This window comes from Oryctolagus cuniculus, chromosome 19, assembly GCF_051225735.1.
Source record: "Oryctolagus cuniculus isolate XC-2025 breed Fujian yellow rabbit chromosome 19, ASM5122573v1, whole genome shotgun sequence".
Taxonomy (NCBI): Eukaryota; Metazoa; Chordata; class Mammalia; order Lagomorpha; family Leporidae; genus Oryctolagus; species Oryctolagus cuniculus.
Window position 1 is genome coordinate 28,805,542 of NC_142885.1, and position 72,089 is coordinate 28,877,630.

General features: G+C 44.3%; 1 long non-coding RNA gene across 1 annotated transcript; it reads right to left on the reverse strand.

Annotated features, from left to right (window-relative positions):
* Positions 1-14,782: 14,782 nt before the first annotated feature.
* On the reverse strand, positions 14,783-44,833 carry LOC149120442 (uncharacterized). Its single transcript, XR_016226075.1, has 3 exons — positions 44,542-44,833; positions 17,979-18,088; positions 14,783-15,006 (listed from the first exon to the last, which is right to left on the reverse strand). It is a non-coding gene; the product is annotated as an uncharacterized LOC149120442 (long non-coding RNA).
* Between the last annotated feature and the right edge of the window lie 27,256 nt (positions 44,834-72,089).

Here is a 72,089-nt window from a genome sequence, read left to right on the forward strand (position 1 = left end):
CTGATCCAGCTCTCTGCTATGGCCTGGGAAAGCAGTGGAAGATGGCCCAAGTCCTTGGGCCCCTACACCTGCACTAGAAGACCCTGAGGAAGCTCCTGGCTCCTGGCTTCGGATCAGTGCACCTCTGGCCATTTGGACCTTCCAGGGAGTTAACCAGTGGATTGAAACCTCTCACTCACTCTCTCTGCCTCTCTACAACACTGTCTTTCAAATAAATGAATACGTCTTGAAAAAAAAAAGAAGTGGATTAAATGGGACTTGAATAAGCACCCATAGGGGGATGCCAAACATTGCCCCCACCCCCATTTTTTAGTATCTGAACTTCTTACTTGGTAAAGAATTTAGCTTTTTTTACTAAAATGCAAATATAGAAACTGTCCAAAATGGATGAAAGTAAGGAAGGGAGGAACAAATGCAGAAAGAAAGGAAGAGACAGCGTTGGAAGGAGAGCAGAAAGAAGGGAATGTTGATTCATAATTGTTCTATAGAACATATTGAAGAATTTTGTTAACCAAAAAACAAATACATCTACTAGGATGTATTAATCCTTGATGGAGATTTACATAAAATAGGTAAGCACTCAAATTGCAGTAAAATTAAAAATGTAAAATGTGCATGTTCACAAAATTCTGTACAAGGAAAACATGACTTATAAAAATGTAAGTTTGGGGGCGGACCCAAGATGGCGGAATAGTGAGGGTGCGCACCGATAGTCCGGGAAAATTTAGTTTAATAAAAGGGGAGTTACAGTAGCCGCAGAAAAAAGAACCAGGAAAATATTGCAGGGGAAACCCTTCTGGATGAATCGGAGGACCTACTGGGAGAACAAGGTCGCCCACCGCGCGGAAGCCAAGTCGTGGGACCGAGCCATGGAAGCCCCAGGGTCTGCGCGCCAGTGCTCGAAGGGGAGTGCATGCCACACAGACAACAGCGGGGAGACTTGGGACGCTCAGGGCACCGAGTCCACACATCGGCGCTGGAAGGGGAGGTGAGCTCAATAACCCGAGACATTGGTGGGGAAACGGGGGTCAGAATCTAGAGGGGGGCCGGAAAGTGCAGCAAACTCACTACCGGAAAGAAGGAAAAAAAAAGCTTCGGGGTTTCTCTTCCCCCTAACCTTGCAAAGGTTACAAGGCTGCAAGGCTTGAAGAATTCCCAAGAGACAAAGAGCAGGCCTCCTCTCTGGATTTACATATCAATGGGGGAGAGCTAAGGAACTGAGTCACTACAATTCAGTAGCCTAGGCAACCCAGTGGGAGTCCAGAGGAGCCAAAGACTGGAAGCCAAATACCATCAATTCTGCCCTGCAGTGTTACTTACCCCCTGAATAAATAAAATACATAAATAAATAAAAAGAGAGAGATTTACCATGCATAACCTGAGGGTGTCACCTTTGCACACCCTTAACCAGGAAGAACCAGGCAGAGCTCTCAGGCCACACCCATCTCAAGCCTCCAAGGCTCCTCCAACAGCAGGCAGTCCACTTAACACGGACACAGTATAAAAAAAAAAAAAAGAAAAAAAAAACGCACAGTGACACAAGAAGAATTAACTATGCCGAGTAACAAACACAGAAATAGAGGGAGCAAGATCAACGATGACACTATGATGCCTCCAAATAAACAAAACACCCAAAGCCAAGATTATGAAGATGATGAGATAGAAGAAATGCAAGATACGGATTTCAAAAAATTTATGATAAGAACATTTAGAAGTTTTCAAAAGCAAATCCTTGAACTACAGAAATCCTTAATGGACAAGATTGAAAATCTCTCTCGTGAAAATGAAATTTTAAGGAAGAGTCAAAATGAAACTCAGAAACTAGTAGAACAGGAAAGTGTTATAGTGAAGAGAAATCAAAATGAAATGAAGAGCTCAATAGATCAAATGACAAACACATTAGAAAGCCTTAAAAACAGAATGGGTGAAGCAGAAGAGAGAATATCGGACTTAGAAGATAGAGCACAGGAAAACATACAGTCAAACCAAAGAAAAGAAGAGGAAATTAGAAATCTAAAAAATATTGTTGGGAACCTACAGGATACTATTAAAAAAACCAACATTCGAGTTCTAGGAGTTCCTGAAGGCATGGAGAGAGAGAAAGGATTGGAAGGCCTTTTTAGTGAGATACTAGCAGAGAACTTTCCAGGTTTGGAGAAGGACAGAGATATCCTAGTACAGGAAGCTCATAGAACCCCCAATAAACATGACCAAAAGAGATCCTCACCACGACACGTGGTAATTAAACTTACCACAGTGAAACATAAAGAAAAGATCCTAAAATGTGCAAGAGAGAAACGTCAGATTACTCTCAGAGGATCTCCAATCAGACTCACAGCTGACTTCTCATCAGAAACACTACAGGCTAGGAGGGAATGGCGAGACATAGCACAGGTGCTAAGAGAGAAAAATTGCCAGCCCAGAATATTATATCCTGCCAAGCTCTCATTTGTGAATGAAGGTGAAATAAAGACCTTTCATAGCAAACAGAAATTGAAAGACTTTGTGGCCACTCGTCCGGCCCTGCAAAAGATACTTAAAGATGTGTTACACTCAGAAACACAGAAACACAGCCATCAATATGAAAGAAGGGAAAGGAAGAACACCTACCAGTAAAAGAGCATGGGAAGCTCAAAGCATACACTAGAAAATATTTCCGGGAAAATGGCAGGGCAAAGTCACTACGTATCAACAGTCACATTGAACATGAATGGTCTGAATTCTTCAGTTAAAAGACACTGTTTGGCTGACTGGCTCACAGAACACAACCCAACTATTTGTTGCCTACAAGAAACACATCTCTCTAACAAAGAGGCATGCAGACTGAAAGTGAAAGGTTGGAAAAAGATACTCCATGCCAACAGAAACCAAAAAAAAGCAGGTGTAGCCATATTAATATCAGACAAAATAAACTTTAATACAAAAACTGTTAAGAGAGACAAAGAGGGACACTATATAATGATTAAGGGTTCAATTCAACAGGAAGATGTAACTATTATAAATGTATATGCACCTAATTACAGGGCACCGGTCTATTTAAAAGATATGTTAAGGGACTTAAAGGGAGATTTAGATTCCAATACAATAGTACTGGGGGACTTCAATACTCCACTCTCAGAAATAGACAGATCATCCGGACAGAAGATCAACAAGGAAACAGCAGATTTAATTGACACTATTGCCCAAATGGATCTAACAGATATCTACAGAACTTTCAATCCTACATCTACAGACTTCACATTCTTCTCAGCAGTGCATGGAACATTCTCTAGGATTGATCACATACTAGGCCATAAAGCAAGTCTCAGCAAATTTAAAAGAATTAGAATCATACCATGCAGCTTCTCAGACCACAGTGGAATGAAGCTGGAAATTAGCAACTCAGGAAACCCCAGAAAGTATGCAAACACATGGAGACTGAACAACATGCTCCTGAATGAACACTGGGTCATTCAAGAAATCAAAAGAGAAATCAAAAACTTTCTGGAAGTAAATGAAGACAACAACACAACATATCAAAACTTATGGGATACAGCAAAAGCAGTATTGAGAGGCAAATTTATAGCAATAGGTGCCTATATCAAGAAATTGGAAAGGCACCAAATAAATGAGCTTTCAGCGCACCTCAAGGTCCTAGAAAAACTGCAGCAAACCAAACCCAAATCTAGTAGGAGAAGAGAAATAATTAAAACCAGAGAAGAAATTAACAGGATTGAATCCAAAAAAACATTACAAAAAAATCAGCCAAGCGAGAAGCTGGTTTTTTGAAAAAATAAACAAAATTGACACCCCATTGGCCCAACTAACTAAAAAAAGAAGAGAAAAGACCCAAATCAATAAAATCAGAGATGAAAAAGGAAACGTAACAACAGACACCACAGAAATAAAAAGAATCATCAGAAATTACTACAAGGACCTGTTTGCCAGCAAACAGGAAAACCTATCAGAAATGGATAGATTCCTGGACACATGCAATCTACCAAAATTGAACCATGAAGACATAGAAAACCTAAATAGACCCATAACTGAAACAGAAATTGAAACAGTAATAAAGGCCCTCCCAACAAAGAAAAGCCCAGGACCAGATGGATTCACTGCTGAATTCTACCAGACATTTAAAGAAGAACTAACTCCAATTCTTCTCAAACTATTCAGAACAATCGAAAAAGAGGGAATCCTCCCAAATTCTTTCTAGGAAGCCAGCATCACCTTAATCCCTAAGCCAGAGAAAGATGCAGCACTGAAAGAAAATTACAGACCAATATCCCTGATGAACATAGACGCAAAAATCCTCAATAAAATTCTGGCCAATAGAGTACAACAACACATCAGGAAAATCATCCACCCAGACCAAGTGGGATTCATCCCTGGTATGCAGGGATGGTTCAACATTCGCAAATCAATCAATGTGATTCACCACATTAACAGACTGCAAAAGAAAAACCATATGATTATCTCAATTGATGCAGAGAAAGCATTTGATAAAATTCAACACCCTTTCATGATGAAAACTCTAAGCAAATTGGGTATAGAAGGAACATTCCTCAATATAATCAAAGCAATTTATAAAAATCCCACAGCCAGCATCCTATTGAATGGGGAAAAGTTGGAAGCATTTCCACTGAAATCTGGCACCAGGCAGGGATGCCCACTCTCACCACTGCTATTTAACATAGTTCTGGAAGTTTTAGCCAGAGCCATCAGACAAGAAAAAGAAATCAAAGGAATACAAATCAAGAAGGAAGAAGTCAAACTATCCCTCTTTGCAGACGATATGATTCTGTACTTAGAGGATCCAAAGAACTCTACTAAGAGACTATTGGAACTCATAGAGGAGTTTGGCAAAGTGGCAGGATATAAAATCAATGCACAAAAATCAACAGCCTTTGTATACACAAGCAATGCCATGACTGAGAAAGAACTGCTAAGATCAATCCCATTCACAATAGCTACAAAAACAATCAAATACCTTGGAATAAACTTAACCAAGGACGTTAAAGATCTCTACGATGAAAATTACAAAACCTTAAAGAAAGAAATAGAAGGGGATACCAAGAAATGGAAAAATCTTCCATGCTCATGGATTGGAAGAATCAACATCATTAAAATGTCCATTCTCCCAAAAGCAATTTATAGATTCAATGCAATCCCAATCAAGATACCAAAGACCTTCTTCTCAGATCTAGAAAAAATGATGCTGAAATTCATATGGAGGCACAAGAGACCTCGAATAGCTAAAGCAATCTTGTACAACAAAAACAAAGCTGGAGGCATCACAATACCAGATTTCAGGACATACTACAGGGCAGTTGTAATCAAAACAGCATGTTACTGATACAGAAACAGATGGATAGACCAATGGAACAGAATTGAAACACCAGAAATCAACCCAAACATCTACAGCCAACTTATATTTGATCAAGGATCTAAAACTAATTCCTGGAGCAAGGACAGTCTATTCAATAAATGGTGCTGGGAAAACTGGATTTCCACGTGCAGAAGCATGAAGCAAGACCCCTACCTTACACCTTACACAAAAATTCACTCAACGTGGATTAAAGACCTAAATCTACGTCCTGACACCATTAAGTTATTAGAGAACATTGGAGAAACCCTTCAAGATATTGGCACAGGCAAAGAATTTCTGGAAAAGACCCAGGAGGCACAGGCAGTCAAAGCCAAAATCAACTATTGGGATTGCATCAAATTGAGAAGTTTCTGTACTGCAAAAGTAACAGGAGAGTGAGGAGACAACCAGCAGCTGAACTTCAGTGTCAACTCAGTGTCCAGTTTCATATCCATGAAAATGTCTACAATAAAAATTAATAAACATTAAAGAAATGGAAGAAGACACACAAAAATGGAAAAATCTGCCATGTTCATTCATTGGTAAAATCGACAAAATGAAAATTTCCATTCTACCATAAGCAATTTAGAGACACAATGGGATCCCAACCAAAGGACAAATAACATTTTGCCCAGATGGAAAGAAAACAATGCTAAAATTCATATGAAAACATAGAACATCTGAATACTGAAAGCAACCTTATACAACATTGACAAAACTCAAAGTGTCACAATAACAGATTGTAAGACACAGAACAGGGCAGTTACGATCAAAACAGCTTGGTAGAGGCACAAAAAAAAATGACATATGGAAAAATGGAACAGAAAAGAAACACCTGAAATAACGCACACATCTACAACTACTCTGTCTACAACTAGCTCTGATCTGAGCTAAAGATCAATCCCAGGTGCAAAGGACAGTTTCTTCAAAAAATGGTCCTGAGAAAACTGGACCTCCACATGCAGAACGCTGAAAGAAGCCCGATACCTTACACCTTATACAAAAAGCAACTAAAAACACTTCAAGGAACAAAATCTAAAACTGAGTATCATCAAATTACTAGAGAACACTAGTCCACTATGGGTACAGGTTCACATCCGTGTGCTCCGTGGGATGAAGGGAGGCTGACACCAGCGTCTCGGCTTCCTCACAGTTGAGCTCCCAGCCACCCCCACTGCCTCCAAACCTGTGGATTTGGGGGAGAACACCACTGGGAAGCCCCGAATCCCGCATCCTTTGAGGCAGGCCCTGAGCATTTCACTGTCCATAAGCTCAAAAGCAGCAAATCCCTCCCGCACTCTCCAAGCCTCCCGTGCCACTGCCGCCAGTAACACCACCAGCCTACCACGACGCCACTCCCGCAGACATCTACTTCTTCCCCAGGCCTACTGCGCAAGTGCCATCCAACTAACACCTGCCCCTTCCTCCCAGAATACACAGCGTCAGTGGAAGAGGCCACACTGCCTTGATTAACCAGGGGCAGTGACCTGAGCCCCAGCCTGACATGCCCACCCTGTGCTCACCATGACCAAATGCCCTCCAAGGGCATCATTGCTCCCAATCCAGCCCATCAGAAGCTCAGGGCAGTGTGGAGCTCTCTAGACCTCCAGGCTGACACCCAGACACTCCTGCATGGTGCAGCGCTTTGCCAAACTGCCCGTGGTCAGGGTACTGAACGGCAGATACACGCCCAGCATCCTTGCCCTTGTCTGTCCCGGGGCTGCTGCCAGGAGTCAGACAACCAAGTTTACGATGTGTTGCGCTCCGGACAGAGAGGTAGGGTGGGGACAATCACTGTGTACCTAAATTGCATTTATGAATTGGATCTCTTAAATACAAAACATATCTTATGAGAACACCTGCACTGTCTTCACTTGGTCATTTCCTCGCCCCTCCCCTTATGTCACAATTGTAGGTGACTCAGTCGCTCATCACTGTGTCCCTGGGAACAGACTGCCTTGCTGGAAGTCCTAACTCAGAACATTTCATCCCACACTTGCAGAATGCACATTCTTCTCCTCAGTCCCTGGAACTTTCTCTAGGACACAACATATGATAGGCCATAAAACAAGCTTAGTAAACTCAGTAACTGAAATCATTTCACGCATCTTCTATGACCAAAATTCAAGGAAATGGGAAATCAACAACTCAAGAAACTCCAGAACATATGCAAACACATGGAGACCGAACGACATGCTCCTGAATGAATGGTGGGTCGTAGGAGAAATCAAAATGGAAATCAAGAAATTTCTGGAAATGATTGAAGATAACAGCACAACACAGCAAAACGTATGGGACACAGCAAATACAATGTTAAGAGGACACTTTATAACAACTTGTGCCTACCACAAGATATTGGAAAGGCATCAAACTCCAAATTAGTAGGATGAAAGAAATCATGGAAATTTGAGAAGAAATAAACAAAGTTGAAGCAAAAACATTACAAAAGATCACTGAAATGAAAATCTGATTAAAAAAATTTTTTTACAAACTTGTTGAAAATCTCCAAAACAAACAAACAAACAAAAAAACAGGAGTAAGACCCCAATGAGTAAAATCATAAACAAAAAACAAACTGTAATAACAGAAACCCAATAAATAAAAAAGACATCGGGAATTACTACAATGTACTGTTTGCCAATGAATTGGTCACTCAATAAGTCTGCCTTTCATTTAAATAAATATTAAAAACATATGATTATTTCAAATAGATGAAAACAGCTGGAAAAATGCAACATCCTTTCAGAAAGAAAACCTTAGGCAAACTGACTGTAGAAGAACATTCCTCAACACAATCAAGGCAATTTATGTCAAACAGCCTGATAGAATCTTACGAATGGGGACAAGCTGCAAGCATTCCCAACTACGATCTGGAATCAGACAAGGATGCACCCTCATTATTGCTATTCAAGATAGTTCTGGAAGTTTTAGACAGAGCCATTAGGCAAGAAAAAGAAATCAAATGGACACAAATTGGGAAGGAGGAAGTCAAAGTATCCCTCCTTCAGAATGACATGATTTTTTAAATGGGGGAACCAAGAAACTCCACTACGAGATTATTAGAACTCAGAGTTTGGAAAAGTGGCAGGATATAAAATCAACACACAAAAATCAACAGAATTTGTATACACACAATGTCATGGCTGAGAGTCTACTTCAAAAATCCATTCCATTCACAATAGCTACTAAAATTTAAATACCTTTGAGTAAAGGTAACCAAGGAGCTTGAAGATTTAAAAAGCAACTCCAATACTTTCCCAGCTATTTCAAAATATTGAGCTGGATGGAATAGGATTCAACTCTAACAAACACTTTTTGTGAGGCCAGAATTACTCTGACCACAAAAGATAGCTAAACACTGAATGTAAATAAAACTGCTGGGCTAGATCCTAAATGAAAGAGATGTAAACATTCTCAACAAAATTCTAGCCAAACAAAACCAAAATCACACGCAAAAGCTCATGTATAACCTTCAATTGGAATTCATCCCAAAAATGCCATGATGTTCCACATTTTCAAATTAATACACATGATAAATTATATCAAAATAATTGAAGAACAAAACCACATTGTCAGCCAGTGTCGCGGCTCACTAGGCTAATCCTCCATCTGTGGCACTGGCACATCGGGTTCTAGTCCTGGTCAGGGCGCCGGATTCTGTCTCGGTTGCCCCTCTTCCAGGCCAGCTCTCTGCTATGGCCCGGGAGTGCAGTGGAGGATGGCCCAAGTGCTTGGGCCCTGCACCCCCTGGGAGACCAGGAGAAGCACTTGGCTCCTGCCATCGGATCAGTGGGTGCGCCGGCCACAGCACGCCGGCCGTGGCGGTCATTGGAGGGTGAACCAACAGCAAAAGGAAGACCTTTCTCTCTCTCTCTCTCTCTCACTGTCCACTCTGCCTGTAAAAAAAAAAAAAGAAAAAAAAAACAGATTGTCAGGGCCAGCACTGTATTGCAGTGGGTTAAGGCCACAACACACAATGCCTCCATTCATATGTATGCCATTTCGCGTCCAGGCTGCTCCTCTTCCAATCTAGCTCCCTTCTAATGTGCCTGGGAAAGTGGCAGAGGATGTCCCAATTAGTTGGGCCCTTTCAGCCACATGGGAGACTTGGAAGAAGGTTCTGGATCCTGACTTCATACTGGCTCAATCTGGCCATCGAGGTCATTTAGGGAATAAACTAGCAAATAGAAGACCCCTCTCCCTCTTTTCCTCCCTCCCTTTCTTTTGCTCTTGCTCTACCTCTATCAATCTATATCATTCTTGCAAACAGATGAAATAAATCTTTTGAAAAACCACATTATCATCTAATTAGATACAGAGATATCAATAGAATAAAAAAGGATTAAAAAACTACACAAAATAGATACAGAGGGAATACATATCGAAATCATAACGGCTATGTATGACATGCCAACAGCCAATGTCATGCTGGATGGGGAAAATTTGAAAGCATTTTTGTCAAACATGTAACAACACAAGGATGTCCCTTTTTACCACTCTTTCTGAATGTAGTACTGTAAATTTTCACAAAAACAATGAGGAAGAAGAAAGAAAGAATCAGTAAATAGGTGTGAAAATTGAACATCAAATTCTAAGGGCTTGTTGGTGACATGATATTGTAACAGAAATACTAACACAATAAACCCAAAACACTGCTAGGACTGGTGAAACAATTAAGTGAAGTTACAGGTTACAAATAAACATACTGTAGAAACAGCAGTGTTTAATACATTAAAGATGTATTAAAGCTCTATAATCAAAATTACCATATCTTGATAAAAGAAATCACCAAGAACAGAAATAATGAAATGATATTTCTTTTGATGGATTCGAAGAATGAGTATCATTAAAATGTCTACCTTGGCCGGCGCCACAGCTCAATAGGCTAATCCTCCGCCTGCAGAGCTGGCACACCGGGTTCTAGTCCCAGTCGGAGTGCCAGATTCTGTGGCGGTAGCTCCTCTTCCTGTCCAGCTCTCTGCTGTGGCCCGGGAAGTGCAGTGGAGGATGGCCCAAGTCCTTGGGCCCTGCACCCGCATGGAGACCAGAAAAAGCACCTGGCTCCTGGCTTTGGATCAGCATGGTGCACCGGTCACAGCATGCCGGCCGCAGCGGCCATTGGGGGTTGAACCAACGGTAAAAGGAAGACCTTTCTCTCTCTGTCTCTCTCTCTCTCACTGTCCACTCTGCCTGTCAAAAAAAATGTCGACCTTACCTAACGCAATCTAAAAATTCAATTAAATTGTTATCAAAATATCAGTAGCATTCTTTGTGGAAAAAACAAACAAAAAAAAAGCCTAAAATTCATACAAATCACAGAAGATCCAGAACAGCTCGGGGGTTCCTTACCAAAAAACAAAACAAAACAAAAGTACCTGATGCCTCACAACACCTGATTCAAAGCATACTACAAATCAACACTAATTAAAACATCACAGCAGTGGCATAAAATGTGACAGATTGACTAATGGAAAAAAACAATGCAAGTCCCAAAATCAATACCAATATGTAGAGACATCTGATTTTTGATAAAAGGTCTCAGACCATTGACTGCTCTAAGGAAAATCTCCTCAAAAACTGGTGTTGGCAAAACTGCATTTATGTACGAGATTGAAATTAGATCCATTACTCACAGAAAAGAAGAAAATCAACTCAAAATGGATCAAGGACTTAAATGTAAGACCAGGGACTATGAAGCTTTTGGAAACAAATGTAGAGTAAGTACTACAAGACACTTAAGTACAGATTGACTCTTAGAAAAGACCTTCAGGGCAAAGCAACAAAATCAAAACTAATCAAATGGGATTATATGAAAGTCAACAGCTTATGGACAGCAGGAAATCATCAATAAAGAGTCCTCCAACAGAATGAGCAAAAATATATGTGAGCTACCTACCTATCTGAAAAAGGATTAATGTCCAGAATACATCCGCAACTTAAAAAAAAATAAAATAAAACAATGAATCCAGATATGAAATGGCCAAAGGAGCTGAACAGAGTTCTCCAGAGAAATACAAATGGCCGCTGGTGCCGCGGCTCACTAGGCTAATCCTCCACCTGCGGCACCAGACACCAGGTTCTAGTCCTGGTCAGGGTGCCAGATTCTGTGGCAGTTGCTCCTCTTCCAGTCCAGCTCTCTGCTTTGGCCCGGGAGTGCAGTGGAGGATGGCCCAGGTCCTTGGGCCCTGCACCCGCATGGGAGACCAGGAGAAGCACTTGGCTCCTGGCATCGGATCAGCTCGGTGTGCCAACCACAGTGCACCGGCCACAGCAGCCATTGAGGGTGAACCAACGGCAAAGGAAAACCTTTCTCCCTCTCTCTCTCTCTCACTGTCCACTCTGTCAAAAAAAATTTAAAAAAAAAATACAAATGGCCAACAATTCTATGAAAAAAAATGCTCAATATCACAAGCCATCATGGAAATGCCATCCAAACCACAATGATATGAGCTAACCCTTTCAAAATGGTTAAGCTCCAAAGGACAGAGTCACAATGATAAGGTGGAAGTGGGAAAAGGGGAACACCTACACACTGCTGTTAAATATGTAAATTAGTGCAGCTGCTATGGAAAACTGTAGGAAGACGACGCCCTGGGGGCAGGAGGAACCTGAGAGAATGGCCTTTGGGGCCGGTGCGCCTGAGGCACCTGAAGCACCTGTGGAAGGGGCAGGTGGAGAGGGGAGGGAAGAAAGGTGGGGGACAGGGGAGGGTAGCATGGTGTGTGCAGGCTGGGCTGCAGACTCCCACTGGAAGGCAGGGCCTGGGGGAGGTCCTGGTCTCAATTTAGGTCCATGAGGACCCCAGGTCTTCATTTATAAACCTGCCAGCCATGCCTAACTCCACCACTCAGCCTGCACCTCTATCTCTACAGCTCCCTTCTGGGTCCTGCTCAGAAGAGGGGCACCCTCACCCATCTCCCACAGAGCTGCAAGTGACAGGGTGAGTGGCAGATGCCACCATGGGGGCCAGAACTCCCTTCCTACATCCCCCAACAGGCAATCCCTGGAGACCACTAGGAGGTGGCTGGTCAGGTACCCACCAGTGGGAGCTGCCACCCTGAAAACTAGAGCCAGACACAAAGCAGGCCTGGCTCGACACCTCCTCCTGTCAGTGGCCATGTGACCAGAGAGGCCCACACTGTTGCCCTCTCCTGTCCACTGAGCTGAACTCAGGTTGGGAAGGTGAGGTGAGGGATCAGTGCTGGCTGTGGTGGGTGGAGTGGCATCATCATAGGCACTTGTTCTAGTCCTGGCTGCCCCGTGAACACACCTGGGAAGGCAGGGGTCAGAGGATGCAAAAGCCCCACCCCTAAACCACTCTTCAGGGAATGTGGCCATGGCTGAGCCATGGTGGCCACAAAAGCAACAGACAGCAGCCATGTGGAAGCCAACGGTAAGAGCAGCTTCAGACCCCATGTTAAGGACCCAGAATCACCTGAGAGGCCCTAGAGATGCCAGGGACCAAGGACACAGCATTACTGGTGCTGACGAGGGGCAAGGGGGAGGTCCAGACGTGGACAGACCTGGGGCAGCCAGGAATCCCAAGTACCTGCACCACTCCACAGCCTCTCTCCCGGCTCACAAGCACCCAAGACAGGAGCTGGGAACAGCTGGGACTCAAGCTGGCACCCAAAGGCCATGCCAGTGTTGGCTGTAGGCCCAGCTGTGCCACCTCGCTGTCCCTGATTCCACCAAACATCAAGTGCCTGAGCTCCTAGAGCTCTGAAGGCGTCCCCAGTGCTGAAAATAGTGGGGTTTTAGGGTTTTAAGATTTTTTTAATTTAAGATGCAGATTTGCAGAGAGAGAGAGATCTTCCACCTGCTGGTTCATTCCCCAAATGGCTACAGCAACAAGAGCTGGGCCAGGATGAAGCCATTAACTATGTGCACACCACACAACTTGCACAGTACACATACACATGTGAACCTACATGCACACAGAACACACACATACACACACACACTAACATCACCGTCACGGTCCACACAGGTGATCTTACTCCAGGAAGGGGGTGGCCTGCCTGCTGTGGTCCACAGGGAAAACAGAAGCAGTAACCGCACCCAGGAGCCACCAGGGTGGGCATAACTCTGACGCTGGGGCTCTGAGCAGAGTCCAGGGGCAGCAATGTGCTCTGCCCCTCCCCGCCTTCAGGACATGGAGTCCTGGGGCCCTAAGGGGCAGCTGCGAGGACTGGGTTTCACATTGGTTTTTGTAGGAATGTGTGGAACCCCTTGGCACTGAGAACGTTCCTGGTCCCAGGTGGGTCTGGGCCAGGAGGAAGACTCCCTGACCAGGCCAGCTCTGACTCTTGCTCAGGACCTACATGGCTGCTTCTCCTCCAGTGCAAGACACAAACACATCCAGAGAGAGGGAACAAGAGGCCAGGGCCAGCGCACTGAGGACAGGCCTCTGCCTGGGACCATGGCCCGGCCCTTCAGGGTCTCCGACACTCACCAGGATGAAAGCAGCCATGGGGTGTGGGTGGAGACTTAGGGTCCTGGGTTCTCCAGTGCCGGTACCAGCATGGCCCTGCATCCTCTCCAAGGTGAGCATCACAAGGAGATTGGCGGGGGGAGGCAGCCCCTTAACCTGGGCCCTTTTGGACATCTGCAGTCACATGTGTCCACGACAGGTGCTGGTGTCCTTTGCGCTTTGCTGGGTCCCTTCTCAGGGTGCATTTCTGAGTGGAGACCATGGACCCCCGAGCCCACTGCCCCCTCCTCAGCATCCCTCCACTAGGGCCAGCGACCCGCCTGCTGCTCAGACTCACTGAGGGGGTCTGTCCCACACACCCCCCAGCCCATGCCAGTTGAAGCATGTGCAGGAAGGGCCTGTGGGCTGAAGTATGCATCCGGGCACAGCCCATTCAGAGTTCACTTCTGGACTGAGTGTGTGTGCGCTGCATATGTGTGACTGCAGAGCTCAGAGCCAGGCTACAACTGGCTGCATGTAAAACAAACTCAGGAGCTCCAGAGGGGACAGTGTTCCAGAAGCCGCATTCAAAACTCCATAGGGAATAGGAGGGACCTGGGCTCCTCTTCCTTTAAGCGTACTTCAGGGCACCCACGCTCAGCAGCTGCCCCCAGTGTCCACCAGCTCCTGAGGCCACCGCCTGTCCTCTGGCAGCTCCCAGCCTCTAGCGCCCAGCAGGTTCCTAAGGGTGGGGCCCACATGCTTGCAGGGTACATACCTATCAGCGAAGGAGCCAGTGATCTGAGGCCACAAATGCCAAACCAACTGTGAAACACTGTGGGCGAGGACAGGTTAGGGAGGCCCATGGCTACCTTAGCTGGCTCCTGGACACCAGTGACCACCTCTCTCCCTGCAGGGTTCTCACCCCCAACTCCACACCCCTGGACCCCCTCAGCCAAGGCTTCGACCAGCGTTCTTCATAGAAATGGTCCAGGCGGCTGTAGACACTTCACTGACCTTGCTGAGGATGGCCCACAGAAGTGCAAGTCCTGGGACACGGGGTGGTTTCTTCCCACTTGAAAAGCTGGAAATGCGGCCAGGGGTATGGCGGCCCATGGTCTGCAGGAGGCCAGGGTCAGCAGGATCGTCGGGCCACACAGAGCCTGGCTCTGAGTCCCACAGCTTCGTCGAGGATGAGGCCCCGCCATGAAAAAACTCCCCCAGCAGAGAACGGGAACAAACATTCCTGGGGAGAAACCAGGTTTTGCAGGGGCCAGCCAGGTCAGGGCAGGTGGGGCAGAGATACAGAGGCTACAGGGGTTGGGGCACAGTGTCAGCTTCTGTGGCTTCTGTCTCCCTCTAACTGTGCCCCTTCCCCCACTGTGGTTGTGGAAGCTCCCCAGGAGGGCCTGGCCTCGTTGACAGATGCACCAGGGACCCCAGCAGCCCAGATCCTGGAAGGCAACTTCCCACACCACAACACAGTCCCAGTTGCTGACTCTGGAGGTTTCAACGGGTGGGTGTGGGTGGCAGAACCTGCTGTCCCTCTTGGCACTGGGTCCGTGTATATGAGCCCCTCACCCAAAGTCACTGAGGGGCAGAGACCTTGGTGGGACCCCTTGGGGTGGGGAGGGAGAAATGGTTCCAAGAGGGTGGGGGTGTGTGGCCTGGCAGCTGGAGGTACTCTAGTGGCCGGGCACGGTGACTCTTGGGCAGGTGCCTGTCCATGGGCAGTTTGCTCCACTGCCCACTGCTCCAATTGTTCTAGGCCCTTCCCTTGGCACTGGGCCAGTGTGGAGCCGAGGCCAGCATTGATGTTCAATCTGCCTAGACTCTATAATTTGAAGATTTCATTTTCTAAGAATTTTTTCTTTATTTATTTAAGAAGGAGGGAGCGAGAGCGCATGCTCCTCCTAGGTGTCTGAAGTTGCTGGAGCCCCAGGATGAAGCTGGAAACCAGAGTGGAGCCTGGATGGAAACCCCAGGTCTCATCCTGGTGCTCTCACTGCTGGGCCCAAAGATTGCCCAAGCAGTTTACACACACTGCATCATGGGTCTACTCATGTGTATAAAAATAGGGAAGTAGAGTTTAGAATACCTTGGCAACTGAAACATCATACTGTCCTTAGCTAAGATCTTAGATAACATAAAAGATTTGGGCAAGGTTCATCTGCCAGTGTCCTTGTCCCACTGTGGTATGTTCAATTTGTCATCGTTTTCTGGTGACTGTCAATTGAGGGTAAAGCCCACAGCACTGACCTCTTACGCAGCCTGAGGAAGACCTGCGAGCAGAGAAGGGGCAGCTCTGTTGTGACTGATTTGAAGGAATGTTGTACACTTACTCATCCCTGCTCTGGGGTTAGTTTAAAACTAGGTTCCATTGGTCATGAGCCCTGTAAGAGCCCGTCTACACCTGCCACCCCGTGATGGGCTGGGAAGTGGACCGATGTGGAGAGAGTGGCCAGTGCACAAGAGCGAGTGTGCTCCACACGTGGCTCACAGTCCCACTGAGGGCAATGACCTCACCTGCACAGAATGTTGGCACAGGCCAGACTTCTGTGATGTCATCCTCCGTGGCAGTTATTAGGCCTTGCTGCCAGCACAGTGGCACAGGGACAGGCGCCGAGGGCAGGGACAGAGCAGGGAGAGCAGGTCTGTGGGGAGAGGGCCTGGGGAGCAAGGGAGTGGTGGACATGGGTGAGGGAAGGGAGAAGGCAGGATGGGGGTATGGGCACGGGAAGGGTAATGGAGGATGGGGACAAACAGAGTGGTTCAGGGGTGGGCCAGGGTGGGCCGAGGGAGGGCGAGGGAGGGCCGAGGGTGGGTGAGGGTGGGCCGAGGGAGGGCGAGGGTGGGCGAGGGTGGGCCGAGGGAGGGCGAGGGTGGGCCAGGGAGGGCCGAGGGTGGGCGAGGGTGGGCCGAGGGAGGGCGAGGGTGGGCCGAGGGTGGGCCGAGGGAGGGCGAGGGTGGGCCGAGGGAGGGCCGAGGGAGGGCCGAGGGAGGGCGAGGGTGGGCCGAGGGTGGGCCGAGGGAGGGCGAGGGAGGGCGAGGGTGGGCCGAGGGAGGGCGAGGGAGGGCCGAGGGTGGGCCGAGGGTGGGCCGAGGGAGGGCGAGGGAGGGCGAGGGTGGGCGAGGGTGGGCCGAGGGTGGGCCGAGGGAGGGCGAGGGTGGGCCGAGGGTGGGCCGAGGGAGGGCGAGGGAGGGCGAGGGTGGGCCGAGGGAGGGTGAGGGAGGGCCGAGGGTGGGCCGAGGGAGGGCGAGGGAGGGCGAGGGTGGGCGAGGGTGGGCCGAGGGTGGGCCGAGGGAGGGCGAGGGTGGGCCGAGGGTGGGCCGAGGGAGGGCGAGGGTGGGCCGAGGGTGGGCCGAGGGAGGCTGAGCATGGGCTTCTTGTGGAATTGGGAGGGAGAAGGGGAACACGGGGTGATGGTGGTGGCAGGCATGGAATGGGGCACTGGATCCAGGACAATGGGGAGAGCAGTGGAAGAGGAGACTGGGGGGGCAATGGGGGGCTCTCTGTAGCATTCATGCTGCACCATGGGTACGTGGGGAGAGTGTTGGGTATTTCTCAACCCAACCTGGCCTTCCCTCCCTTGTGAAATGGCAAGGGTTTGAATCCCTGGAACCAGATCCAACTCATTGCCTGTGTTTATAAATAAAGGTTCCACATTGATCTGAAAACTACCATGTGGTGTGTAATTTTTCCACAAAGATTTATGCATTGGAAACAGAAATGAGCAAAAGAGGTGGTGACAGAGAGGTCTTCCTTCCTCTGGTTCACTTCCCACAGGACCCCAACAGTCAGGTAGGGGCCAGGATGGAGCCTGGAGCAGGGAACTCCTACTACTCTCCTAAATGGGTGGTAGGGCCAAAGTACTTGGGCCTGGATCTGCTGTATTCCTAGGCACACAAGCAGAAGACTGGATGGGAAGTGGAGCAGCTGAGACTTGAAATAGTGCTCCAACGTGGGAGCTTAGCTGAGCAGAAGCTCCAAAAAGGTTGGCTCCCTTGTGAAGTGTCATTGAGTGTAAGAGTTTGCACACCCTAGGGATGGAAGGTGGTGTTCCATCTGCTAGTTCACATGCACACCACACTGGGTACTACTGCCTGAGACAGTGTTGGGACCCCCACAGGCATACATAAAATCTTTGGCACCTCCCCTTGCCAGCTGAGGGAGGCCTGGTTTTGAGTGGAGAGCTTCACTGAAGAGGGCCGACTCACCTCGTGGGACTAGAGATGGGAGGGGAGGTCCTGAGCCCAGCAGGATCCTAGGCTGTGTCCGGTGCTGAAGGAGGCTCATGTCTGGCTTTCCCCAGCAATGTGTCCGACAGCTATGAAACACGACAAAACCAACAACTTTTTAGGTCTCTGGGAATCCACCAAAAAAACCCCAAACCAACCAACCACAAAACAGACAGCACTGATTGATGGAGAATTGCTGACTGCCCAGGAAAGAAGAGTGGGAGAAGGTGGTGTGCTGGCCTGGAGCTGTGTCCCTTTCCTCCCCACCCTGAGCTTGTGGTGCTACCAGGGTGGGTAAAGGTGTCTGTCAAAACCAGCAGTTTGGTTTGTTGGACATGGTGCTGAGGGGACAGCAATGAACCCGTGCTCAAGTCCTCGCCAGTAAAAAGAGCAAACTTCACAGGACAGAATGCAGGAAAGCGGCAGTCCTGCTGGCCTGAGGTTGGACGCCCTTTGGGACAGGGGAAGACCAGTGTGCCAAACAATTTTTTATTTTTTTATGCTTAGGTATTTATTTGAAAGCCCAAGATACAGAGACTGTGACATAGAGAGATCTTCCATCCAACTGGTTTACTCCCCAGGTGGTTGCATCAACCACTGTGGGACCAGGCCAAAGCCAGGAGTCAGGAGTCAGGAGTCAAGACTTCCCGGTCTCCCGTGAGGGTGGCAGGGCCCCAAGCACTTGTTCCATCTGCCACTGCTTTCCCCAGGATATTCGGGAGAATCCTGATCAGAAGTGGAACAGCCTGGATACAAACCAGTGCCCATATGGGATGCTAGCATTACAGAAGGTGACTGAACCTACTATGCTACAACACTGGCCCCAAATTTTTTTATTGATTGGAAAGGCAGGGACACACAAAAGAGAAAAAGACAGACGTCCGTCCTTGTTTAGCCCTCCAAGTATACACAACATCCATGGATGGGCCAGGCAGAAGCCAGGACCCAGGCATTCAACCTGGGTCCATGTGAGTGGCAAGGACCCAACAACTTGAGCCACTACCTGTTGTCTCCCAGGGTGGGTATTACAGGAAACTGGAACTGCAAGTAGAGCTGGGACTTGAACTCAGGCCCTCTGTTATGGGATGGGAGCATCCCAACAGGTGGTGTCATCGCTGTGCCACACACCCTCCCCCAAAGAGAAGTTTACCAGGAGAATCCTGGATGCCATGGTTGGGCTAGACTGAACTCAGCAACCAGGAGCTTCATTCACATCTCCCACGTGGGAAAGCAGAGAAGATGGCCCATGTCTTTGGGCCTCTGAATCCAACTGGGATACCTGGGGGAACCTCTCTGAGCCATGGCGTGCAGAAGATCTGCTCCACCCATCCATGGAGAGAGAGCCATTTTCCCAGAACCAGCTCTCTGTGGCTGCTCCACCTTGGGTTTTGAGCCCCTGAGCCTCTGACATGTTGAGTGCCTGGGAGTACCTCACAGCCCTACCTGGGTGCACAGCCCCCATCAATCCTCCCAGCCAGACTCAAGGTCAGTGGGGAACAGGGACTTTGCTCTCTGGCAATATCCCTGGATCCCACATGTGCACCAAGAGTCACTCGCCACAGCCCCTCCTTGTTTCACAATGGCACCTTCTCCCCACCATCCTCCAGCTGAACTGCCAGCTGCTGGGCACATGCCCGAGACCTGCTCAGCTGCTACTTACACCCAAAATTCCACCTGCCCTCTCTCAGCCACCTGTTGGTGGGGAAACGGGGAGAGGGAAATGTGCCCCTTTGTCCCACTGGGTAAGTGGGTGCCCTGTTGCACTCAGGACTCTAGGCCGCATTCACAGACAGCGCAGTCGACCAGGCTCTCCCTCCAGCTAGATCACCAGTGTCACAGGTTTCTGCACTCTGATCTCACTCACTCTCCAAAGCTGATGCAGCTCCTGGGGTCATGTGCTGTGTCTGTGCTTGCTGCTTTGCGTCCACGTGGGCCTTCCACCATGATCCACGGTGTCCTTCTTCCTTCCTCAGCACTTCCTGTAGTTTGCTCTCCAAGTCTCCCCTAAGAATATACTTCATCCACTTTTTTTTTTTTTTGCTGTTTTCCCCTAGCCTAAAGCAGTACACCCCTTCCCCATTCTGCTCTTTTGGAATCTCCAAGATGCTTTACTTTAAAATGGCTATGCCTCATGAACGGGCATAGCAACACAGCAGAACACAATTTATTGTTTAGAGGTCTGGCATAAGCAAATTCAGTTCAGAATACTAATGTTAGATTTCGTGGCATTTATTCTCACTAGTTAATTTTCAGAAGTCTTACTAACAGTAAGGAATTCCTTTGGGAAATTTAGCAGTTTCCTTGCTGAAAACCACTGGGTTACATTGTTTTGGGAGTGGAACATTGTGCCCTCCTTAGAACATTAGTGAAGGCCTTGATAGTCACTCTTTGGCAAACAACTCTGCTGCTGAAAATACAAAGGGAGAGACAGGAGTGACATTTGCATTTTGATTTAGATAGTACTTTGTTCTCAACTATTTATGGTCTCCTTTGCTCTTCAGAGTGCACTTGTACACACACACACACACACACACACATTCCTCTGATATAAAGTATTCTGTACAGAGAATCGAGCCAATTAACTGAGACATGAGCAATGTAGAGAGTAGAGTATAAGGAGAGAAAAATTCACTGCTCTACAATTATATCAAACACGATGAAGATTCACTGCCGGTCTGATGTCTGTTTTAGGGGATCATATGATAACAGCTTTTCCCCTTCTGGTTTTTCATTTAGCTGTGCTTTCAGATTTTTTTTTTCATGTTTTTGGTAATCTTCCTTTAAATATCTGTACAAGAGTTAACATTGCAATGTGGCATTGCTACCAGTACTCTGCTATGTGATACTTATTTTAACACCTTTGATAGTCTGAGAAAATTTGATGGGTTAGTTTTTTCTGGAGCGATTCCTTTACTTCACTTATTTTAACCCACTGCTTTTGGTAATGCCGTTTATGAGGAGTTGCCTTCACTTCTTGCTCCTGGAATCACGACTATCATGAATATTCTGCTTTCTGACTCCTGGCAGCTCAGGTGAGATGACTCAGCCTTTTGAAAGCCTTACTCAGCAGTTGCACTCCCTAGAATATTTTCTGACTTCTTTCAAAATATTTTAACCAAAAAAGATTTTGAAGGCAAAATGAGAAAAGGTTGAAATTAAGTTATATACATATATTGCATATCTTATCTCTGTTTTTCAAATTTATTTCTGTAGTGGAATATAAGCACTCTAAGGGCTAAGCCATGCATATACTACAATAAACATTTATGGAATGTGGTATTTATTTTCAAAAGCCTCAACAAAAAGCAGCAGTAAAGCTGAAATATCATATGTTTGAGAATAATATAATAATACCAATATCCAAAATGTTAGAATGATGCAATTATTTGTTTCTGACTACAGATTTCCTGATATGATCATGGTATATAGTTTAGCATTAGACCAAGATTTATTGCCTCATAAAAACAACATTAAAATAATTTATTTTGTGTGAATTAGAATTCTAAGACATAAAAAATGAGAATTAAACCTTGATTCAAGAAATTTTTGAAAAGTGCACTGAAGGATCATAGGCAGCATACAAAAGAACCCCTGAAGAAGATAGTGAAGCACAACCAGGAGCAAGACACAAATAGAGTCCTCTGTGTGGCTGAGATTCTAAACTACAACTTGTCCCCAGATCTTGATCTTTCTGATTTGCTTACCGAAGGCTCCCACTGTCACTGATGCAGGCTTTTGGTGTCACTATCGTACCAGTGCAGGCACTGCTGCCTGTGAAAGCTCAGTGACCTTACAACTGCTGAAGTCACTGCCAGAAATGACAACTTAGCAGCTTCTTTCCAGCTGAGGGCAGCTGTCTGTGTTTGGCTACATTGACAGCATATGTCTACCCTAGGGGTAATACACACCAGGAAATCATGTATTTGGCATATTCTACTTCTTCTTGGCAACAATTCCAAAACTGGAAAACAACGTTGCACCCAATATAAAAGATGTTACACCCTCTGCACATTCACCCAGCATTCTGTAATATCATTTGTAAAAGTCTTTATTTTTTTGAAAGGCAGAGAAAGAGTGAGGGGGGGGGTCCCCTATCCACTGGTTCACTCCCCAGATGGCTGCAATGGTAGGAGCTGCGCTGATCCAAAGCCAAGAACAAGGAGCTTCCTCCAGGTCTCCCACGCTAGGGCAGAGGCTCAAGCACTTTGGCCATCTTCTGCTGCCTTCCCAGGCCATAGCAGAGGGCTGGATCAGAAGTGGAGCAGCCAGGACTCAAACCTGTGCCCATATGGGATGCTGGTACTCCAGGTGGCAGCTATACCTGTACATCACAGCGCCTGCCCCCAATATCTTCTGAACTCTAGTTGGCCCCATAATATATTCTTGACCAGTAAGGTGCACCTGGGAAATGAGCTGAACATGGTCCAAATACTTAAGTGCTACCACTCACATTATAAACTTGGATGGAGTTCCAGGCTCCTGACTCCATCAGGGATTACAGCCATTCTGTTAGTGAACCAGAGAAAGATCTCTTTTCCCACTATGTCTCTTTGTCTCCCCCTCTTTCTCTGTCACTCTGCCTTTTAAATAATAATAATAAAATGGCCAACAAACACTTGAAAAAATACTTGGGATCACTAATCATTAGGGAAATGAAAATCAAAACCACAATGAGGTTTCATGTCACTCCACACAGAATGGCACTCACACAGAAATCAACAAATAACAGAGGCTGGCGAGCATGCGATGAAAAAGGTACTCTGGTCCACTGTTGGTGGGAATGTAAACAGGGGCAGCCACTGTGGAAGACAGTATGGAGATACCTCTATAGACCTACCCTATGATTCAGCCACCCCACTGCTGCAAATTATCTTCAAACAGTACTTTATACGTTTTGTGTCTGTGTGGGTGCTTCGTGTCTGTATGGGTGCAAACTGTTGAAATCTTTACTTAGTATAGACTTGGTATTCTATCTAAAAATAATTAAAAATGAATCCTAATGAAGAATGGGATGGGAGGAGTATGATGTGGGACAGGAGTTGGGGTGGGAGGGTGGCTATGGGGGGGAAGAACCACTATATTCCTAAAGCTGTACCTATGAAATTTGTATTAATTAAATAAAAGCTAAAAAATTAAGAGTGGGAATGGAATAGGAAGAAGGGTTAGAGCATGGGTGGGAGGGAGGATAGGGTAGCAAGTATCACTGTGTTCCTAAATCTGTATATATGAAATACATGAAACTTGTATAGCTTAAATAAAATTAAAAAATAAGTGATCCCAAGATCTGCAAAAAGAAAAATTAAACAAATACAAGAAAGCAGAACACATTATAATCTTAGTGTCCCATTAACAGACAGTGTCAACTACCAGTCTTCTGAGTGAGCCCAAACACCAGTAGTCTCAACTGACATCATCATAACCCCCTGAAGGGTCACAGACAGGAACTGATCAACGGAGTCCAGAAAGCTCACTAAATCCACTAAGACATGAGAGTGCAAAACAAACTATTCCTGGAGACAACATTATGGCATTTCAGGTAAAGCTACCACCTGCAGGGCTGGCATCCCATACAAGCATCAGTTCAAGTCCCAGCTGCTCCCTGCTAATGTGCCTGGGAGAGCAGCAGATGAGCCAAGTCCTTGGGACCTTGCTACCTATGGTAAAGATCAGGATGAAGTTACAGGCTCCTGGCTTCAGAGTGGCCCAGCTCGAGCTCTTGTGACCATTTGGGGTATAAACCAGAGGGTATAAAATGTCTCTCTGGGGTCCAGTGCTGTGGGGTAGTGGGTAAAGCCACCACCTGCAGTGCAAGTGCCCAAGGTGCCAGTTTGTACCCTGGCTACCCCACTTCCAATCCGGCTTTCTGCTGTGGCCTGGGAAAGCAGTAAAAAAATGGCCCAGGTACTTCTACCCCTGCACCCGTGTGTAAGAACCAGAAGAACATCTTGGCTCCTGGCTTCAGATATGCCCAGCTCTGACCATTGAGGCCATTTGAGGAGTGAACCAGCAGCCAGAAGACCTTTCTACACCCCTCCCCTCTCCCTCTCTGATTCTCTGTAACTGTCAAATAAATCCAAAAGAAAGAAAAGTGGCCCTGATGAGGGATGCAAACATTTCTTAAAAAAATAAAGAAAATGTCTATCTTTCCCTCTCTCTGTAGCTTTGCCTTGCAAATAAATAAATAACCCTTTTAAAAGAATATTATTCAGGACGGTGCTGTGGCACAGCAGGTTAAGGCCCTACCCTGAAGTGCCAGCATCCCATATGGGCGCCAGTTCTAGCTCCACTTCCAATCCAGCTCTCTGCTATGGTCTGGGAAAGCAGAAGATGGCCCAAGTCTTTGAGCCCCTTGCACCCACATGGGAGACCCAGAAGAGGCTCCTAGCTCCTGATTTTGCATCAGCACAGCTCTGGCTGTTGCAGCCATTTGGGGAGTTAAGCAATGGATAGAAGGCCTCTCTCTCTCTGTCTCTACCTCTCTAGTCCAAATAAATAAAGATAAATCTGTAAGAAAATAATATATTATTAAGTCATCACATTTTGAAATAATGTTACATTAGATATAAGAAAAGAAAGTAATTTTGCAAATGCAGAAGTAGTGTGCCTATCTCCACAGAAAGAAGGTAGAGGAGGAGGAAGAGAAGAAAAAGGAGCCAAAATAAAAGATACAGGGTAACTACAGATTTAGGAATCAGAGGTAGACATTTGGCCTAGAGGTTAAATTGTTGGTTGGGTTGCCCATGTACCATACCTGAGTACTTGGTCTCAACTTCCATCTTTGCCCTAGATTCTAGTTTCCTGCCAATGCAGAACCTAGGAAGCAGTGGTAATGACTCAAATAATTTGGTCCTTGACATGCACTTTGGACAAAGAATAAACAGAAACAATTCTGCAAATTATAACTGGCCCTGTTTCCTTCAAACCACCAAAAGCAGACAAGATAGTAACTGAAAAATAGTACCATTTCTTGAGTGATAGGGACTCTGCTAGATGCCTCCTGTAAGAGTCTTTATTTTTCTTTACTGTTAATAAATCATTGATCACAATTTTAAGATATGCCACTTCTTGTTAGAAGGTTAAAAAAAAACACACAAGCTCAGAGAGGATAAGTAATTTTCCCATCATTACACAGCTTAGGGCTGCCACAGACCGGTTGTAGAGGTAAGTCTTTCTAAACCCAAAGGCAAATTTTAACTGGCAACACTTGGCAGTTTTTTTCCTGTTATTCAATAGCCTGAAGCTGGCTCGGCAGAAGCTGCGTGCTTATTTCAAAGGGAAAGATACAACATCAATCAGTTCAAAGCTGAGTGTTTAGAATCACCAGGTGATTTTGAGAAGACAATACTAACTCCTGGTGAGGTGTATTTCCACCTGTGTGTCTAGATTCATGAGCAACGCTAGAGCTGGAGCTCTCTACACCAAATTACTACCACTGTAATACAATTGACTCCTATCAATATATGCCTTCAGAACCATTCTGAAGACTTACAAACTACCCATTTGTCCATAGGGTATGTCTAACCACTCAAAGATAAAGGATAGCAGTTATTGGTGGAATAAATGTAGCAATGGGTAAAATTGCTCAAAAATCACTATTTATTTATAAAAAACAGAAGTAGTGTATGATCGTGGGGTCACCCACTGAGATTCTTACTAAACTAAGTTGGCTTTGTAATGAATACTTGCCCTGGCATCACTGCTAGCCAGTTGTAACAGGCAGCTGTAACAATGAATATATTCTGTGAAAGGATGATTGCAGATTGTGGGCTCAATGTGCAATGTCTACCAAGGCAAAAATTTTCTCTCCTTGTTGATTCAAAATTATGTAGTGCTGCTCTCAGTCAGTTCATCTCATGGATATTATTACCTCTATTCTACCACCTTGTATGGCACTCACAATGAAACCAATTCTATTGGAAGGCCCCTGGAGGCAGAGCTGTTTTTTCAACTTGGTGAAATGCATTCAGGTCCTCCTAGTTCTGTAAGACCAATCAAATCAAGTAGTTCTTTTTCCTATTTGGCATGGACAACCATCACAACAGGAGGGGCCTCCGTTGCTGAATGCTGAGGTATCTTGCACTGAATTAAACTTCATTCCATCTATGTGCAGTATTACGTAAAATTTCACTTTCTGAGCAGACCCCCAGTGATTTCTTTTTAAGTCATGCACTACCCAGGCAGTACAACTGTTTACTTGTCTATCCCCATACTACAGGGGGCACTCAAGTACTGTGCAGGAGAATCTTTAGACCTTTCTGGTCCTCAATTTTTGGGAGGATGAGCGGCATCCATGACAGACAACAGCATTCATTACCATCTTCCTGTTATGCGACAAGAGCCTATGCATTTTTACTACTGGTATTCTCACCCACAGATAACCCAGGCTAAACTAGAGAAAGGGACACTAAGATATTTTTGACAGGACTGCTGTGTGATACCCCTATCTCCCCATAGCCCCATTAACTGGCACCATGTGTGACCCTCAGTTTGCTCAGGAAATAGCTGAGATGGGCCTGATTCATTTAGAATTCAGGTTTTTTCAACAGGCAGTGAGGGACAGGTTACAGAACTGGATTGGAAAAGCAGATAAACAACACAGAGGTCATTTCTTTTCTTTCTAAGCATAAAAACCATGATGGAATGACCTTCAACCCCAGATTCTGCTACATGGACCTCACTATCAACTTTGGAGTTACTTTACTTCTACTTACATAAATTATAATTTGATGATAAAATACTGAATTATAAAATTTTCATAAGATGGCTGATATACACTTTTTTTTTATATTGAGAGACAATCTTGAGGGCTGGATTCTACTTAACTTATAAAGGAGACAACAAATCCTATTTCATCAGTATGAAAAAGATGTCCTTCGATTTTTAATATTATCTTCATATTTCCCTGGCTGGCCAGGACATAATAGTTACAATTAACATTAGTTTCCTGGGCAATCTTGGCAGCATAAATTTCTGTGTGTCGAGAGAGTCAAAGTGATGGCAATACCCTGAGAGACTGACTCCTGCCCTAAGGCCCTGTCAAGTGTACAGTGCTCTCAGCACAGAGGCAGAAAACCCACTTCATTAAGGAGGACCCTGCACCATCCAAGGAAGGACAGTGAAATAGAATGTCACAGGGGCTGGCGCCTTGGCTGACTTGGTTAATCCTCTGCCTGCGGTGCCGGCATCCCATATGGGTGTGACGTTCTAGTCACGGTTGCTCCTCTTCCAGTCCAGCTCTCTGCTGTGGCCTGGGAAAACAGTGGAGGATGGCTCAAGTGCTTGGGCCCCTGCACCCACATGGGAGACCAGCAGGAAACACGTGGCTCCTGGCTTTGGACCAGAATAGCTCGGGCCGTGGCAGCCATTTGTGAGGTGAACCAACGAAAGGAAGACCTTTCTCTCTCTCTCTCCCTCCTCTCACTGTCTAACTCTGTCAAATAAAAAAATACAATGGCACAGAGGTTTCCTCTCCTCATCTTACTATCATGACCGCCAACATGCTTGTCTTACCCTGCCAGGCTCCAGTGTATCAGAAACATCACATTGTTAGCAAAACAACCTGTGATCTACCATTCATGGGCTTGAGTTTCTGAAGCGACACATTGACAGCTGAATCCCAAATATTTCTCACAGCTAAAAAGTACTGTGTGTAAAGTCTTTCTCAACTCAAAGCCTATTCTTAGTACCAACACGTCAGAGGAAGGGTCCCATTACCCTGATATACCTGACTTTAGGGAAGAACTATTCAATGTAAGAACAGACATACCCATCCCTTCCTCAAGTTCCACCTGCTCTCTCTAAGTCAACTCTCCTTGGAGGGCATCACCTGCAAGGACAGCCACAGAACTGAGGCTCCTGTGTCTGGTCAGAGCCTTAGGCTCACAGCCTCATCCTACAGGAGGCAGTGCATCCACTCCCTGTAAACCTAATCTGGGTCCATCAGAGCAGCTCCCTGGACAGGTACACACATCACTGTGGAATAAGTTCCTCTCCCAGTCCTTACTGCTCAACTCAGGATGCCCCTGGAGGAGTTGGATGGTGGATCAGGCATATGTGAGAGTCCCCTGAAGTTTCTGACTCGGCTTATCCCTATCCACACCCTCTTTGGGTGCCACTTGCTCTAATGTCACCTGGTGTTGCTTGGGCTAACTCCTGTCCCCCAAACATGCTTTCTCTGATGCACTCCCTCAGCTCTTGAGCTCAGAATGTAGACTAAGCCCAGGCTGCTGCAGCAGACACAGAGTAAAGACAAACATCAGGTCTCATCTTCAGTTCCCCAGGCGTGTTTTACGCACATCCCTGGTCCCCAGGAACTCAGAGAAATCTCGGAAGAAGGGACCCCAAAGAGGTACAAAGATCTTATCCTATTTCTTGACAAACTGAGGAAAATGATTGCCGTGAGAATTTTGCAAATTCCTGTGGCAACTGATTGGCAGCAGAATTCACACACAAGCCTTGCCCTCAAGGCTCCCTGTCCCAAGAATGTAACTCATCACCCAGAAACCACTATCTGTATTTCATCTTACTTTATTTAGATCAAACATAGCTACTTCCACTGTTCAAATATATGAGATGGGACTACTCTTTTATCAGAGCTCAGAAAGTCCTATTATTAATACTCAGCTGATTTTCAACCACTCTCTGACAGGCTGAGACTAAGGAACACACTAAATACTACTTAAGAAAACACATTCACTATGACTTTACTCCACCATTCTCCTTTAGGTTTTTCCGTTCTGCTCTATTAGATGGCTTGTTTCCTTAAATTATTCCCAATAGATATAATGAGATCTCTCCTCTGTTTATCTCAAAAGTAGGAAAAAGATCGATTGGATGAAGGCATAATCTAATAAAATTCAAATTTAATGATTCAAATTTGATGATACCTGTTTTCCAGATTTTTGATCTTTTCAACTGCAGCCATGGTGATCAATGAATGGGAAATGAATGACTACAAAGAGGATTCCCTGGTCTTTGGAAGGCATTAAAAATTTTCACAACAGAATGCTAGTGATGGTTGCACAATTACATGAATCTACTAACACCAAGGTGTTATACATCTGTAATTGGTGATTTTTCTTTTAAGTAATTTCAAAGGAAATTTTAAATTTCTGCTCCAAAATGTAAATAATGGAATAGTCACTTGTAAAGACAAGAAAATAGTACAACATACTTAACACCAATTCTCTTCTTCGATTAGCCCAAGAATTGAGGTCATAAGGAAAACAGCGTCCCTGAACATGAGAAATATAGGCCACTACAAGAAATACCAGCTTACCAGGAAGAGAGAAGCTGCTGAATGCAGCAAGTGGTAAGGATACTTCCATGGTAACTGTCCAACTGCTGGAGGCCTTGACAGTTAAAAACATTTTTGTGTGTGGGCATTTTGCCTTGTAGTTGGAACACCCATTGGACACCCACAATGCAGTGCCTCAGTTTGAATCCAGCTTTCTGCCAACGAAGACCCTGGGAGTCAGCAGATGACGACTCACAGAAATCTATCACTGCCATGCAAGTGGGAGACCTGGATTTAGTTCCCAGCTTCCATTTCTGGCATAGTTGGAATCACCCAGTGGATCACAGTTCAGTGGAAGTGAACAGTTATTAATCATTCTCTGTGAGTCTGCTTCTTAAATTGGGGTCAAGGTGGAGTTTTGGAAATAGTTTTGGAAATTTTACCACAAGAAACACAAACAGGTTCTCTTTAAGAGTAGAAAAATTGGCCGGCGCCACGGCTCAATAGGCTTATCCTCCACCTGCGGTGCTGGCACACTGGGTTCTAGTCCCGGTCAGGGCACCAGATTCTGTCCCGGTTGCCCCTCTTCCAGGCCAGCTCTCTGCTATGGCCCGGGAAGTGCAGTGGAGGATGGCCCAAGTGCTTGGGCCCTGCACCCGTATGGGAGACCAGGAGAAGCACCTGACTCCTGGCTTCGGATCAGCGCGATGCACCGGCCACAGCGTGCTGGCCGCGGCGGCCATTGGAGGGTGAACCAACTGCAAAAGGAAGATCTTTCTCTCTCTCTCTCTCTCACTGTCCACTCTGCCTGTAAATAAATAAATAAATAAAAGAGTAGAAAAATCATCCGTGCCCAGCGCCAGCACTACTCCTGTCACTTCTGCCCCTCTGGAGGTCCTGTGGCCTGCAAATCTCAGCCCCAAATACAATACAGCAGCTCCAGCCCCACCCTCTGGCAGTGACTAGGGGTCTGCTTGCCCCGTCTAATGGGCTTCACTGTGACTCCTGGGGCTCTGGCCCATCAGGCAATGGTCTCTAGCACTTCTTGTATCACATTTGGGTGATGGGTGGTGAGCCGTCACTGGGCCCACTCACAGAGCCAGCCACGTGTGCTTCCAGAAAGAATGTCATTTCTGCAACTCTGTTCCCTCACTCTAGTGGTGGCTGAGAGATTCCATACCATGGGGCCAAGCAACTCCAATGGACCCCACACCCTTGATGCTGCTGTAGTGAACTACAGCAAAATAAGCTATACGGAGAGGCCGCTATGGTATTTAACTTGAAATGGAGACAAAAACATGCTACATAGTCAATACCTAAAGACAGACATTCAGGAAAAATCCTTCAATCCTGGAAAACCATCCCTTAAAAATGATACAAAAAAACTGATCTATCAGATGTACAACAATCAACATAGGGACAGAAGAGTGAAAAGTAAAACAATATGCTACCCAAAAAGAATATAACCACACTACAGTACAAGAACACAAAGAAAAGGTGATGAGTAAAATGCCAGATAAAGAATTCAAGACAGGCTATAAGGATCTTCAGAGAGACACAAGAGAATATGGACAGTTAGCTGAATGTTATGCAAGTGATGCATGATATCAATGAATGAAAACTTCAACAGAGACAGAGACCTTGAAAAAGAACTAAAGTGAAATCTTAGAAAGCATGAAGTGATTCAGTCAAAAAAGTGAATCTCAAACACATCTCAACAACAGAGACTAGACTGAGCAAAAGAAAGAATACCTGAACTCAAAGACGAGTCTTTTTAAATATACCAGTCAGACAAAAGGAACAAAAGAGAAGATGGCCTCCTGAGACCAGTGGAACACAACATAAACAAGTATTCAAATTTCCGCAGTCACTAGGGAGAGAAGAAGAACCAGTGCAGTGAGGTAACAGCTGAAAACTTCCCCAGGCTGGAGAAATATATGGACAGTGATGTACAGGAGGCTTCAAAAGTCCTTGAGAGAAGTGACCAGGAAAAGTTCTGTCACCTTATGCTTGTACTCAAAAGAACACCACAAAAAAAGAAACAGAATTGAATCAGAAATGCACATGGTCCCTTTTAAGGGAAACCCCAATTAGATTATTAGCACATTTTCCCCACAAAGCTTAAAGGATTCATAAAATAGAAAATCCATTCATGATTAAAATCATGAACACATGCATATGGAAAAAAATTTCTCAACTTAATAAACCCATACATAACAAACCCACAGCCAATATCATATGAAATGGGGAATTCAAAAACATTCCTCTAGCCGGCGCCGCAGCTCACTAGGCTAATCCTCCGCCTTGCGGCGCCGGCACACCGGGTTCTAGTCCCGGTCAGGGCGCCGGATTCTCTCCCGGTTGCCCCTCTTCCAGGCCAGCTCTCTGCTGTGGCCAGGGAGTGCAGTGGAGGATGGCCCAAGTGCTTGGGCCCTGCACCCCAAGGGAGACCAGGAGAAGCACCTGGCTCCTGCCATCGGATCAGTGCGGCGCGCCGGCCACGGCGGCCATTGGAGGGTGAACCAACGGCAAAAGGAAGACCTTTCTCTCTCTCTCTCTCTCTCTCACTGTCCACTCTGCCTGGCAAAAAAAAAAAAAAAAAACATTCCTCTAACATCTTTGACAAGATAAGAATTAACAGTGGGCAGAAGGTACTCTTACTGGTCTGATTCAATATGAAACTAGATAGCTTGGCCGGTGCTGTGGCTCACTTGACTAATCCTCCGCCTGTGGTGCCAGCACCCTGGGTTCTAGTCCTGGTTGGGGCACCAGCTACTAGTCCTGCTTGCTCCTCTTCCAGTCCAGCTCTCTGTTGTGTCCCAGGATGGCAGCAGAGGATGGCCCAAGTGCTTGGGTCCCTGCACACGCATGGGGCGGGGGGGGTCTGGGAAGAAGCATCTGGCTCCTGGCTTCAGATTGCTGCAGCGCCAGCCATAGCAGCCGTTATATATATATATATATATATAAAATCTGAGATGGTTTTTCTGCATTGAATTAATGCCATTTTCTGTGACCTTTCTGAGACTCCCTTGCATTAAATTGTTATAGAATTCAGATGTGAATGAGAAAAACCTGGGGCCAAAGTGATAACAAATGGAAAGCACAAAACAAAATGTGGACCCAACCTCCTAGGGCATTCAGAGTGTAAGATGCTCCTATGTCACCTGCCAGCCTGAGGACAAGCAAACTGGATTGGTCCATAGAGGATGAGGGTGGGGGCTCGCCAAACAACTGAGTTGTGCTGTGGCAGAAAAGCATATAATGCATAATAAATATTACTAATATAGCATTGTAAAAATCAGAGTGGCATTTAGTACATCCACAGTGTCACACAACTGTCATATCTGATCCTGGGACTTCTCCACCTCTGCCAAAGGAAACCCCATACCACTAACCAACATGCCTGGGGCCGGCACTGTGGTTTAGTGGGTAAAGCCACTGCCTGCAGTGCTGGCATCCCATATGGGCACTGGTTCGAGTCCCGGCTGCTCCACTCCCCATCCTGCTCTCTGCTATGGTCTGGGAAAGCAGTAGAAGATGGCCCAAGTCCTTGGGCCCCTACATCCATGTGGGAGAACTGGAAGAAGCTCCTGGGTTCAGATTGACACAGCTCCAGCTGTTGGGACCAATTTGGGAATGAACCAGCAGGTGGAAGTCCTCTCTCTCTCTCTCCTCTCTCTGTGTAACTCTTACTTTCAAGTAAATAAATAAATCTTAAAAAATGCCTTTGTTCAGAATGTTTTTCAGAATTCTGAATACAGGATGTTTATGAGATCATCGGCATTCCTGGCTAATGCTGATGTACTAAGTAACAAGCAATAAACACTCTCAAGTGCGGGTGGCATGTAAAACATCCTCAAGTATATTTTAATTATTTTACTGAGATGAAGTATGCTATTTTGCATGCATAATATTATCAATATTACATTAAATCTCTTCATTAATTAGCACTAATGCTACTTAGAAGAGCTGTTAATAAAATAATTCATTCTCATAACATAACCTGGATCAGGAGTACATGCTGGCTCCTATCTATTATGCTGAGCTAAGACAGGGCTTCTGTTATAACATCAATTTATGTTCTAAAAATGGCTCTGTGAACAAGTGCTTTCGTGTGCTAGAGTTCCATCTCAATCACAGTATTTGAAGACAAGTGGGGATGGTAGATAACTGTTAAACAACCCCTTTGTGCTAATGCCCGTGACCTCATCCAAACACACCATTATCTGTGCAAATGCAGTACACATTTACATGCTGTGTATTAAATTTTTCATGAGATTTAAAGTGTTAGCTAAATACCATAACATACATTGACCACAAGGCCTTCTTCATAACTAGGTGATGAGGACACAGCCTGCAACTCCCTGTTAGAAGTCTGCTGTCTGGGGCGGGCATTTGGTGCAGCAGTTAGGACACCACGTAGGACACCAGCATCCCTCATCCCAGTGTCTGGGTGTGAGTCCCCACTCCACTCCTGAAGCTTCCTGCTCACGCACATCCTGGGAGGCAGTGGTGATGGCTCCAGTACTTGGGTCCCTGACACGCATGTGGGAGGAGATCCAGATTGGACTGTAAGCTCCTGGCTCAGCCCCAGCTGCTGTAGGCAATTGGGAAATCAATCAGCTGATGAGAAATTCTCTCTTTCTCTCTCTCCTCCCCACCACTACTAGACTCTCTGTCCTTCAAATACAAAAATAATTAAGTAAAGAATTGAATAAAATATAAAAAGAAAGCAAAAGTGTGTTGTCTTTGGCTATATGTAGTTTTTTCTTTTAAAGATTTTTTAATTTATTTGACCATTAAAGTTACACAAAGAGAGAAGGAGAGGCAGAGAGAGAGAGAGAGAGGTCTTCCATCTGTTGGTTCATTCCCCAGATGGTCCCAATGGCTGCTCCATTTCAGATTCAGCTCCCTGCTGATGGTCTGGGAAAACAGTAGATGATGGCCCAAATGCTTGGGCCCCTGGACCGGTGTAGGAGACCTGGAAGAAGCTCCTGGTATCAGCTCAGCTCCAGCCATTGCAGCCATTTTGGGGTGAGTGAACCAGCGGATGGAAGACCTCTCTCTCTGTCTCTCTCTCCATCTGTCTGTAACTCCATCTCTGAAATAAATAAAATCTTAAATAAATAAGATTTTCTCTTGGTCATAATCTCTGTAACTCTGACATAAATAAATAAATAAATAAATAAGGCCGGCGCTATGGCACAGTGGGTTAAAGCCCTGGGCTGAAGCACCATCATCCTGTATGGGTGCCAGTTCTAATCCCAGATGCTCCTCTTATGATCCAGCTCTCTGCTATGGCCTGGGAAAGCAGTAGAAGATAGCCAAAGTCCTTGGGGCCCTGCACCCACATGGGAGACCTGGAAGAAGCTGGAAGGCTGATCAAGGCTCATTTATTCTAAAGTCTCAGCAGCATTTATACATATCCAGCTGCAGAACAAAGAATCACAAAGAACCACAAAAAATAATAACATATGTAAGCAAGATTTTGGGGCCTGTGGCAGCAAAGATAATTTTTTTTAACTTTTATTTAATGAATATAAATTTCCAAAGTACGATTTATGGATTACAATGGCTTCCCCCACATACCGTCCCTCCCACCCACTACCCTCCCCTTTCCCACTCCCTCTCCCCTTCCATTCACATCAAGATTCATTTTCAATTATCTTAATATACAGAAGATCAGCTTAGTATACATTAAGTGAGGATTTCAACAGTTTGCTCACACAAAAACAAAAAGTGAAAAATAAGCCGGCGCCGTGGCTCAATAGGCTAATCCTCCACCTTGCGGCGCCGGCACACCGGGTTCTAGTCCCGGTTGGGGCGCCGGATTCTGTCCCGGTTGCCCCTCTTCCAGGCCAGCTCTCTGCTATGGCCAGGGAGTGCAGTGGAGGATGGCCCAGGTGCTTGGGCCCTGCACCCCATGGGAGACCAGGAAAAGCACCTGGCTCCTGGCTCCTGCCAGGATCAGCGCGGTGCGCCGGCTGCAGCGGCGGCCATTGGAGGGTGAACCAACGGCAAAGGAAGACCTTTCTCTCTCTGTCTCTCTCTCTCTCACTGTCACTCTGCCTGCCAAAAAAAAAAAAAAAAAAAAAGTGAAAAATAATAGATGATTTTTTTAAAATGATGATGAAATCAGATCAGACCTATTGTCATGTTTAATCCCAGTGAGAGTCAAGTTGGGAGTTGACAATTTTTTTTTTTTTTTTACAGAGGATCAGTTTAGTATACATTAGGTAAAGATTTCAACAGTTTGCACCCCCATAAAAACACAAAGTGAAATATATTGTTTGAGTACTCATTATAGCATTAAATCTCAATACACAGCACATTAAGGACAGAGATCCTACATGAGGAGTAAGTGCACAGTGACTCCTGTTGTTGACTTTACCAATTGACACTCCTGTCTATGGCATCAGTAGTCTCCCTATGCTCCGGTCATGAGTTTCCAAGGCTATGGAAGCCCTCTGAGTTCTCCAATTCTTATCTTGTTTAGACAAGCTCATAGTCAAAGTGGAGGTTCTCTCCTCCCTTCAGAGAAAGGTACCTCCTTCAGCAAAGATAATTTTAACAGGTGTTCTTTTTTTAATTTTTAATTTATTTATTTTTTTTTATTTTTTGACAGGCAGAGTGGACAGTGAGAGAGAGAGACAGAGAGAAAGGTCTTCCTTTGCCGTTGGTTCACCCTCCAATGGCCGCCGTGGCCAGCGCGCTGCGACCGGCGCACCGTGCTGATCCTATGGCAGGAGCCAGGAGCCAGGTGCTTTTCCTGGTCTCCCATGGGGTGCAGGGCCCAAGCACCTGGGCCATCCTCCACTGCACTCCCTGGCCACAGCAGAGAGCTGGCCTGGAAGAGGGGCAACCAGGACAGAATCCGGCGCCCCGACTGGGACTAGAACCTGGTGTGCCGGCGCCGCTAGGCGGAGGATTAGCCTAGTGAGCCGCGGCATTTATCCATATCCAGCTGCAGAACAAAGAATCACAAAAAATAGTAACATACGTAAGCAAGTTATTGGGGCATCCGGCAGCAAAGATAATTTTAACAGGGTGTTCTTGATTATCATCCTCCTTCAGGATGGGAGTATGTGACTTTCTTATCCTAGGAATTCCACAAGCCAAGATTGGCCCTGATTTGTCCAAAGGCTGCCTACATCTTCCCCTTTTTTATTTTATTGAGAATGGCCTCTGTCTTAGGTTGCCCTCAGTCATCTCTGCCCTTACCCGTCATTGGTAACTCTGGCAGCTTGGCCTAGAGCTCTTAGATTGGTACAGGATGCTGAGTGTCTTACCCATCTCTGAGGACTATTCCCACATCTCTGTCAAATGATGACTAGGTAAAGAAATTATGGGGGCAGGCACCATGGCAAAGTGGGATAAGTCTCAGTCTACTGCACCAGCACCCCATAGTGGCGCCGGTTTTAAGCCTGAATGTTCCCTGATGATGGCCTAGGAAATCAGTGGAAGATGGCCCAAGTCCTTGCACCCGTGTGGGAGACCCAGAAGAAGCTCCTGGCCCCTGGCTTCGGAACAGCCCAGTTCTTTTGTTTTGTTTTGTTTTTTTTTTTTTCTTTTGTTTTGGCAGGCAGAGTTAGGCAGTGAGAGAGAGAGACAGACAGAGAAAGGTCTTCCTTCCATTGGTTCACCCCAAAATGGCCGCTATGGCTGGTGCACTGTGCTGATCCGAAGCCAGGAGCCAGGTGCTTCTTCCTGGCCTCCCACATGGGTGCAGGGCCCAAGCACTTGGGCCATCCTCCACTGCATTCCTGGGCCACAGCAGAGAGCTGGACTGGAAGAGGAGCCACAGGGACACAACCAGCACTCCAACCAAGACTAGAACCTGGAGTGCCATTGCCAAAAGATAGAGGATTAGCACGGTGAGCCGGAGGGCCGGCCACAACAGCCCAGTTCTAGCCATTGCAGCCATTTAGGGAGTAACCAGATGGAAGACCTCTCATTCTCAGATAGAAGACCTCTCATTCTCTGTCTCTCCCTCTCTCTTACTCTGCCTCTAAAATAAATAACTCTTGAAAAGAAGTAATTGTGGTATACACACAATATGGGATACTATTTAGCAGGAAAAATGCAGTGCTGTCTCTTGCAACAAAATGGATGCAACTGGAAACCATTATACTTAGTGAAATAACCTAGTCGCAAAAAGAAAAATACCATATGTTGTCCCTGATCTGTGGTAACTAACAGAGTACTTAACACGTGTGTAGGAGTGAAATGGGCATTTTGAGATATGGTGCTTTTTTACAAGCCTTGTCTCACTTTGAGGAACAATTTATTTTCTTCAGACTATTTGTTGAACTTTTACTTAGTGTATAGTTAATATTATGAGTATAAAGTTAACTGAAAAATAGATTTCTGTAAGAATTAACAGTGCAAATTGGAGAGGGATGAGGAAGACGTATGGAAGCATGGGATATAGGAAATATTGGATGCGAAGAATCAATATGTTCCTGAATATGTATATAGCAAGTACATGAACTTTGTTTACTTTACATAACATTTTTAAAAAATAGATAATCTGCTAACAAGACTGACAAAGAAAAAAAGAGGAAAAACCCTCAAAACTTCAAGTAAATAAGATTAGATGAAAAAGTGGACATTATAACAAACACTACTGAAATACAAGGCTTCAAAAGGCATTTCCATTCAATACTATATGCTAATAAACTGGAAAACCTTGGAGAAGTGGAGAAGTTTGTAAATACAAATAACTTACCAAATTAAATCCAGAAGATAAACACAATCTGACAGACTCATAAAAAGTAATGGGATTGTAGCAGTAATCAAAATTCTTCCATCAATGAAAAGCCCAAGACTTGGTGGTTTTACTATCAAATTCCACAAAACATTTAAAGACAAACTCCAACACTTTTCAAAGTATTTGAAAACACTGAACAGGATGAAACGCTGCCAAACTCCTTTTAGGAGGCCAACATCACTTAGACACTAAAAACAAAGACACAAAAGGGAAAGAAGACTACAAGCCTATATCCTTGAAGGACACAGATGCAAAGATTCTCAACAAAGTGCTAGCCAAAAAATTCAAAACATCAAAAAGCTCATACATAACTATCAACTGGAATTTATCCAGAAAAAGCCACGGTGGTTCCACATTTGCAAACCAATCAACATCATAAATTAATCAATATAATGGAAGAATAAAAACCATACTCTCATTAGATGCAGAGAAAGCACTGGGTATGATTCATTACCTTTTGATGGTAGATATAGAAGGAATATGCCTCGGGGCCAGCGCCGTGGCTCACCTGATTAATCCGCCCCCTCCGGCGCCAACATCCCATATGGGTGTTGGGTTCTAGTCCCAGTTGCTCCTCTTCCAGACCAGCTCTCTGCTGTGGCCTGGGAGGGTGGTGGGGGATGGCCCAGGTGCTTGGGCCCCTACAACCACAAGGTAAACCTGGGGGAGGCTCCTAGCTCCTGGCTTTGGCTTGCACAGTTCAGGCCATGTCGGCCATTCGGGGAATGAACCGATGGAAGGAAGACCTTTCTCTCTCTCTCTTCCTCTCTCTCTCTCTCTCTCTCTCTCTCTCTCTCTCTCTCTCTCTCTGTAACTCTGCCTGTCAAATGAATAAAGAAAAGAAGGATTACTCCTGAAAATCATAAAGGTTATATTTGACAAACCAACAGCCAATTTTATGCTGAATGAGGAAAAGATGAAAGCATTTCATCAAAATCTGTAAAAACACATGGGTGTCCACTTTCACCACTCTGACTGAATATAGTATTGTAAATTTTGACAAGAGCAATTGGAGAGCAGAACAAAATAACACGCACTAAAATTAGAAAAGAACAAGTCAAATAATCAATGTTTGCAGAAAACATGATGTTAGGCCGGCGCCGTGGCTCACTAGGCTAATCCTCCGCCTAGCGGCGCCGGCACACCGGGTTCTAGTCCCAGTCGGGGTGCCGGATTCTGTCCCAGTTGCCCCTCTTCCAGGCCAGCTCTCTGCTGTGGCCAGGGAGTGCAGTGGAGGATGGCCCAGGTGCTTGGGCCCTGCACCCCATGGGAGACCAGGAAAAGCACCTGGCTCCTGGCTCCTGCCATCGGATCAGCACGGTGTGCCGGTCGCAGCGCGCTGGCCATGGCGGCCATTGGAGGGTGAACCAACGGCAAAGGAAGACCTTTCTCTCTGTCTCTCTCTCTCACTGTCCACTCTGCCTGTCAAAAAAAACAAAAACAAAAACAAAAACAACAACAACAAAAAAAACCATGATGTTGTTCCTGGAAGAACACAAACATTCCACCAAAATGCTGCTTCAACTGATAATCCAATTCAGTAAAGGTTACATACAAATAAATAGACAAAAATAGCTGCCTTTTTACATATTAATGATGGCCTCACTGACAAAGAGAGCAACAAAAATCCAATTCACAATAACCACAAAAATTAGCATATTTAGGAATAAATTTAATCAAATGAATGAAAGATCTTTATAATGAAAATTATAAAACACTGACCAAAGAATCATCAAGGACACAAAACTGGAAAGGTATTCCTTTTTTTGTGGATTGGAAGAATCTAAATCATTAAAATGTCTATCTCATAAAGAAATCTACAGAATACCAATGACATTCTTTACAGAATTAGAAAAAAAAACCTGAAATTCATACAGAACCACAGAAGATCCAGAATTGCTAAGGTGATCCTGAGTAAATAAAAATCAAGCTGGAGACATCACAATGCCTGACTTCACAGCATACTAAAAAGCTACACTAATTAAAACATCATGTGACTGGCAATAAAAAAAAATGAGACATAGACCCATGGAGCGAAACAGAGAATCCCAAAGTTAATGTAAATACATATGGCCACCTGATTTTTGACAAAAGGGTTCAGACCATTCATTGGTATAAGGATAATCTCTTCAACAAATGGTGCTGGCAAAGCTCGATATATTTGTGTAGAAGAATGGAATTAGATCCATATCTCTCATCATTTATAAAAATCAACTGAGATGGGGCAGCCGTGCACTTCTCAGAAGACTGTTCTTACAAGTATGGTCAAAAACAGTAAGGCCAGATACCAGTGCTGTGGTGTAGTGGGTAGGGCCACCAGTGGCGCAGGCATCCATTGATCAGACCAATTCCTGCCCTGGCTGCTCCACTTCTGATCCAGCACCCTTTTAGAGGCCTGGGGAACAGCTGTTGAGGATGGGTCGATTGTTTGGGCCTCTGTCACCCTTGTGGGGAGACAACATGGGGCCCCCGGCTCCTGGCTTCTTATAACCAGTGGATGAAAGATCTCTGTCTCTTAATACTATAATGAGTACTCAAACAGTATATTTCGCTTTGTGTTTCTATGGGGGTGCAAACTGTTGAAATCTTTACTTAATGTATACTAAACTGATCTTCTGTAAAAAAAAAAAAAAAGAAGAAGAAATTATCAATTCCCAACTTGACTCTCACTGGGATTAAACATGACAATAGGTCTGATCTGATTTCATCATCATTTAAAAAATCATCTATTATTTTTCACTTTATGTTTGTGTGGGAGCAAACTGTTGAAATCTTTACTTAATGTATGCTAAACTGATCTTCTGTATATAAAGAGAATCGAAAATGAATCCTCATGTGAATGGAAGGGAAGAGGGAGTGGGAAAGGGGAGGGATGCGGGTGGGAGAGACGATATGGGGGGGGGAAGCCATTGTAATCCATAAGCCGTACTTTGGAAATTTATATTCATTAAATAAAAGTTAAAAAAAAAAATCTCTGTCTCTCCCTCCCACTCTGTAACTCTGACTTTGAAATAAACGAACAAATCCCCCAAACAAACCAAAAACTCTGTAGTGGTTTCTCATTAAGGGCAGTCCACCTGAGGCAGACAAACCATTCAATCAGATCTGTGTGAGACTCCCCATTCCGCAGTGTGTGAGACTCCTCATTCCCCAGTCTGCAATGAACATTTTCTCTTGGACTGCTGCTGAGCTGCCTTAGGTTTGCCAGGGCAAGGCAGGCAGACTATTTCCTTGGGAAGTCTGCAGTATTGTTATCTTGTTATCTTTCCTCCTACCTTGGTCATTTTCTTGAGGGAATTCACATCTAATTTTTTGCATGGAGAGCGGAAGTCTGACATTCAAATTCTTAAAATCTCAAATATATTATTTTGGCTGCAGCGTATTTTACCCACTAGTGTTGTAGACAATGAAACTGAATGGGTGGTTACATGGATGTATGAAATATATTTGCTTGAAAGAGACTGAAATCTAACGTTTCTGCTATAAATTGAATCTGGTCTTAATGCCTGTCTATTTCAGGTATTTCTATTTAGGAAACATGATCTACTAATAAAATTTAAGAAACAAAATATTTGGAAGTTCAACTAGTAAAACAAAATAAGAGGAATGTAAATTGGAAAGTTCTCTTGGCAGAAGTCATGTACTCTGATAACTATGTGTCTCCCTCTAAAATACATTAAATGCATGAAGTAGAGATTTTGAACATGCAATGAATTTTTGTAAAACTCCTTTATTCTTTACCAAAGTCACATTGCCTTTAGCAATGATAAAGTAACATCACAAGGGATTTTGTTATGGATGCATTTCCTACATGGTTGATGAAAATTATGTACAGCAATAAAACCAATTTTTATGAAATAGCAAAGTAGAATGATCTTGTATATATTTATTTGATGCATTCATCAAGCCACTTTCCTCTAAAAAATGTGCTGATGAGCATTAATTGATCAAGGGAAAGAATCTATTTATTTAATAAACAGAACAAAGATAGGTCAGAGACCAAAATTTAAGAACTGAGACTATGAAGCTTTTGGAAGCAACTGCAGAAGAAATGCTCCAAGACACTGGAGAGGGGATGACTTCTTAGACAAGACCCTCAAAGCACAGGCAACAAAATCAACACTAAACAAATGGCATTATATGCAAGTCAAAAGCTTCTGCACAGCAAAGGAAATCATCAACAGAATGAGGAAAAATATTTGTAAGCTAACTATCTGATAAAGAATTAATCATCAGAGTACATCAGCAACTTAAAAAAGAGAACAAGAACAACAAAAAAACCAACAACCAGTTAAAAATGGCCAAAGGAACTCAACAAACGGTTCTCTAAGGAAATACAAATGTCTAACAAATCTTGGAAAAAATGCTCTACACTGCTAGCCAACAGGGAAATACAAATCAAAACTGCAATGATAAATAACCGCCTTTTCTTAATTGTTAAAATCCATGATATAGAATAACAAATGATGAGAGGATATGAAAAAAGGGGAACTCTGGTACACCATCTGTGGGAATGTAATTCGTTCAAAGACCGTGGAAAATAGTACGGAGATTTCTTAAGAAACCAGAAGGAATTTGTCATATGATCCTGAAATCCCACTGGGTTTATACATATAAGGTATTAGCATCATGTATCAAAGAGATACCTCCACCACCATGTTTTTTGCAGCACTGTTCACAACAGACACAGCAAGATAATGCATAAGAAAAATATGGTATATATCTATAATGGAAGTTTTATTCAGGTATAAAACATAGCAACACTTGGTCGGTGCCAAGGCTCACTTGGCTAATCCTCCGCCTGTGGCGCCGGCACCCCATGTTCTAGTCCCAGTTGGGGCACCGGGTACTAGTGCCGGTTTCTTCTCTTCCATTCCAGCTCTCTGCTGAGGCCCAGGAGGGCAGCGGAGGATGGCCTAAGTGCTTGGGTCCCTGCACCCGCATGGAAGACAGGGAGGAAGCACGCAGGTTCCTGGCTTCAGATCGGCACAGCGCCGGCCGTAGCGGCCCTTAAGGGAGTGAACCAATGGAAGGAAGACCTTTCTCTCTCTCGCTCTCACTGTCTATAACTCTTTCTCTGTCTCTCTCTCTGTCTGACTCTGCCTTTCGAAAAAAAAAAATAACACACTGGATGCAACTGAGGACATCAGTTAGTGAAATCAGCCAGAGAAATACAAATATCACATGTCTTCTCTTATATGTGGAAGCTAACATTTTTAAAATCAAAACACAAAATCATAAAGAATGCTTTTGTATATCACTATTGCTCAAAACTTTGTTTTATAACCTTGTCAAACCTATGGTTAAGACAATTATACTACTCTTGTGGAACTGTGGTCTTCCTACCTTTCCTTGTTGAATACTATGGTTAGTGGTGAATTAAGACTGTGAATAATAAAGTGGATTAAAACTATACCTCATAAAAAATAATGAAAAGAAGAGAGACAAGGGAGGGAGAGGATGGGGGAGAGAAAAATGTGGCTGTCTTCCTGGAACAGCACCTATGAAATTCATGAGAATTTATTTCAAAAATAATTTAAAAATAAAGAACATTACACTAGTATAGTTTTAATGATCTGTGATTACTTTAAAATTTATGCTATATGGGTAAATGGTCATTTTCCATTGAGCTGTTCATACCTGTTGCTTATTTCCCACTAAACTAGGGTTTCTGTTTCTTTTACCCTTTTTTTAAAAAAAAAAGATTTACTTTATTTACTGTATTTACTTGAATGGAATAGTTACATACAGAGAGGGAGAGACAGAGGAAAAGAGATCTTCCATCTGCTCACTTCACTCCACAAATGGCCACAACAGCCAGGGTTCAGCCAGGGTTCAGCCAGGATGAAGCCAGGAGCCCCTTCCCCCTTCCCCCTTCCCCCTTCCCCCTTCCCCCTTCCCCCTTCCCCCTTCCCCCTCTCTCTCTCCCAAGCACTTGAGCTATCCTCTGCTACTATCCCACGTGCATTAGCAGGGAGATGGATCAGAGGTAGAACAGCCAGGATTCAAACCACAGCTTGTACGTGATACCACAGTGCCAGCCCCATATTTTACTTTTTAAACTTCTTACTTGATGAAGCATTTACCAAAGTCATGTCATCAACGATGTTTTTCATAAGGTTTATGTGTTCATTTGCCAGGCAGAGTGACAGAGCCACAAAGAGAGAGCCTCTACCTCATGACTGACTTACTCCACAAATGCCCCCAAAAGCCAGGACTGGGCCAGGCAGAAGCCAGGAGCCAGGAACTACATCTCAGTCTCCAATGTCGGTGGCAGGAACTATGCACTTGGGCCATTGTTTGTTGCCTCCCGAGGAATTACCAGGAAACTGAATTGGAAATGGAGGAGCTGGGACTCACAACAGGCAGGTTGATGTAGGATGCTGACAACCCAAATGCCAGTTTAACCTGCTGTGCCTCAATGCCCACCCATTTCTAAACTTTTCAGATTATTACTCCATCTTAGTCCATTTTGGATGCTGTAAGAAAACACATTACACTGGGAAGTTTATAAACAACAGGGATTTATTACTCACTCTTTCGGAGGCTGGTAAGTCCAAGGTCACAGTGTTAGGGGACTCCGTGTCTGGTGAAGCTTCGGTGGCTAATGTCCGTGCACCGTCATATGGCAGAATTGCAAAGGTATAAACAAGCTGCTCCATCAATCCATTCTTCAAATGGTGCTGTGGCATAGTGGGTAAGGCCACCTTCAGGCCTGGCATCCCACAATGGCACGGGTTTGAGTACCAGCTGCTCCACTTCTGATCCAACTCTCTGCTCTGGCCTAGGAAACCAGTCAAAGTTGACCCAAGTCCTTGGGCCCCTGCACCCACCTGGGAGACCTGGAATAAACTCCTGGCTCCTGGCTTCAGACTGATTCAGCTCTGGCCATTGTGGCCATTTGGGGAGTAAACCAGCAGAAGGAACACTTTCTCTCTGTTTCTCCCTCTCTCTCTCTGTAACTCTGCCTCTCAAATAAGGAAATAAAACCTTTTTAAAAAAATAAGGGCAGTGACAGCATTCTCAGATTTGCCCTCATGATCTAGTCAGCTCCCAGCATCTCTGCTCCTAAAAAACAACACACAGAGTATTACATTTCAACACATGCTCAAAAATTGGCTTTTTGAGAAGGTAAACAAAACAGATAATTCTCGGAGGGGGTTCCATACAGAGGAATAGGGAAAAGGAGGACTGCTATAGGCTAGGATAAAATAGGAAAAAAGGCAGAGAAAGTGCATTCCCAGGGGAGAGTGCAGATTCTGTAAGAGGAGGAGAGATGCTGTGGATCTGTGTGGAAGCTGCAACAAGCACTGATACAACACAAGACCCAGCAGCTGAGAGCTGGAGAAAGTGCCAGCTCTGAAGAACAAGGTGAGATCAGGCTGCAGTGGCCCATGCCAATGCTGAAATAGCTGCAGAGACAGCCTAGCAGACTGTCTTGTATGTGTCATGGACCCTGTGAGTAACAGGATATCCTCTACCCCAGCAGAAGAGACAATTCTCCCCATCCCCTCACAACAGACCCTGACTAGCAGCTCAGAGAGGGCAGGCACCATGTTGGATGTAAGTAGCTAGTAGCTGCAGCAGCTCTTGTGCAGGCTCCCAGCAACAGTCAGGGAAAAGGTGCCATCTTGTCTCAAGTAGCAACAGCCCAGGGGCACACACCCAGCAACAGGCAGGGAGAAGGAGCCATTCTGATATCATCACTAGCTCCAGAGACTCTTCTAAGTGTCCATAAACTGGCGGGGAGAAGGTATGATTGTGAAACAAGCAGTGCTGTGGCCAGTAGCTCTTGTGGACATGTATGACCAGGGACTTCACCACAGGGAAAAATCTGTCTTCCCCACTGACTTTCAGTCTGCCTGGAAAGACTGACAGGGGGCTGCAAATGCACCTATGACTATCACGAGCCCTTAGCCTCTCAACATAATGCAGGCTCTGGAGCTCAAACTGCCTAAGTGGAGCACCCCTAGGCAACTGGTTCTCAGCTTCTCCGTGGACAGAACAGGTTAGTGTGGTGGGGTGGGTCTTCTGCACCCTGTGTCTATGGGAGCTCTGGTACTGAGACTGTGGGAACCCAGGCATACAGGAGAGGGTGCAAGGTGTAGCTGCGTTTCTGGGAGATTACTGTGTGTAGCTCCACAAGCTCAGCACCCTGGCTGCCTGGGGTGGGTCACTGCAGCAGGATCTGTGCTCACACTGAAGACTGCACAGATCCTTTGTGCCATTCATGCAGAACCACAGAACAGAATAGTACCCACTGAGGGCTAACACCTGGGTTATTCTCACCTTGGAAAAGAGGAGTGAGGGTGTGATTATGCCAACAGCAGTGACCATATCCTCTTTTCTATTAACAAGAGGACAAGAGGAGATCTAACATGCCCAATATGGGTGTTACCCTGGACACTGGTCCCACCCTGGAGCAGTGACCAGAGCTGCCTAGTCACAAGCAGCACACACCTCTGGGTATTCATTGAAACAGCAGACACTCCACTAATTCACAGAGACACAGTCCAATGATAAAAGCCATCAGAGGGGAAAAAATTAAGTGTCTCCACAAATGCATAAATATAAAATGCAGAAATTCAAGAAACAAGAATAAAGAAAATAACATGATGCCCCTGGAAAAAAAAAAAACACAACACTGCAATATTGGAAGGTGAAGAAATTCATAAAATTCAGGGAATATATTTCAAAAAATTAACTGTAGGCTTACTCAGAAGTAATCAGAAGCAAAACTACAAATTAAATAAATCCGTAACTGATATGCATGAAAATTTTCCCATGAAATTGAGATTTGAAATAAAAATCAAAATTAAATATTAGAAATGAAGAGTACAATAGATCAAATTTAAAAAATGCGATGGAAAGCCTTAACAACAGACTCCATAAGACAAATCTCTGTAAAATTAACAGTCAAACACAAAGAAGAAGAAATTAGAAAAATGTAAAATAGGGTTGGAGATTTATGGGATACTATCAAATGACCAATATATAGAGTCTTAGGGGTTACTGAAGGCATGGAGAGGGAGAATGGATTAGAAGGCCTTTTAGTGAAATAATTACAGAAAACTTCCCGAATTTGAAGAAAGTGATGTCCAAGTACAGGAAACACAGAGCACTCTTTTTTTTTTTTTTTTTTTGGGTCAGGCAGAGTGGACAGTGAGAGAGAGAAAGACAGAGAGAAAGGTCTTCCTTCTTCCATTGGTTCACCCAATAATGGCCACTGCAGCCAGCGTGCTGCAGATGAGGCACCATGCTGATCTGAATCCAGGAGCCAGGTGTTTCCTCCTGCTCTCCCATGTGGGTGCAGGGCCCAAGCACTTGGGCCATCCTCCACTGCACTTCCGGGCCACAGCAGAGAGCTGGACTGGAAGAAGAGCAAATGGCACAGAATCCGGAGCACTGACCAGGACTAGAACACAGGGTGCCGGTGCCACAGGCGGAGGATTAGCCTACTGAGCCATGGCGCCAGCCATACAGCACTCCTAATACACATGACCAGAAAAGACCTTCTCCACAACATATTGTAGTCAAATGCTCCACAGTAAAGCATAAAGATTCTAAAATGTGCAAAAGAAAATTATCAGATTACTATTAGAGTGTCTCCAATTAGACTCACAGCTGACTTCTCATCAGGAATTACTACAAAGAGCTATAGCCCAACAAATCAGGAAACCTAGAAGTAAAACATTCCTGGACACACACAACCCACCAAAATTGACCCAGGAACACACAAAAAAGCAAACATACCAATAAACAAAAAAGAAATTGAATCAGTAATGAAGATACTCCCAACAAAGAAAAACCTAGGATTGGACAGTTCCACTGCTGAATTCTATTAGACATTCAAAGAAGAACTAAAACCAATTCTTCTCAAGCTATTCAAAACAACTGAAAGAGAGGGAAGCCTTCCAAACTCCTTCCATGAAGACAGCATCACCTTAATTCCAATCAGAAAAGGATACAAGAGAGAAATTACACACAAATGTCCCTGATAAGCACACAAAAAAACCATCATTAAAATACTAGCCAATTGAATACAATAACATGTAAGAAATGATCATTCATCTGGACAAAGGGGGTATTATCCCTGGTACACAGCGATTATAAACATTCACAAATCAATGTGATACACCACATTAACAAACTGAAGAACAAAAACCATATGATTATCTCATCATTAGCACGGAAAGCATTTGATAAAATACAACACCCTTTCATGATGAAAACCTGAAGCAAATCAGGTATAGAACGAGCTTTCCTCAACACAAGCAAGACAATTTATAACAAACCAATGGCCAGCATCTTACTGAATGGGAAAAGTTGTAACCATTCCCACTAAGATCTGGAACCAGAAAACGGTTGCTTCCCTCTCACATCACTGCTATTCAATACAGTCCTGTATGTTTGAGCAAGCGTCATTATGCAATAAAAGAAATCAAAGGGATAGAAATCAGGAAGAAGGAAGTCAAACTATCCCTATTTGCAGATGCCATGATTATGTATATAGAGGATCCAAAGACTCCACTCAGAGACTATTAGAACCCATAGGTGGTCCCAATATGGCAGAGCAGGGAGGAGTTTACTGCTGTAGCCCAGGAGATTATAGTTTAAAAAATGTGGAGAGGGTAATCTCAGGGAAGAGTTAGGGAGAAAACGGCAGAGAGACAGGGTGGACCTATGTGGCAGGCATGGACGCCCATGGCTCAGGACTCCAGCCTACTCAGCCAAGAGCCTATGGACAAGCACTGGCAAGTGAAGTGAGACCAGAACACAGCAGACCAGCCAATTGTGAAAAAGCTGCAGGAAGAGTCTAGAGGGAACCAAGCTTGGAGCCACATGGGAGATACTGTACTAGCCAAACTACAGGAAAAAAAGAAAAAGAATGGGATGGACACGTTTCTCTCTCCCCAATAACTTTACAACAGCGTCCTGTAACATGTCAGTAGAGGGGTGTGATTTTGGATATACATCACAGGTGTGCCAGCTCATGTCTTTACCCATCAATCAGCCAAGTGGAGACTCTTCATTCTGCTGGGGAGAACTAACAGCGGGCCGACAGCTTGTGACTGTGTGAGGCTTCTGTACTTGGACAGGGAAAAAAACTCAGGGTGTGTGGGAGGACTCACAGTGTGGCTAGGACTTTGAGCAGTTACAATGGGAGACTCCATATGCTCAGGGTTTCCTGGTTACCTGTTAGAGATACTGTTAGGGAAACTGATCTTACACTGAGGAATGCACAGATCCTTTGTGTGACCCTTGGGACAGAGCGAATAAATGTAACACAAACTTGCGCATGCCCTTATCCCTGGAGAACTGAACAGAGCTCTTTGGCCAAACCCACTATAAGCCTCTAGATTTTCACTGAAAAGTAGACTTTCCACTATCTTCACAGTCATAGTCCAAAGATAAAAGTTGCCACACCCCCCCCCCCAAAAAAAAACCCAGAAAGTGGAAACCAACAAGTATCTCCACAAATGCCAAACAATATATGCACCAATTCTAGAAACAAGAATAGGAAGACAACATAATGTCACCAAAAGAATGTGACACTTTGGGGCCAGCACTGTGATACAGTGGGTAAAGCTGCATTTGCAGTACCAACATCCCATATGGGCACTGGTTCGAGTCCTGACTGTGCCGCTTCCAATCCAGCTCTCTGCTCTGGCCTGGAAAAGCAGTGCAATATGGTCAAAGTCCTTGGGCCCCTGCAGCCACATGGGAGATCCCCAGAAGAAGCTCCTGGCTCCAGGCTCCTGGCTCCTGGCTGCAGATCGGTGTAGCTCCGGCCATTGCAGACAACATGGTAGTGAGCAGCTGATAGAAGACCTCTCTCTCTCTCTGCCTCTCCTTCTCTCTTAGTAGTGCTGACTTTCAAATAAATAATAATCAAAGCTTAAAACAAAGAACATGACACTTCAATACTAGATTGTGAAGATGATGAGATAGAAGGATTGAAAGAAATGGAATTCAAAAAATTGATCATAACATTACAAAGAAGTAGTCTGGCACCGTGGCTCACTTGGCTAATCCTCCACCTGCAGCGCCGGCACCCTGGGTTCTAGTCCCAGTTGGGGTGCCGGGTACTAGTCCCGGTTGCTCCTCTTCCAGTCCAGCTCTCTACTGTGGCCCGAGAGGGCAGTGGAGGATGGCCCAAGTGCTTGGGAGACCGGGAGAAAAAAAACAGCTCCTGGGCCCAGTGCAGCCTTGGCTATTTCAGGTATCTCAGAATTCAATCAGTGGATGAGATTCTTTCTCTAATTCTCATCCTCTCAAATAAATGAATAAAAAATTTTAAAAATTTCAAATTTTCAAAAAATGTTGACTTTATCCCCAGCCCATACTTTGCTTTGCCTAAGTGTTGATGGCACGTATAAATATAAAGCTTTACTATTTCAGTTTACACTGGAAGAAGACACTACACAAAAGGAAAGGAGGGGCTGGCACTGTGGATAGCAGCCTAAACCTTCACCTGCAGCACAAGCACCCCATATATTCATCGGTTCAAGTCTCAACTGCCCCACTTCCAATTCAGCTCCCTGCTGATGGCCTGCATAAAGGAGTGGAGGATGGTCCAAGAGCTTGGACATCTGCATGCCCATGCAGAACCGTGGGTACATGGGTAGGGACTCCTGGCTCCCAAGTTTGGCCTGGCGCAGCTTGGGCCACTACAGCCATTTCAAGTGTGAACCAGCTGATGAAGGACCTTTCTATCTGTCTCTCCCTCTGTCTGTAACTCTGCCTCTCTAATAAACAGATCTTTAAAAAAACAGAAACAAACCAGCCATATGCTTCAGCAATCCCACCACTGGGTCTACACCAAAAAGAAATGAACATTATTCTATCAAAGAGATACCTCCACCACCATGTTGATTGCAATATGGTTCACAGCAATCACAAGGAATAAACATGGATTTATTTATAAAGATTAAACAAAGATTTCTATCATCAGATGAATGCATAAGGAAAACATGGTATAGATCTACAATGAAATGTATTTCAGGATTTAAAAATAATGAAATTTTATCAAGTGCATCAAAATGGAGTTACTGGAGGACTTCATCTTAGAGAAATCAGCCAGAAAAAAAAATACCCACATGTATTACCTTACATGTGAAAGTTAACTTTTTGAAAAAAATCAAAACACAAAAAAAGAAATATAAATGTGAATGTGTATCACTACTGCCGCAAATATACTCCTATAAAACTTTGTTTGAAAACTGGAAAAAACAATGGTTAAGAACAGAATACTGGGGCTGGAATTATGGCATAGTAGGTTAAGCATCCATTGTAGTGCCGGCATCCCATATGGGCACCAGTTCAAGTCCAGCTGCTCCACTTCCAATATACTTCCTTGCTGATGACCTGAGAAAACAGTGGAAGATGGCCCAAAGGCTTGGGTCCCTGCACCCTAGTGGGAAAGATGCAAAAAACTCTTGGTTGCTGCCTTTGGACTGGCCCACCTCCAGACATTGTGGCCATTTGTAGAATGAGCACATATGGATGGAAGACCTCTAACTCTATGTCTTCCTCTCTCTGTAACAATGCCTCTCAAGAAAACTGTTTTTTTTTTTAATTTAATGTCCTAAAATAAAAGATCATACTGCTCCAGTAGAACTTTATTCTTTGTACCTTTTTCCTATGAATATTATTGTTATCCTGAATATTACATGGATTATAATCATATCATGAAAAATAGATGAAAAGAGGAAAGGAAGGAGGGGAAAGGGGAAGAGAGGAAATTCTGGGTTTATTCTTAGAACTGTACCTACACAATTCATGAAATATGTTCTCTTTTCATTCACTTTAAAAACAATTGAAGGGGTAGGGGCTGTGTGGCAGTGTGTTAAATCCCAGGCTTGAAAGGTGAGCATCCCACATGGGCACAGGTTCTAGACCCCAATGCTCCTCTTCTGATCTAGCTCTCTGTTATGGCCTGGGAAAGCGGTAGAAGATGGCCCAAGTCCTGGGGCCCTGAACCCATGTGGGAGACCCGGAAGAAGCTCCTGGTTCATAACTTTGGATTGGCTCATTTATAGCCATTGTGGCCATTTGGGGAATGAACCAGCAGAGGGAAGACCACTCTCTCTACCTCTACACCTCTTTCAGTAATTCTGTCTTTTAAGTAAGTAAAAGTAAATCTTAAAAAAATTTTGAAAAGAAAAAAGAATGTAGCATTAGTATAGTTGTAATGATCTGTGATTACTTTAAATTTAGGGTATACGGGAAAAATGGTCATTTTTCCATTCCACTGATTATACTTGTTGCTTATATTCCCTATAAACTAGGGTTTCTGTTCTTCCCTTAATTTTATGAGATTTACTTTGTTTATTACAAAGACACTGTTACATACAGAGAGAGAGAAAGAGGGAGAGATCTTCCATCTGCTGGTTCACTTCTCAAATGGCCAAGACAGCCAGGACTGTACCACGATGATGACAGGAGCCAGGAGCTTTTTCCAGGTGTCCCACATGGCTCCTAAGTCACAAGCACTTGGGCTGTCCTCTGATGCTTTGGTGCTTTAGCATGGAGCTGGATCAGAAATGCAGTAGAGACCAGTGCTGTGGCATAATGAGTAAGGTCACCTCCTGCAGTGCCGGCATCCCATATGGGTGCCAGTTCAAGTCCAAGCTTTTCAACTTCTGATCCATCTCTCTGCTATAGCCTGGGAAAACAGTAGAAGATGGCCCAAGTCCTTGGGCCCCTACAACTGTGTAGGAAGACCCTGAGCAAGCTCCTGGCCCCTGACTTTGGATCAGTGCACCTCCGGTAGCTGTGGCCTTCCAGGGAGTGACCCAGAGGATGGAAGACCTCTTACTCGCTCTCTCTACCTCTGCCTCTCTGTAACACTGTCTTTGAAATAAATAAATAGATCTTGAAAAAAAAAGAAGTGGAGTAAATGAGATTTGAACCAGCACCTGTATGGGATGCCAAATATTGCCTCAACCCTACTTTTTGGTTACTGAACTTCTTATTTGGTAAAGCACTTAGCCTTTTACTAAAATGCAAATATAAAAACCATCCAAAAAATGGATGAAAGAAAGGAAGTAAGGAAGGGAGGAACAAAGGGAGAAAGAAAGGAAGAGGTACACTGGGAAAGACAGTGTTGAAAGGAGAGCAGAAAAGGGAATGTCAGCCGGCCTCGTGGTTCAACAGGCTAATCCTCCGCCTAGGGGAACCCGCACACTGGGTTCTAGTCCTGGTCGGGGTGCTGGATTCTGTCCCAGTTGCCCCTCTTCCAGGCCAGCTCTCTGCTATGGCCCAGGAGTGCAGTGGAGGATGGCCCAAGTGCTTGGACCTTGCAACCCATGGGAGACCAGGAGAAGCACCTGGCTCCTACCTTCGGATCAGTGCAATGTGCCAGCCGCAATGCACTGGATGTGGCGGCCACTAGAGGGTGAACCAGGCAAAGGAAGACCTTTCTCTCTGTCTCTGTCTCTGTCTCTGTCTCTCTCTCTCTCACTGTCCACTCTGTCAAAAAAAAAAAAAAGAATGTCGTTTATTCTTAGAATTGTTCTATAAAATATACCCAAGAATTATTTTAGCCTAAAAAACAAATACAGGCCAGCGCCGCGGCTCACTAGGCTAATCCTCCGCCTAGCGGGGCCGGCACACCGGGTTCTAGTTCTGGTTGGGGCGCCGGATTCTGTCCCGGTTGCCCCTCTTCCAGGCCAGCTCTCTGCTGTGGCCAGGGAGTGAAGTGGAGGATGGCCCAGGTGCTTGGGCCCTGCACCCCATGGGAGACCAGGAAAAGTACCTGGCTCCTGCCATCGGATCAGCGCGGTGCACCGGCCGGTTGCACCAGCTGTGGCGGCCATTGGAGGGTGAACCAACGGCAAAGGAAGACCTTTCTCTCTGTCTCTCTCTCTCACTGTCCACTCTGCCTGTCAAAAAATTAAAAAAAATTTAAAAAAAACAAAAAAAAACAAACAAAAAAAACAAATACAAGCCGTCGCCGTGATTCAATCGGCTAATCCTCCACCTTGAGGTGCCAGCACACCGGGTTCTTGTATTGGTTGGGTCGTCAGATTCTGTCCCAGCTGCCCCTGTTCCAGGCCAGTTCTCTGCTATGGCCCAGGAGTGAGTGGAGGATGGCCCAAGTCCTTGGGCCCTGCACCTCATGGGAGACCAGGAGAAGCACCTGGCTCCTGCCTTCGGAGCAGTGTCACGCCGGCCTCAGCACGCCAGCCACAGCGGCCATTGGAGGGTGAACCAACAGCAAAAGAAAGACCTTTCTCTCTGTCTCTCTCTCTCACTGTCCACTCTGCCTGTCAAAAATAAAAAAAATAAAAAAACCAAATACATCCACTGGAGACAACATCAATCTTTAATAGAAATTTATATAAAATAGGTAAGCACTCACATTTCAGGAAAATTAAATATATAAAATTTGCACATTCATAAAATTCTGTACATGGAAAATCCTGACTTTCATAAAAATGTAAGCTTGCAAATCTTTCTGTAGAAATAACCTAAAAAGTAAGAGTATAAAGGCTATATAATTCAGAATAAGTGTGACCCAAAAATAACACTGCATTGTAAAGAATGACACATCCTATAAAGTAAAACATAAGGAAGAGTTTGCATTCCTAAACAATGTGACAGTGTAAAACAAAAAGACATGGTTTGACAGATCATAAAAGCAAAGGAAATATCAGAGATGGAAAAAATCAAATGAGGAATAGGAAGTACTACAAAGCATACATTCCAACATAAGGGGAAGATATTTCAAGAACTCCTACCTGGTAAAGTCCAGGTAAACTCCACCAGTTCTACTAGTAGACCTACCAGCTCCTCCCTATTACAACTCTACTGAAAGTCACCTGACCTCCTCCATACAATCCTTCCATTTCCCTATCTATATCCAGGATGGTGATATACAGAAATTACCTGATTTCAGATCCCAACACCTTGCTTTGCCCCAGGTTCTTCCATGGCATCTAACAATCCAATCATACCACACAATTTACTTCCAATCCCATCATTCTTAGGCCCGGAATCTAAAACCCAAACTTTTATTAACACGTCTCTCCAAACCAGACTTCTTGGGTTTTGTACTCTGACTCAACAGCACACACTTGTCCTCCAGGTCTCCCTCCCATTTCCTGCATACCCAAGTATTCCCCTATTACCATGTTTTTTGGACCCTAATGCTCTGCAGAGCCCCGGGGAACTCATTCTCCAACATACTACCCACTCCTGTTTCCATGCTCTCACACTCTGCTGAAGCCCACCAGGCCCCTGCATTTCTCCCCATGCCTGTGGGGCTACCCCACATGACCCTCCCTGCCACAGGGTGGAAGTCTACATCGTGTCAGCCTGGGCCGCCCAACCCCTGGGAACAGGCTATCCCTTCCCTTCCCCTTGTGCACTCAGGACATGGACACAACTAAGGGGGCCACATATGCTCACCAGTTGATTCTCTCCCGGAAGAAGGTCCAGCTGGCATTGAGCAGGAAGCTGTGCAGTCTCCAGAACTGGAAGAACACCCGGCAGTTGCGCTTCACCGTCCGCTCTGGGTGAGTTTCACATCCGTGCCCTGTGGGAGGGAGCAGGGGAGGCAGACATCCACTTCTTGGCTTCCTCACAATAGATCTTCTGCACCCCCCGTGCCTCCAAACCTGCAGATTTGTGGGGAGAATGCTGCTGAGTAGATGCCCTGGGCATCTCTATCCCATAAGCTTAAATGCAGCAAATCCCTCCTGCACTCTCCAAGCCTACCATACTGCTGCAGCCTATAACACCTCTCTCTCTCTCACTCTCTCTCTTGCTCACCTGTTCTCACTATGTTTCTCTCTCTGTAATTCTTGCAAAAATGCAATAAAGCTTTTTTTTAAAAAAACACATTATCATCTCATTAGATACAGAAAAATAACCTGAAAAGATTCAATCCCATTCATTATTAAGAAAAAAAAAACACCACAAAGTAGGTATAAAAGGAATAGGTATCAAAATCATAAAGGCTATGTATCACAACTCAACAGCCAATGCCATGCTGGATGGGCAAAAAGTGAAAGCATTTTTGTCAAACATGTAACAACACAAGGATATCCCCTTTTAAAATTCCTACTGAATGCAGTACTGTAAATTTTCACAAGAGAAAGAAAGGAGAAGAAAGAAAGAAATAGCAGCTAGATTATAAAAGAGAAATTGAAATTCTAAATGCTTGCAGGTGACATGCTATGGTACGAGAAAAAACTAAAACAATCCACCAAACACGCTGCTAGAACTGGTGAAACAATTAAGTGAAGTCACAGGTTACAAATAAGCATACTGTGTAAGCTGCAGTGTTTATACATTAATGATGAACTCACTGACACAGCAATCAAAAAAATCCCAAAGATAATAACAACAGAAATCAAATGTTTAAGACTAAATGTAACCAAAGAAGCCAAAGAGCTCTATCATGAAAATCGCCATACACTGATGAAAGAAATCACCAAGGACACAAAAAATGGAAAGATATCCCTTTTGGTGGATTTGAAGAATCAGTATAATTAAAATCTCTACCCCACCTAAAGCTACCTAAAGATTCAATTAAATTTGTATCCAAACACCGATGACATTCTTTACAGAATTACATAAAACAAACCGAAAATTCATACAAAATCACACAAGATCCAGAATAGATAAGGTGTTCCTGAGAAAAAAGACAAAACAAAATTAGCCTAGATGCCTCACAACATCTGATTCAAAGTATTCTACAAATCTACACTAAACCAAATATCAAAGCACTTGCAGAAAAAGTGACACACAGACCAATGGAAGAAAACAAGGTGAGCTCCAATATTAATCCAAATATGTACAACACCAGATTTTTAGGATTCAGACCTATCCACTGGAGTAAGGAAAAACTCTTCAACAAATGCTGCTGGCAAAAATGGATGTATCTGTGTAGAACATCGAAATTAGATTCATAACTCCCATAAAATAGGAAAATCAACTCAAAACGTATCAGAGCCCTAAATCTATAACCCGAGACTATGAAGCTTTTTGAAGGTAATACAAATAAAAGCTCAAAGGCACTGGAATAGGCGATGACCCTTGCAAAAGACCCTCAAAGACCAGCAGCAAAATCAAAACTAAACAAATGGGATTAAATGAAATTAAAAGCTCTGCATAGCAAAGGAAGTCATCACAGATAGAAGAGACATACAACAGAATGAGCAGAAGATATCTGTCAGCTACCTATCTGACAAAGGATTAATATCAAGAATACATCTGCAACTTAGAAAAAATAGCAGCAAGAAAAAACACAACCAATCCAGATATGAAATGGCCAAAGGAACTCAACAGAAAGTTCCCCATAGATATACAGATGGCCAACAAATACAGGAAGAAATGCTCAACATCATAACCTATGAGGGAAATGCAAATCCAAACCACAATGGGATATCAGCTCACACGTACATACTGGCTAAAACCCAAAGGACGGAGAGTCACAATGATGAGGAAGATGTGGGACAAGAAGAACACTTACACACTGGTGGTGGAAATGTAAATTGGTGCAGCTGCTGTGGAAAACGGTATGGAGATTCTTAAGAAACCAGAAATAGACTTGCCATATGATGGAGCAACCCATCAATTGGCTATAACCCAAAACACATGAACATACTGTATCAGAGAGATACGTCCACCACAATATTTATTGCAGTATGCTTCACGGCAGCGAAAAAAAAGAAATTTTCATCAGCTGAATGCGTAAGCATAATACTCTACATACACACACACACACACACACGCGTGCGCACTCTCACACAGTGAAACAACCTTACAAATCCCTCTTTACACAAACTTTTTCAAAAACCCTCATGATGCTCTCTGCATTACCATAAATAACTAGAACAAATGTGGGTACATCACAGAAACTCCTTTGAAAGCAAAAAAACAAACAAAAAAAACACATTTACCAAGAAAAAGTCCTCTGCTATAATTCTGACTTCTATAAGCTGACTACAAGCCACAAACTTCATTCCCAGGCGAAATCAGGTTCTCCATGTACCCAAGACCCCTATTAACCCTTATTTTATTTCAGATAAGATCTTCTCCAACTCTTGGTACTCTGTAGACTTTGGTTGAATTTCCTGATTAAATCAGCACACATTCCCCAGTCCCTCCTGCAAGTTCCCTCTACCCGCCTCCTGATACCCTTTCCCTCACTTTTCCTAAGGTTGCTCCCCAGGCCCTGTCCTGGGTCTAACATTCTGATGCTCCACTAGTTTTTTTTTTCTTTTTTTTGACAGGAAGAGTGGACAGTAAGAGAGACAGACAGAGAGAAATGTCTTCCTTTTCCTGTTGGTTAACCCTCCAATGGCCACTGTGGCTGGTGTGCTGTGGCCGGCGCACCGTGCTCATCCGAGGCAGGAGCCAGGTGCTTCTCCTGGTCTCCCATGAGGTGCAGGGCCCAAGCACTTGGGCCATCCTCCACTGCACTCCCAGGCCACAGCAGAGAGCTGGCCTGGAAGAGGGGCAACCAGGACAGAATCCGGCACCCCGACTAGGACTAGAACCCGGTGTGCCGGAGCCGCAAGGCGGAGGATTAGCATAGTGAGCCTCGGCGCCGGCCTTTACTAGACCTACCAGCTCCTCCCTATTACAATTCTCCTAAAAGTCGCCTGCCTTTCTCCATACAATCCTTCCATATTCCCTATCATAGGATAGTGACATACAGAAATAACCTGTTTTCAGCTCCCAAAACCTTGCATGCCCCAGGTTCTTCCATTTGCATCTAACCCTCTACTGCCACTGCATGAAGTACTTACAATCCCATCGTCCTTAGCTTGAAACTCTAAAACCCAAACAACTACTACCATGTCTCCCAAAACCATACATCTTATGTTTTGTACTCTGAGTCAACACATGCAGTTCTCCTTCCAGGTCTCCCTCCCACGGCTGGACAACCAGTCTTCCCTTCTTAGCATGTTCTATGGCCCTTAATAAACTACAAAGAACCAGGGAACTCATTCACCAACATCTTATTCACCTCTGTCTCTGTGGCCCCCACTCAATTCTAGGAATGCTAGGCCCCCACATTTCTGTCTCCACATGTATATAGGGGTCCCCGACTTGACCCTCCATCCCAAAGGTTGGAAGTCCACCTTGTTCTCAGCCTGGCCAGCCCAACTGCAGGGAACAGGGTTCCCTTCCCTTCCCTCCGCTCCCCTTTGGGCCCAAGGGCTGCCATCAACAGGACACAGCCACATGTACTAACCAGTTGCTCCTGTCCAGGGTGAAGGCACAGCTGGGTTTTACCAGGAAGCCAAGGAGGTTCCAGAAATGGAAGATTACCCAGCAGCTGAAATTCAGTGCCAACTCAGTGTCCAGTTTCATATCCATGAAAATGTCTGCAAAAAAGTTATAAAACATTAAAGAAATGGAAGATGACACACAAAAATGGAAAAATCTTCCATACTGATTCACTGGCAAAATCAACATAATGCAAATATCCATTCTACCATAAGCAACTTGCAGACACAATGGGATCCTAAGCAAAGGTCTAATAGCATTTTGCCCAGATGGAGAGAAAACAATGCTAAAATTCATATGAAAACGCAGAACATCTGAATAGAGAGAGCAACCTTATACAACATTGAAAAAACTCGAAACATCGCAATAACAGATTGCAAGACACAGAACAGGACAGTTACAATCAAAACAGCTTGGTATAGTAAAAAAAAAAACTGACATACAGAACAAAGGAACAGAAAAGAAACATCTGAAATAACACACACATATCTACAACTAATCTATCTTTCAAGAAGGAGCTGAAGATCAATCCCAGGTGCAAGGGACAGTTTCTTCAAAAAATGGTCCTGAGAAATCTGCACAGATATGCAGAACTCTGAAAGAAGACCCATACCTTACACCTATACAAAAAGCAACTAAATGGCTAGCGCTGTGGTTCAATAGGCTAATCCTCTACCTGCGGCACAGCACACCGGTTTCTAATCCTGGTCGGGGCACCGGATTCTGTCCCGGTTGCCCCTCTTCCAGGCCAGCTCTCTGCTGTGGCCAGGGAGTGCAGTGGAGGATGGCCCAGGTCCTTGGGCCATGCACTCGCATGGGAGACCAGGAGAAGCACCTGGCTCCTGGCTCCTGGTTTCAGATCAGTGCAGTGCGCTGGCCACAATGCGCCGACTGCAGTGGCCATTGGAGGGTGAACCAACGGAAAAGGAAGACCTTTCTATCTCTCTCATTGTCCACTCTGCCTGTCAAAAAAATAAAAGCAACTAAAAACACTTCAAGGAACGAAATCTAAAACTCAGTATCATCAAATTACTAGAGAACACTAGTCTACTCTGGGTTAATTTCACATCCGTGTCCTCTGGGAGGCAGGAGGGGAGGCAGGCATCTGCTTCTCGGTTTCCTCATGGCTGAGCCACCGCCCACCCCCACTGCCTCTGAACCTGCGGATTTGGGAGGAGAATGCCACTGGGAAGCCCCGTATCCCACATCCTTTGAGGCAGGCCCTGGGCATCTCTCTGTCCGTAAGCTTAAACACAGCAAATCCCTCATGCACTCTCCAAGCCTACCGTAACACTACCGCCAATGCCACTGCCAGCCGGCCTCAACCTCGACACCACTCCCGCAGACATCTACTTCTTCCCCAGGCCTACTGCGCAAGTGCCATCCAACTAACACCTGCCCCTTCCTCCAAGGATACACAGTGTCAGTGGAAGAGGCCACACTGCCTTGAAGAACCAGGGGCTGCAGCCTGAGCCCCAGCCTGACATGCCTTTCCTGTGCTCACCATCATCAGGAGCACTCCAAGGGCATCGTTGCTCCCAATCCAGCCCACCAGAAGCTCAGGGCAGTGTGGAGCTCTCTACACCTCCCAGGCTGACACCCAGCCACTCCCACATGGTGCACAGCTCTGCCAAACTGCCCGTGGTAAGGGCTACTGAATGGCAGATACCCACCCAGCATCCTGGCCTGGTGAGTTCCGGGGCTGCTGCCTGGAGTCAGACAACCAAGTGTACAATGTGTTGTGCCACAGACAGGGAGGGAGGGTTGGGACTATCACTGTGTACCTAAATTGCATTTATGAAATACATGGAATTTGGACCTCTTAACTAAAAAATGGTATCTTACAAGTTAATCTAAATACATATGGCCACCTGATTTTTGACAAAAGGGTTCAGACCTTTCATTGGTGTAAGGATAATCTCTTCAACAAATGGTGCTGGCAAAGCTCGATGTATTCATGTAGAAGAATGGAATTAGATGCATATCTCTCATCATTTATAAAAATCAACTGAGATGGGGCAGCCATGCACTTCTCAGAAGACTGTTCTTATAAGTATGGTCAAAAACAGTGAGGCCAGGTGCCAGTGCTGTGGTGTAGTGGGTAGGGCTGCCAGCGGCGCTGGAATCCATTGTGGGGAACAGTGCCTGCCCTGGCTGCTCCACTTCTGATCCAGCACCCTTTTAGAGGCCTGAGGAATGGCTGTTGTGGGTGGGTCGATTGTTTGGGCCTCTGTCACCCTTGTGGGGAGACAACGTGTTGCCCCTGGCTCCTGGCTTCTTATAGCCAGTGGATGAAAGATCTCTGTCTCTCCCTCCCTCTCTGTTACTCTTTCAAATAAACAAATAAATCCCCCAAACAAACCAAAAAATCTGTAGTGGTTTCTCATTAAGGGCTTGAAGTCTTGTGGAGGAAAGTTCATTATGCTAACTAGAGGAGAGAGGAAAAAAAAGGGGGGACCAGTATGGACACAAGTCTCTCTCCCCGCTCACCTCTAAAAAGTGAGCAAGACAAAGAGCAGGCGTCATTTTGGACACACTTAAAGCAGTGCCCGCCATCAGCCAACCAGAAAAACCTGACTCTGGGGGGGGGTTGAAATAACAGGAGGTTAGGACCTAGTGAATGCATGGAGCTAATGAACTGAGATTATGAAAAAAGAGATGGTGGGTGAGAGAACTCACAGAGTTCATGTGAGTACTTGCCAGAGACGCTACAATTTGGTAACCTTGGCAACCTGGTGGGAGACTGCAAGGGAATTTGAGCCCACAGTTGGGGCACCACAGAGTCTTGGTGTCTTCCTTGGGAAAGAGCAGATGAATGTTAAACCCACAGGAGCCAGAGATCAGAAGCTGACTGCCTAATATTCTGCTCAGCTGTGCGGAATTTCTTCCCTTCTGAACAAAAAAAAAAAAAAGAAAGATAGAGAGAGACAGAGAGCAGAGAGAGAGAGAGATGTACCATGCCTAACCTGGGTGTGTCACCTTTGGCAGACCCTTAACCCTGAAGAACCAAACAGAGCACTCTGGCCACACCCATCTCAAGCCTCTAAGGCTCCATCAAAAGCAGACAGTCCACTTAATACAGTCATAGTATATAACAAGAAAAAACACCATAGCGAGGGAAGAAGAATCCAAAGAATATCTCCACAATGCCAAGCAACAAACACAGATACCGAGGAAACAAGAACAAGGAAGACATTGTGATGCCCCCAAATGAACAAGATACCCTAAGCCAAGATTATGAAGATGATGAGATAGAAGAAATGCAGGATACAGATTTCAAAAAAATTTATGATAAAAACATTTAGAATTTTTCAAAAACAAATTCTTGAACTACAGAAATCCTTACTGGACAGGATAGAAAATCTCTCTCGTGAAAATGAAATCTTAAGGAGGAATCAAAATGAAATGCAGAAATTAGTTGAACAGGAAAGTGTGATAGTGAAGAGAAATCTAATCTCCAATTAGACTCACAGCACCTACAGGCTAGGAGGGAATGGTGAGACATTGCCCAGATACTAAGAGAGAAAAAATGACAGCCCAGAATATTATATCCTGCAAAGTTCTCATTTGTGGATCAAGGTGAAGTAAAGACCTTTCAGAGCAAACAGAAAATGAAAGAATATGTCGCCACTCATCCAGCCCTGCAAAAGATGTTTAAAGATGTGTTAAACACAAAGATATAAACACGGGCATCAATATGAAAGAAAGTAAAGTAAGGAAACCTCACAGTAAAAAATCAGAGGAAGTTCAAAGCACATATTAGAAAATATCTTTGGGAAAATGGCAGGGCAAAGTTACTACTTATCAATAGTCACATTGAACGTTAATGGCCTCAACTCTAGATTTAAAAGACACAGATTGGCTGAATGGGTTAAGGAACAAAACCCATCTATTTGCTGCTTCCAAGAAACACACCTTTCCAACAAAGATGCATGCAGACGAAGTGAAAGGCTGGAAAAAGATATATCATGCCAACAGAGATGCAAAAAGAGTGGGTGTAGCCATCTTAATATCAGACAACATAAACTTTAACACAAAAACTGTGAAGAGAGACAAAGAGGGCCACTATATAATGATTAAGGGATCAATTCAACAGGAAGATATAACGATTATCAATATACATGCACCTAAATACAGGGCACTGGTTTAATTAAAAGATATGTTAAGGGACTTAAGGGGAGAGTTAGATTCCAATACAATAGTACTGGGGGACTTCAATACTCCATCTCAGAAATAGACAGATCAACCGGACAGAAGATCAAAAAGGAAACAGTAGATTTAAATGACACTATAGCCCCAATAGATATAACAGATATCTACAGAACTTTTCATTCTACATTTAAATAATTTACATTCTTCTCAGCAGTGCATGGAACCTACTCCAGGACTGACCACATACTAGGCCATAAGGCAAGTCTTAGCAAATTCAAAAGAACTAGAATCATACCATGCAGCTTCTCAGACTATAGGGGAATGAAGTTGGAAATTAGCAACTCAGGAATCCCTAGAGCATATGCAAACACATGGAGATTGAACAACATGCTCCTGAATGAACACTGGGTCATTCAAGAAATCAAAAGAGAAATCAAAAACTTTCTGGAAGTAAATGAGGATAACAGCACAACATATCAAAACTTATGCGACAAAGCCAAAGCTGTGTTAAGAGGAAAGTTTATATCAATAGGTGCCTACATCAAGAAATTGGAAAGGCACCAAATAAATGAGCTTTCAATTCATCTCAAGGACCTAGAAAAACTGCAGCAAACCAAACCCAAATCTAGCAGGAGAAGAGAAATAATTAAAATCAGAGAAGAAATCAATAGGATTGAATCCAAAACAACATTACAAAAAATCAGCCAAATGAAGAGCTGGTTTTTTGAAAAAATAAACAAAATTGACACCCCATTGGCCCAACTAACTAAAAAAAGATGACCCAAATCAATACAATCAGAGATGAAAAAGGAAATGTAACAAGACACAGCACAGAAATAAAAAGAATCATCAGAAATTACTACAAGGGCCTGTATGCCAGCGAACGCGGAAGTCTATCAGAAATGCACAGATTCCTGGACACATGCAATCTACCAAAATTGAACCATGAAGACATACAATACCTAAAAAGACCAATAACTGAGACAGAAATTGGAACAATAATAAAGGCCCTCCCAACAAGAAAAGCCCAGGACCAGATGGATTCACTGCTGAATACTCCCAGACATTTAAAGAAGAACTAACTCCAATTGTTCACAAACTATTCAGAACAATCAAAAAATTGGGAATCCTCCCAAATTCTTCCTAGGAAGCCAGCATCACCTGAATTCCTAAGCCGGAAAATGATGCAGCATTGAAAGAAAATTACAGACCAATATCCCTGATGAACATAGATGCAAAAATCCTCAATAAAATTCTCGCCAATAGAATGCAACAACACATGAGAAAGATCATCCACCCAGACCAAGTGGGATTTATCCCTGGTATGCAGGGATGGTTCAATGTCCACAAAACAATCAATGTGATATACCACATTAACAGACTGCAGAAGAAAAACCATATGATTATCTCAATATACGCCGAGAAAGCATTTGATAAAATACAACACCCTTTCATGATGAAAACTCTAAGCAAACCGGGTATAGAAGGAACATTCATCAATATAATCAAAGCAATTTACGAAAAACCCACAGCCAGCATCCTATTGAATGGGGAAAAGTTGGAAGCACTTCCACTGAGATCTGGGACCAGACAGGGATGCCCACTCTCACCACTGCTATTCAATATAGTTCTGGAAGTTCTAGCCAGAGGTATTAGGCACGAAAAAGAAATTAAAGGGATACGAATGGGGAAGGAAGAACTCAAACTATCCCTCTTTGCAGATGATATGATTCTTTATTTAGGGGATCCAAAGAACTCCACTAAGAGACTATTGGTTCTCATAGAAGAATTTGGCAAAGTAGCAGGATATAAAATCAATGCACAAAAATCAACAGCCTTTGTATGCACAGGCAATGCCACAGCTGAGAAAGAACTGCTAAGATCAATCCCGTTCACAATAGCCACAAAAACAATCAAATACCTTGGAATAAACTTAACCAAGGATGTTAAAGATCTCTACGATGAAAATTACAAAACCTTAAAGAAAGAAATAGAAGAGGATACCACAAAATGGAAAAATCTTCCATGCCCATGGATGGGAAGCATCAATATCTTCAAAATGTCCATTCTCCCAAAAGCAATTTATAGATTAAATGCAATACCAAACAAAATACCACTGACATTCTTCTCAGATCTGGAAAAAAAGGATGCTGAAATTCATATGGAGACACAGGAGACCTTGAATAGCTAAAGGCATCTTGTACAACAAAAACAAAGGAAGCAACACAATACCAGATTTCAGGACATACTACAGGGCAGTTGTTATCAAAACAGCATGGTACAAGGACAGAAATCAATGGATAGACCAACAGAACAGAGCAGAAACACCAGAAATCAACCCAAACATCTATAGCCAACTCATATTTGATCAAGGATCCAAAACCAATCCCTGGAGTAAGGACAGTCTATTCAATAGATGGTGCTGGGAAAATTGGATTTCCACATGCAGAATCATGAAGCAAGACCCCTACCTTTCACCTTAAACAAAAATTCAATCAACATGGATTAAAGAATTAAATCTATGACCTGACACCATCAAGTTATTAGAGAACATTGGAGAAACCCTGCAAGATATAAGTACCAGCAAAGACTTCTTGGAAAAGACCCCGGAAGCACAGGCAGTCAAAGCCAAAATCAACTATTGTGATTGCATCAAATTGAGAAGTTTCTGTACTGCAAAAGAAACAGTAAGGAAAGTGAAGAGGCAATGGACAGAATGGGAAAATATTTGCAAACTATGCAACAGATAAAGGGTTGATAACCAGAATCTACAAAGGAATCAAGAAACTACAAAACATCAAAACAAACAACCCACTTAAGAGATGGGCCAAGGACCTCAACAGACATTTTTCAAAAGAGGAAATCCAAATGGCCAACAGACACATGAAAAAATATTCAAGATCACAAGCAGTTTCACCTCACCCCAGTTAGAATGGCTCACATTCAGAAATCTACCAACAACAGATGCTGGTGAGGATGCGGGGAAAAGGGACACTAACCCACTGTTGGTGAGAATGTAGACTGGTAAAGCCACTATGGAAGTCAGTCTGGAGATTCAACAGAAACCTGAACATAACCCTACCATACAACCCAGCCATCCCACTCCTTGGAATTTACCCAAAGGAAATGAAATTGGCAAACAAACAAGCTGTCTGCACATTAATGTTTATTTCAGCTCAATTCACAATAGCTAAGACCTGGAATCACTCAAATGCCCATCAACAGTAGACTGGATAAAGAAATCATGGTAAATGCACTCTATAGAATACTATACAGCAGTCAAAAATAATGAAATCAGGTCATTTGCAACAAAGTGGAGGAATCTGGAAAACACCATGCTGAGTGAATTAATCCAGTCCCAAAGGGACAAATATATGTTCTCCCTGATCAGTGACAACTAACTGAGCACCAAAGGGGAAACTTGTTGAAGTGAAATGGACACTATGAGAAACAGTGACTTGATCAGCCCTTGTCATCACTGTTGATGTACAATTTAATACTTTATCCCTTTTAGTACTTTTTGTTCTAGTACTATTGGGTTGAACTCTGTAATTAACACACAGTTATTCTTAGGTGTTTAAATTTTAACTGAAAAGTGCTCCCTGTTAAATATAAGAGTGGGAATAAGAGAGGGAGTAGATGTACATTTTGAAATATGCTCATTTGAACTTGCCCCAAATGGTGGAGTTAGAAACCTGCCAGAGGATTCCAATTCAATCCCATCAAGACTGCATGTACCAATGCCATCTCACTAGTCCAAGTGATCAATTTCAGTTCACAACTGATCACACTGATAGGTCCAAGAATCACAGGGATCACAAAAACAAGATTAGTGTCTGCTAATACTAACTGATAGAATAAAAAAGGGAGAGAACGATCCAACATGGGAAGCGGGATACACAGCAGACTCATAAAATGGCAGATGTCCTAAATGGCACTCTGGCGTCAGAATCAGCTCTTAAGGCAGTCAGATCTGGCTGAAGACCCCATGAGAGTATTTTAGGCATGGAAGGCCAAGACACTCTGGGGAAAGAAAAAAAAAAAAAAAGAAGACCTAAGTGGAAGATCTCTGCGAGTGAGATCCCAGTGGAAGGAACGGGGCCATGAAAGAAGGAGGTACCTTTCTCTGAAGGGAGGAGAGAACTTCCACTTTGACTATGACCCTGTCGGAATAAGATCGAAGTTGGCGAACACAAAAGGCTTCCACAGCCTCGGCAACTCATGACTAGAGCCTAGGCAGATTATTGATGCCATAAACAAGAGTGCCAAATTGTTAAGTCAACAACAGGAGTCACTGTGTCCTTACTATTCATGTGGGATCTGTCCTTAAGGTGTTGTCCTATGTGAAGTAATGCTATAACTAGTACTGAAACAGTATTTTACACTTTGTGTTTCTGTGCAGGTGCAAACTGATGAAATATTTACTCAATATATACTAAATTGATCTTCTGTATATAAAGATAATTGAAAATAAATCTTGATGTGAATGGAATGGGAGAGGGAGCTGGAGATGGGAGAGGTGCGAGTGAGAGGGAAGTTATGGGGGGGAAGCCATTGTAATCCATAAACTGTACTTTGGAAATTTATATTTACTAAATAAAAGTTTAAAAAAAAGAAAGAAAGAAAGAAAAGAATATATTTGCAACTTAAAAAAAAAACAGCAAAAAAACCACCAATCAGGTTATGAAATGGCCAAAGGAACGCAACAGACAGTTCCCCATAGATACACAGATGGCCAACAAATATAGGAAAAAATGCTCAACATCACAAGCTATCAGGGAAATGCAAGTCCAAACCACAATGAGATATCAGCTCACACGTATATACTGGCTAAAACCGAAAGGACAGAGAGTCACAATGAGGAGGAGGATGTGGGAAAAGGGGAACACTTACACACTGGTGGTAAAAATTTAAATTAGTGCAACTACTGTGGAAAACGATATAAAGATTTCTTAAGAAAATAAAAACAGACTTGTCATATGATGGAACAATTCCTCTACTGATATAACCCAAAATACATGAACGTATTATATCAGAGAGATACGTTCACCACAATATTTATTGCAGTATGCTTCACGGCAGGGAAAACAAGAAATTCTCAAGGACTTCAAACATCATCAGTTGAATTGATAAGAATAATTCTCTATCTCTCTCTCTGTACACACACACACACAATGAAACAAACTTACAAATTCCTCTTTCCACAGACTTTTTCATGAACCCTCATGATGCTCTCTGCAGTACCTTAAATAACTAGAGCAAATGTGGGCACACAGCAGACACTCCTTTGAAAGCCAAGAAAAATATATTTACCTAGAGAAACTCCTCTGCCCATATTCTGACTTCCACAAGCCACAAACTTCATTCATAGGCTAAAACAGGTTCTCCCTGTTCCCAAGACACCTATCAACCCAGTTTTCTTTCAGATAACATCTTCTCCATCTCTTGGTAGTCTGCACACTCTGGTCAAATTTCCTGATTAACTCAGCACCCATTCCCCAGTCCCTCCTGAAAGTTCCCTCTGCCTGCCTCCTGATATCCGTTCCCTCACTTTTCGTAAGATTTCTCCCCAGGGCCTGTCCTGGATCTCACACTCTGATACTCCACTAGTTCTTACAGGCAGACCTATTACAGCTCCTCCCTATTACAACTCTCCTCAAAGTTGCCTGCCTTCCTCCCCACAATCCTTCCATTTTCCTTTTCTATCATAGGATGGTGACATACAGACACAAACTGTTTTCAGCTCCCAAAACCTTGCACGCCCCAGGTTCTTCCATGGCATCTAACCCTCCACTCCCACTGCATGAAGTACTTGCAATCCCATCATCCTTAATCTGAAAATCTAAAACCCAAACAACTATTACCACATCTCTCCAAACCCGACTCTTATGTTTTTCCTCTGATTAAACATTTGACAGTTTTCCTCCCAGATTCCCCTCCCACTGCCTGGACAACCATTCTTCCCTTCTTAGCATGTTCTTTGCCCCTCAATTCTCGGCAAAGCCCCAGGGAAATCATTCCCCAATATCTTATTCAACTCTGTCTCTGTGGTTCCTCTATTCTAGGAACGCTAGGTCCCCACATTTCTGTCTCCACATGTATATAGGGCTCCCACCACTTGACCTTCCTTCACAAAGGTTGGAAGTCCACTTTGCTGTCATCCTGGCAGCCCAACCCCAGGGCACAGGGTTGCCATCCCTTCCCTTCCCCTCTCTCCTCTTTGCGCCCAAGGGCTGCCATCAACAGGACACAGCCACATGTACTACTAACCAGTTGCTCCTGTCCAGGGTGAAGGCACAGCTGGGTTTTACCAGGAAGCAAAGCAGTCCCCAGAAATGGAAGATTACCCAGCAGCTGAACTTCCATGTCAACTCGGTGTCCAATTTCATATCCATGAAAATGTCTACAAATAAAGTTACAAAACATTAAGAAATGGAAGACGACACACAAAAATGGAAAAATCTTCCACGTTGACTCATTGGCAAAATCAACATAATGCAAATATCCACTCTACCATAAGCAATTTACAGACACAATGGGATCCTTAGCAAAGGTCAAATAGCATTTTGCCCAGATGGAGAGATAACAATGATAAAATTCATATGAAAACACAGAACATCTGAATAGAGAAGGAAACCTTATACAACATTGACAAAGCTTGAAGCATCACAATAACAGATTGCAAGACACAGCACAGGACAGTTACAATCAAAACAGCTTGCTATAGGCAAAAAAAAAATGACAACAATGGAACAGAAAAGAATAGAACAGAAAATATAACAATGGAACAGAAAAGAAACACCTGAAATAACGCACACATCTACAACTAATCTATCTTTCAAGAAGGAGCTAAAGATCAATCCCAGGTTCAAAGGACCATTTCTTTATAAAAAGGTCCTGAGAAAATTGGACCTCCACATGCAGAAGTATGAGAGAAGACCCATACTTTACACCTTATACAAAAAGCAACTAAACACGTCAAGGAACAAAATCTAAAACTCCATATCATCACATTATTAGAGAACATTGGGGAATACTGGAAAACATTGGCTTAAAGAAAGATTTCTGGGAAAAAATGCCAGTAGCACAATAAAAGCTGAAACAAACAAATGTGATTCCATCAAGCTGAGAAGCTTCTGCACTACAAAAGGAACACTCAGCACAGTAAAGAGGCAACCAAATGGACGGGAGAAACTATTTGCTAACTATGAAACTGATAAAAGATTAATATCCAGGCCAGCGCTGCCGCTCAATAGGCTAATCCTCCACCTGCAACGCTAGCAGTCTGGGTTCTAGTCCCGGTCAGGGCGCCAGATTCTGTCCCTGTTGCTCCTATTCCAGTTCAGCCCTCTGCTGTGGCCAGGAGTGCAACGGAGGATGACCCAAGTCCTTGAGCCCTGCACCCGCATGGGAGACCAGGAGAAGCACCTGGCTCCTGGCTTTGGAGCAGCGCGGTGTGTCAGCCGCAGCAGCCAATTGGGGGTGAACCAATGGAAAAAGGAAGACATTTCTCTCTGTTTCCCGCTCTCTCACTGTCTAACTCTGCCTGTCAAAAAATAAAGATTAATATCCAGAATCTTAAAGAGCAAAGTCAAGAGGCAACCAAATGAATAAGAGAAAATAATCTGCCAACTATAAAACTTATAAAAGATTAATAGCCACAAAGAGTTCAAGGAACTCAACAACAACAAAACAAAAATTCCATTTAAAAATAGGCAAAGGACTTGAACAGGCATGTTTCAAGAGAGGAACTTCATATGGCCAACAGACACATGCAAAAAGGCTCAGGATTGCTAGCCATCAGGTTTCACCACACCACAGTCAGAATGGCTCTCATACTAAAATCAACAAACTATAAATGCTGCTGAGGATCTGGCACTATGCTACCCTAATACACTGTTGGTAGAAATGTAACCTGGGGAAGCCACTGCCTAACACAGTATGGAGATACCTCAGAAAGCTGAAAATAAATCTACCATATGACTCAGCAATCCTTCTCCTAGTGATTTACCCCTAGGAAATGAAATCAGCAGATTTTAAAAGGTTATCTGTACCTCCAGGTTTACTGCAGCTCAGTTCACAATAGCTGAGATACGGAATAAAAACTGATGTCCATGAACTGATGACAGGAAGTGGAGAGTCTCCAGAAGAGCAAGATTGCCTGGCAGCTGAGGGTCAGTGTCCACTCTGTGTTAGTTTCACATCGGAGTCCTTCTTAGGGGGGGAGGCGAGGCAGACAGCTGCATCATGGCTTCTTCACACCTGAGCTCCTGCCCAGCCCCGCTGCCTCTGAACCAGTGGATTTGCAGGGAAAATACTGCTGGGAAGCACTGGGATCCCCCATCCTTTGAGGCAGGCCCTGGGCATCTCTATGTTCATAAACTTAAACACAACAAGTCCATCCTGCACTCTACAAGCCTACTGAACCGCTACAGCCAATGCCAGCCAGCAACGACACTGCCTTGGATACAGCCTACTTCTCCCCTAGGCCTACTGTGCAAGTATCACCCAACTAACACCCATCCCTTCCTCCCAGAAACAAAGCGTCAGCAGAACAGGACGCACTGCCTTGAAGAAACAGGGGCCACGGCCTGAGCCCCAGCCTGACATGCCTTTCATGTGCTCACCATGATCAGGAGCACTCCAAGGGCATCGTTGCTCCCAATCCAGCCCACCAGAAGCT